Source organism: Schistocerca americana, chromosome 2 (assembly GCF_021461395.2).
Source record: "Schistocerca americana isolate TAMUIC-IGC-003095 chromosome 2, iqSchAmer2.1, whole genome shotgun sequence".
Lineage (NCBI taxonomy): Eukaryota > Metazoa > Arthropoda > Insecta > Orthoptera > Acrididae > Schistocerca > Schistocerca americana.
Window position 1 is genome coordinate 921,817,977 of NC_060120.1, and position 72,089 is coordinate 921,890,065.

The window sequence follows — 72,089 nt, forward strand, 5'->3', positions numbered from 1 at the left end:
ACAATAATTCCAAACTGCACCAGGATCCACTGCAAGCAGTATGACAGTTAGCAGGGAGGTGAGAAAACTCGGATTTCTTGGTCGAGCGGCTGCTCATAACCCACACATCACGCGGGTAAATGCCAAACGACGCCTTGCTTGGTGTAAGGAGCGTAAACATTGGACGATTGAACAGTGGAAAAACGTTGTGTGGAGTGACGAATCACGGTACACAATGTGGCGATCAGATGGCAGGGTGTGGGTATGGCGAATGCCCGGTGAACGTCATCAGCCAGCGTGTGTAGTAAATTCGGAGGCGCTGGTGTTTTGGTGTGGCCGTGTTTTTCATGGAGGGGTCTTGCACCCCTTTGGGTGGCACTATAACAGCACAAACCTACATTGATGTTAAGCACCTTCTTGCTTCCCACTGTTGAAGAACAATTCGCTGGTGGAGACTCCATATTTCAAGACGATCGAGCACCTGTTCATAATGCACGGCCTGTGGCGAAGTGGTTACACGAAAATCACATCCCTGTAATCGACTGGCCTACACAGAGTACTGACCTAAATCCTATAGAACACCTTTGGGATGTTTTGGAAAGCCGACGTTGTGCCAGGTGTCACCGACCAACCCGATACCTCTCCTCAGTGCAACACTCTGTTAAGAATGGGCTGCCATTCCCCAAAATCTTCCAGCACCTGATTCAACGAATCCCTGCGAGAGTGGAAGCTGTCATCAAGGCTAAGGGTGGGACGACACCATACTGAATTCCAGCATTACCAATGGAGGGCGCCACGAACTTTTAAGTCATTTTCAGCCTGGTGTCCGGATGCTTTTGATGACATATTGTATCTGTTACAGCCTTTGTTCTGTCTTGCATATCTGGAGAGGTTACACGATACTACGTGAGCCACCGATGTAGATGAGATGAGCGGTGCTGTGCAGACGCAGACACAGTTCGTGGAGCGAGTAGTGCGCCCCGCAGGCGTCAGCGGTACGATCCCAGGGACTCTGCTTGCCTGGTCGACCTGTGGCTCTGAGCTGCTTGGCCCACTGCACTCAACAGCACTGGGCGAGCTGTGTCATAGCGTGCACTGCGGCAAGCAAGTGTAAGGGCGTGGTGCAATCTACTGTGTGGGTACCCCTAAGCGGCATGCCCGTCGTGCTGCGACCTGTTCTCTCTCAGCTATTTTCCTAAATACCCCGCCGTCCGTTGTGGCCGAGCGGTTCTAGGCGCTTCAGTCCGTAACCGCGCTGCTGCTACGGTCGCAGGTTCGAATCCTGCCTCGGGGATTGGACGGGTGTGATGTCCTTAGGTTAGTTAGGTTTATGTTATGGTATATTATGTTATGTTAACCGGGGACCTAGAAACGACGGAGAGGCTCCGTCCCCGTCGCAGCCGCGGTGGTCCGCAACCCCACGACGACTACTGCAGTCCACTTCACCCCCCCGTCGCCCCACAGGGCTATTGTGTGGTTCGGCCCCCGGTGGACCCCCCAGGGAACGTCTCACACCAGACGAGTGCAACCCCTATGTTTGCGTGGTAGAGTAATGGTGGTGTACGCGTACGTGGAGAACTTGTTTGTGCAGCAGTGGCCGACATCATATAGCTGAGGCGGAATAAGGGGAACCAGCCCGCATTTGCCGAGGCAGATGGAAAACCGCCTAAAAACCTCCCACAGACTGGCTGGCTCATCGGGCCTCGACACAAATCCGACGGGCGGATTCGTGCCGGGGACCAGGCGCTCCTTCCCGCCCGGAAAGCCGTGCGTCAGACCGCACGGCCAACCGGGCGGTCTAGTTAGGTTTAAGTAGTTCTAAGTCTAGGGGACTGATGACTTCAGATGTCCCATAGTGCTCAGAGCCATTTGAACCATTTAAGAGCCTAAATGCCGACTCTAAAGCACTATGATCCGAGGCTGAAATAAAACTACCAATATAGCCCCTGTTGGTCAGAAGTACACTCCTGGAAATGGAAAAAAGAACACATTGACACCGGTGTGTCAGACCCACCATACTTGCTCCGGACACTGCGAGAGGGCTGTACAAGCAATGATCACACGCACGGCACAGCGGACACACCAGGAACCGCGGTGTTGGCCGTCGAATGGCGCTAGCTGCTCAGCATTTGTGCACCGCCACCGTCAGTGTCAGCCAGTTTGCCGTGGCATACGGAGCTCCATCGCAGTCTTTAACACTGGTAGCATGCCGCGACAGCGTGGACGTGAACCGTATGTGCAGTTGACGGACTTTGAGCGAGGGCGTATAGTGGGCATGCGGGAGGCCGGGTGGACGTACCGCCGAATTGCTCAACACGTGGGGCGTGAGGTCTCCACAGTACATCGATGTTGTCGCCAGTGGTCGGCGGAAGGTGCACGTGCCCGTCGACCTGGGACCGGACCGCAGCGACGCACGGATGCACGCCAAGACCGTAGGATCCTACGCAGTGCCGTAGGGGACCACACCGCCACATCCCAGCAAACTAGGGACACTGTTGCTCCTGGGGTATCGGCGAGGACCATTCGCAACCGTCTCCATGAAGCTGGGCTACGGTCCCGCACACCGTTAGGCCGTCTTCCGCTCACGCCCCAACATCGTGCAGTCCGCCTCCAGTGATGTCGCGACAGGCGTGAATGGAGGGACGAATGGAGACGTGTCGTCTTCAGCGATGAGAGTCGCTTCTGCCTTGGTGCCAATGATGGTCGTATGCGTGTTTGGCGCCGTGCAGGTGAGCGCCACAATCAGGACTGCATACGACCGAGGCACACAGGGCCAACACCCGGCATCATGGTGTGGGGAGCGATCTCCTACACTGGCCGTACACCACTGGTGATCGTCGAGGGGACACTGAATAGTGCATGGTACATCCAAACCGTCATCGAACCCATCGTTCTACCATTCCTAGACCGGCAAGGGAACTTGCTGTTCCAACAGGACAATGCACGTCCGCATGTATCCCGTGCCACCCAACGTGCTCTAGAAGGTGTAAGTCAACTACCCTGGCCAGCAAGATCTCCGGATCTGTCCCCCATTGAGCATGTTTGGGACTGGATGAAGCGTCGTCTCACGCGGTCTGCACGTCCAGCACGAACGCTGGTCCAACTGAGGCGCCAGGTGGAAATGGCATGGTTCCACAGGACTACATCCAGCATCTCTACGATCGTCTCCATGGGAGAATAGCAGCCTGCATTGCTGCGAAAGGTGGATAGACACTGTACTAGTGCCGACATTGTGCATGCTCTGTTGCCTGTGTCTATGTGCCTGTGGTTCTGTCAGTGTGATCATGTGATGTATCTGACCCCAGGAATGTGTCAATAAAGTTTCCCCTTCCTGGGACAATGAATTCACGGTGTTCTTATTTCAATTTCCAGGAGTGTAGTTTCGAAATAAACGTAGTTTTATTTCACTTCAATAAATCAAAAGTACGAGGGCCAGTAAAAAGTAATAACTTCTATTTTTTGCTCCTTAAATAAAGTTTGTTTAGGGAAAATTTGATTTTGGCGCAATTCTGCAGGACTTCTTCTCCAATCCACTGCACCAGTATCTTTCTGCGTCAACAGATGCCAGCACGGCAGTCACTTGCAAACTGGCCGAACTTGATGCTTGCTGACACAGCGTTGTGTGATAAGAGAGCTTGAATGCCGATGGTGAAACGCCCATTCGCATTCATGAAAGACTGAAAAACGTATACAGTGATGCAACATTGGACATCAGCGCTGTTAAACGATGGTTTCGACGCTGTAATGAAACTGAAGTGCAAACACTATTGGCTGACGAAACACGGAGCAGCAGCAGGCTGGGCAGAAAGTGTGATTGTGATTGATTTTTTGGAACTGGGGTGCACAATAAATTCTCTCCAGTACTTCACAAGTCTCAGACAGCTTGAAGCACGTCTTCAGCGAATTCGCCCAATAAAAGGTATGGCAGATATTCTTTCTTTCCATGAAAATACCTGGCCACACTCCAGTCATCACACCGCTCAAGAGATTGTGGAAATTGGAGGGGAAGTCTTGGCTCGTCCCCTCATACAGCCATGACCTGGTCGTCATCAGACTTCCATTGTTTGGGCTGCTAAAAAAGCATGGGATTCACTTTCAAGATGAGGGAGCTGTGAAAACGTTTGTGCGTCAATGGCTTTGGAAGGAGGGCCGTCAGTTTTACCACGCTGCAGTACATGCCCCCGTTAAAAGCTGGAACAAAACTGTGAAAATAGACGAAAATTATATTGAAAAATGATAAATTAATCGTGGTTGTTGTGACTTTCAGCCTATTTAATTCCATCTGAAATTATTGACACACAAAATAAGAGGCACCTCTTTCTGACTGACACTCGTAAACTGGAGAAAAATTTAGGTACATCAAATACACAACAAACGTGCGAAAACTAAAACCTTTTCACGAGTACAAACCACAGAAAACTGAACATAATGTGCGAAAATAGTTCCAGAAGGTGTTGCACGAGGCTTTCCCAACGTGATGTATGCAATGTGTTGAATCAAATATGAGTGAAAGAACGCCGGAAGTCGTCCAACTTGAGCATGGAGACTAATGAACACATCTCCAGAACCACACACATGGCGTAACAGCGCTGGAAATCGCCACTGAAGATGCTTCACAAATAAAAGAAGCGAAACGCATATGGCAATAAACAAACTGCCTTCAATTAGTTGCATAGACGGAAAATACCTCCACGAATTTTCGGACTACTAAGGAACGATGGAACCCAGAAAATTTACGGAAACAGGAACACATTCACATTTTAGTGCTCCAGTAGGAGCATTTTTCCGCTGGTTTCCTTCGTTTCCCTGCTGCAACAGGGCATATAATTCATATGAAAAGAAATGTTTTGGTCTGCAAAATTTAGATAGTTCAGTTATGTGAAACTGAAATGACGGAAAGCTAATTTGACACCTCAGACCGGATTTTATCTGCTAGAAAATTTTGCGTGTGCTTCAATACTATAACATGGGGTTACCAGATGATAACGGAGACACTTTACAGTATACATCCGCGCTACGCGACTTTATAAACTATGTTTTCGCCTAACACCGGATCTTACGTGTGAATTTTACGTTTACGAGTAGGGTAACTTTGAACCTCTTTACCTCGGAAACGGATAAAATTTTCAAGGTTATACGAGATCAGGGTCTTAGGAATAAGACAAAAATTTCAGCCACTTGCTGTGAGTAGCCGCTTGGAATCTTCGGCTGTGTTTTGGTCCGCGGGTGACGGCGAAAATATAGTAAAAACCTTTTTGTGCGATTTTCCGAGGAACCGTCCGTGAACTAATGGCGCCTCCGTAAGTCGAATCAAACCCGCTGTAGACCACATCTTAATGCAAAAAGGACCAACCGATTTGCTCCATTTGCCTAAGCAGGAGAAAGTGTGTAATATTCATACTTTGACCTTGTACTGTACGATAGTGACACTAAGACGATCCTTCTGTTGGATGTACAAATGGTCCCTAGCCCAAGGGCGTTTTATCACCAATAGAATCCGGGGTATGAGCACTGTAAAAACGTCTTCTTTCGCGCCGCGTTCTGGGACATATTAGGTACGCATGCATACTGATACAGTTGCGGATTGACGCAATGGTGTCTATTCTTTCTAACTTCATTGTGATTTGCTAGGAGTACGACATATTTACTTAAACAGAATAGTCGCTAACTTAGCTACACTCGTTTCAAAGAGAAGAAAAGATGCCTCCCTACAAAGACTGTTGTATGACACACGCTAAGAGTCAAAGAAGAAATCCTAAGCTTCATAACCAAAGATAGGGCTGCCGGAAGACGCAGTGAAAGCCATCGATATTCCAGAAAGTCTATCCACTCTTGAGGGAATTGTCTTAAACAGGTAAAGGAAGGTATCGTGAGTCAAAGAACGTTTGTTGGATGTAGAAAAATTTCCACTACCAGTCACTAGTCACAATCTGTTGGATACCCATTGGGCTAGCGGGAACAGACTGCTTAACTGCTGGATTGTCCTAACAGTTGAAATAGCAGAAGTTGGAACATGTTTGTAGATCATCATTGTACCAAAAAGTATAAGACAGTGATGACCTAACAGAGAGCAATGGTGAAATAGCACTGGCGTTTCTTGTAGTTTCATTTGATGTCGCTGCTTCTGTTGAGTGAATGGTATTTGAGAAGAGTATGTAACATAGAAACAAGGAAATTACAAGTTCGTATATAAAAGAAAATAATAATGTTAAGAAAAGAATTACTAACCCAGCATACCTGAAGAAAGTAGAGGAACACGTGAAAACACAGTGTCTTAAGATAAGTTACAAAAGGAGACCAAGCAGTTTATTAAATTATTTTACAAGGCAAAGAAGAACTGCAAGAATAGGGAATGTAGTGCAGAGGAAGGAAAGGATACTAGAATGGACAATCGAATAAAAATCAGAATAATAAGCATGAATATCTGCTACTTAATAGAAAAAAAAAGCTTTCACTGTGCATAAATACTTGCAGTTATTGAAGGAGGATCATGCTGTTAGTATAATGGTTGGAAAGTGGTATCTTTTTTTCAACGAGGTAATTGAAATACAATACAGTGATGCAGTAAGAAGTTATGTTATGGTATGTTATGTTAACTGGGGACCTAGAAACTACGGAGAGACTCCTTCCCCGCCGCAGCCGCAGTGGTCCACAAGCCCACGTCGACTGCCGCAGTCCACTTCACCGCTCCGCCGCCCCACACCGAAGCCAGGGTTATTGTGCGGTTCGGCCCCCGGTGGACCCCCAGGGAACGTCTCACAGCAGACGAGTGTAACCCTTATGTTTGCGTGCTAGAGTAATAGTGGTGTACGCGTACGTGGAGAACTTGTTTGCGCAGCAATCGCCGACATGGTGTAGCTGAGGCGGAATAAGGGGAATCAGCCCGCATTTGCCGAGGCAGATGGAAAACCGTCTAAAAACCATCCACAGACTGGCCGGCTCACCGGACGTCGACACAAATCCGCCGGGCGGATTCGTGCCGGGGACCGGTTCTCCTTCCCGCTCGGAACAGTAAGAAGTTACTACAGCATTTACTGGAATTGATAGAATTAAAACAAGGAAGATATGGCACTTTGGCGAAACATAATGAAGGCAAAACTATTATTGAATATGGGGAAACAGGACTAGACAGAACTCACGAATAAAATGATAAGCACTTTCAGTTACAGAAGATGTTTATGTCATACTACTAAAAACAAGCACATTACAACCTCACATCGTTAATGCAATTGTAATACTTTTCATTATGTATAATACTGTTTCCAACAAATTTATAAAATTTACTGACATAATCGTTTCATACTAGCTATAAATTTTATAAAATTCTTATTTGCTAACGGAGATTACAACGAAATTCATAGCAGCTTTTCGCTGCTGTTTTCAAGAGTCTAAATAGTTTCATGGTATTCACAGAGTTTTTAATTTCGTCCCTCATTATTCGTTGCAGAAATTACCGCATTACCTTTCTGAGTTCTGTGAAAAGTCTCTCAGCAGAGTATTTTTTGTACCAGAACTGTGTCAGCTTTTCAGTAAAGGTGCACATGTATCACAGACACGCTTTTCGTCAATTCCAAAGTAACGAATCATTTCTCAACATCTTTCTCCATACCTACATGTAGCAAGGTGCTGCCACATTTTCACATCACAGACGTTTTCATATACAGATTCTGACTCAGTATCACAGTCGTGCTTTACTACGTAACTGAGCGTCTACTCGGCTTTGACTTTCACTCTACGTCCTGCGAGGAACTGGACGATCGCCTGAGCAGACAGATACAGTACATAGGCTGCGATGGCGGCGACTAGTAGAACGAATGCGATGACGTCCAGCAGGAGCCGCTGCCACCAGTGCAGATCGAGGGCGGCACTGCGCAAGTGCGGGGCCCCCTTGTGACGTATCACGTACTCCAGCCACCACACCGCGCGCTCCATAGACTCCGCCTTGTGCTCGCGGAATATCGACGACAATGTCCTCATGTTGTCCTTGTACCTACAAATAAAAGAACGCTACATCATTGGGCCTTACACGTAAGTACAGTAACGCAATAAGAGAAACGCAGAAACAGGAAATTCGTCAAATTATAGCCAGAATGGCAATAGTGGCCAGACAGAGAGAGGTTATGTAGAGAGAGAGAGGTCATGCATGCGTGAGGTATGGTTGCCTGTGTGAACGTGCGCGTGTTTTCTTTTATTTTTGGAAGAAGACTTCGGGCTGAAGGTCAGTGTGTAAACCACTTCAGAAATTCAGGTTTGGAATATAACTTTACACATACATTTGTTTACATGCTTGTTCTCTGAAACTTCAGAAGTATATGTTGTTGCCTATGAACGGTACCTGTTCTCTTCCGCAACTTTTCATCGTTACAGATATAAACAAAATTGTGTCCTGTGACATACAAGAAATGCGACAGTGATTTAAAATTTTGTGAACCACTGCATGGTCTCTCTCTCTTTCTTACTCACACACACACACACACACACACACACACACACACACAGCAGGAGTTCCTCTTGTTGGAAAGTGCAGGACCTCTGACTTGCGTGAAAAGACGTGACTTGCATAAAAAGACGGTGCGGCTGGCATCGATTGTGTGGGAAGGCACCTAGTTTTTGTAAGTCAATGGCATGACGTGACAAACATAATTCTGTCAGCGCGGGGCAGCAGGTGGAACGACATTCTTCTGTGGGTATTCGAACGAGCCGATATTGCCAACAACGAGTGAGTATGGCAGCATGCAACTGGACATTTCGATTGTTCCATTAAGTTCAAATATGTAACTATCGGGGCATAAATGAAATCGAGCAGATAACGATGTGTTCAACTGAAGTCGTCCTGATTTAGTTTTCAGTTTTATTCGTGGAATTTATAGTTTTCGCAGTAACATCTCACTCCACTTCAGTTTAATCTTTGCCATGTATTCTGATCAATGAGTGTGACGTCAGTCTCATTTCGAATATCATTTCGCAGTGCTTGGCTTATAGTATCCTTGTATTTGACTCGTTGCTTGTGTTTACGCAGCCATTAAGAGTTGCCGGCCCCTGTGGCCGAGCTGTTCTAGGCGCTTCAGTCCGGAGGCGCGCTGCTGTTGCGGTCGCAGGTTCGAATCCTGCCTCGGGCATGGATGTATGTGATGTCCTTAGGTTAGTTGGGTTTAAGTAGTTTTAAGTATAGGGGACTCATTACCTCAGATGTTAAGTCCCATAGTGCTTGGAGCCATTTGAACCATTACGAGTTATACAATGTTCTTAAATGCACATGGCAGTCAGTAAATAAAGATCTTGTGAAAGCCCAAGAGATGCTCTTTGTGTGTTTCCTAGTAGAACTTATAGCATACCATTGGTATTTTCAAAGTTGTCTAATACATACGTGGAATAAATGTGTGTGAACCTTCTCAGAGATAGATGCACCACAACGGAATTATCCGAATAGGACATAAATCTTTAGATGTGACGTGCATATACAGACAAACAAATGATTAGAATTACAGAAAAATTGGATGATTTATTCAAGAGAAAGAGTTTCATAAATTGAGCAAGTCGATGACGCGTTGGTACACCTCTGCCCTTATGGAAGCTGTTATTCGGCTTAGCATTGATTGACAGAGTCTATGGATATCTTCGTGAGGGATATTGCGCCAGATTATGTCCGGTTGGCACGTTAGATAGTCATAATACTGAGCTGGTTAGAAGGCTCTTCCCATAATGCTCCAAAGACTCTGAACTGGGGAGAGATCCGGCTTGTAGGCCGAGGTAGGGTTTGGTAAACGCGAAGACAAACAAAAGAAACACTCGCCGTGTGCGAGAGGGTATTATCCTTTTGAAATGTAAGGGGAACAAAACGTGGCATAGAATATCGTCGACATACGGCTGTGCTGTAAGGCTGCCACGAATAACATCCAATGTGGTCCTGCTATGAAATGAAATGGAATTCCAGAGCATTACTTCCGGTTGCCAACCGCTGCTCGGGGCGCTAATCCTCAGTCTTCTGCAGTATTTTTCAGAAACAAATGTTTGCAGGCATATTCCATACTGGTAATCACAAAGGTATCACTTTCAACTGTTCAACTGCGTGTGAATTCCTAAGGGATCAAACTGCGGAGGTCATCGGTCCCTAGTCATACACACTACATAAACTAATTTATACTGACTTATGCTAAGAACAACACACACACACACACACACACACACACACACACACACACATGCCCGAGCCGAGGGAGAACTCGAACCTCCGGCGGGAGGGTCCGCAGTCCGTGACATGGCGCCTCAGACCGAGCGGCCACTACGCGCGGTTATCACTTTCACCTTCAGTACTATTTAAGCGCTATTTTTAGTAGCAATTTGCGCACGTTGAACTCAGTGTGAATTATATTGCCTAATTTTCTCCTCTATGTTCTTTGATGGCAGTGCGAAAAAGTGTAGAAATGGATTATGACCCGATCTCTGCTCATGCTAGCGTTTCTCGTATCACTCAACAAGACTTTGATGCAGTATGTGTGCATCGCGGAAAATGTTCCGTCGTGATTTGGATTTAGTCTTTCACAACATATTTTGCAGGCCATTATCTTTGGCACAAGAAGGCAAAAGCATACGTTTTCCAGTATGACCATTTCAGTAAGGAACATCATGAATGATATGAATTTTAAAAATCATTTTTCTAATAAATGCTCCATATCATCGACCACTAAAATTGACCATTTTGTTTCTTTCTTTCACACGATTAAATATCTGCAACACACTGTGACATAAGTCTAACTAGTTTATGTATAAAAGATGGATTGCGTGGTATATGTTCAGATCCAAATACTTGTTGAGATATGGGCCATTTTGTTGGGACTAAGAGGGCAATTTAAGTAGCAACACTCTCGTAGTGCGAACTGAGGTCTGGTTCGCACTCCGTCGAAAAATAATACTAGGTTACAAAGAGCTGGCTGGGATCCCCTTTTACATGATGCTGATATTCCAGATATTGGAGTGGAGAGAAAAATCCTCGACGAAGGAAGAGTTGAAATTGCCAATTTATTCGAAATGTAGAGCGTTTTCTGTCTGTGAATCAACAAATAGTATGTTATTTGGAACAAGGATAACACATAAAAATGTCACATACACTTTCGTCAGGGTACATGTGTTGTTTTCTGTATCGACAAGTTCATAAACGCAGCTAAATACGTTGATTACGAGTGTTTTAGTATTACATGGGGCATAGATCAGATAGAGTGTTTGTCCGCAGCTCGTGGTCTTGCGGTAGCGTTCTCGCTTCCCACGCTCGGGTTCCCGGGTTCGATTCCTTAGATTAGATTAGATTAGTTTTCGTTCCATAGATCCGTGCTGAGGAGATCCTCGTGGATGTGGAACATGTAATTTTTTTTTAAGCTGAAATAACAATACTAGTAGTATGAACATATACAATACATCATTTGTTTCTATTAAAAATTCGTCAATGGAGTAGAAGGAGTTGGCCACTAGTAAGTCTTTCAGGCTCCTTTTAAACTGATCTTTATTTGTAACTAAATTTTTTATGTTTACTGGCAAATTATTGAAGATGAGTGTTCCTGAGTAGTGGACCCCTTTTTGAACTAAAGTAAGTGCTTTTAAGTCCTTGTGCAGATCATTTTTGTTCCCGGTATTGTATGTATGAACTGAGCTGTTTGTTGGAAAAAGACATAAATTATTTAGGACAAATTTCATTAATGAGTAAATATACTGAGAGGCAGTAGTTAGTATACCCAGTTCTTTGAAGAGGTTTCTACAGGACGTCCGTGAATTTACTCCACAAATAATACGTATTACACGCTTTTGGACTCTGAAAACTTTTGTCTGACTTGAAGAGTTACCCCAAAATGTTATACCATATGACATTATGGAATGAAAGCGGGCAAAGTATGCAAGCTTTTTCATTTTTATGTCGCCTATGTCTGCTAACACTCGAATTGCAAATACAGATTTGTTAAGGCGTTTCTGCAGTTCTGTGGTGTGCTCTTCCCAACTGAATTTATTATCAAGTTGTAATCCCAGGAATTTAAGACTGTCAACCTCTTCTATCTGCTCTTCTTCGTATTTTATGCATATGCTGGGTGGAAACCTCTTACAGGTTCTGAATTGCATACAGTGAGTCTTTTCGAAGTTTAATGTCAGTGAGTTGGCTTTAAACCATTTATTAATATCCTTGAAAATATCATTAGCAGATCTTTCTAGAACTACACTTGACATACTATTTATTGCAATACTTGTGTCAACTGCAAACAAAACGAACTCTGCTTCTGGCAGTGTAACTGATGAGAGATCATTAATGTACACAAGAAAAAGCAATGGCCCTAAGATGGATCCCTGTGGGACACCACATGTAATTTCTTCCCATTCTGATGATGACTGATGACTTAATTCACTAGTCCCTTGCACTGACACCCTTTGTTTCCTGTTAGTGAGGTGTGACTTGAACCATTTTGCAGCACTGTCCGTGACACCATAGAATTCTAATTTACTTAAAAGGATGTTGTGGTTCACACAATCAAATGCCTTTGACAAATCACAGAAAATACCTGCTGCTTGTAATTTGTTATTTAATGAATTAAGTACATTTTCACTGTAGGTGTAAATAGCCTTCTCGATATCAGAACCCTTCAGAAATCCAAACTGTGTTCTTGATAATACGTTATTTGTGGTCAGATGGTTGAGCAGCTGCCTGTACATTACTTTTTCTAAAATTTTTGAGAATGCTGGCACAAGTGAAATCGGTCTGTAGTTTGATGGTATCTCTTTATCCCCTTTCTTGAATAGAGGCTTAATATCTGCATATTTTAGCCAGTCAGGAAATGTCCCAGTTATAATTGTACTAAACTCACAAGAACATACCTTAATTAACTTTGTTGATATTTCATTGTACCCACTAGAATGCTTTGTTTTTAAAAATTTTATTATGGACGTTATTTCTTTTGGTGAAGTGAGTGATATATTCATGTACTTGAAGCTATTTGTGAAGGCTAGTTTCAGATATTCAAGGGCATTATTTACTGATCCTGAAAGTCCCATTCTATCAGTAATGGATATAACGGATATAAAGTACTTGTTAAATAGATTTGCCACACTATGCCCATCAGTTACTAATGTGTCATGTAGCCTTAGTGCTATTTGCTCCTGTTCCTTTCTGGTTCTACCAGTCTGCTCTTTCACTATATCCCATATTGTTTATATTTTGTCCCCTGACATTGCTATCTTCTTCTCGTAGTGCATTTGTTTAGACATCTGAATTACTTTTTTTAATGTTTTACAGTATTCCTTGTATTTAGCTAAATCATCAGCATTGGAGCTATTCTTGGTCGACAGATACATTTTCCCTTTTGGCCTAACAGGAAATCTTTATTCCTTGTGTAATCCATGGTTTTATTATAGACTTCTGTTTAATTTGAGTAACTTTTAGAGGAAAACAGTTTTCAAACATGGTACTGACATTGTTCATGAATGTGTTACATTTTTCATTCATGTCATGAGCACTATAAACATCTTTCCAGTTCATATCTTTGAGCAGTTTTCTAAAACACTCAATTTTTGGTTGATTGACTACTCTCCTGTACTCAGATTTAGCAGTCTTGATAATCTGCTTAGAATTTACATCTAAAACAAGGAGCTGCATGTCATGATCTGGTAGTCCATTTATAACAGGTTTTATGATATGATTTTGTTCCTTTGATTTGTCTATAAAAATGTTATCAATGGCTGTCCTTGAGGATTTAGTGATCCTAGTTGGAAAGTTTACAGTGTGAGTTAGATTGAAAGACAACATTACTAACTGCAGTGAATGTTTACTGGAAGATTGCATTAGAAAATCTGTATTAAAGTCACCAGCAATCAAAATTTCTTTGTTTCTTCCTGTTAATTAACCCAAAAGAGCTTCTAGATTATCTAAGAACAGATTATAATTTCCTGCAGGTGCTCGGTAAATAGTTATTATTATGTAGGATCTGTTATGGAACTCTACTTCTGTTGCACATGCTTCTAGGTGCTGCTCTAAACAGAATTTATTAATGTCAATTTTCTTGAATTTATGGCAGTTTTTGATAAATGTGGCAACTCCTCCTCCATCCATATCTACTCTGCAGAAGTAGGAAGCTAGCTTAAATCCTGAAATGTCTAACATATTTATATCAGTGGTCACTTGATGTTCAGAGAGGCAGATTATGTCAATTTGGTTAGATGAATTCATTTCATCGATACAAATGAGTAGTTCATCAACTTTATTTCTAAGTCCCGGAATGTTCTGGTGTAATAAAGATAACTGATACTGCATACTAATGGGATTGTAACTGCTTTGGCGAAGATGAACTGGTAGTTTCTGATTACTTTCTGTTAAACACTATTTAAATGGAGGCTGTATGATAAATTCTGACTCCTGTTCATCTGTTTTCTCAAACGGAATGTGTCTGCCAATCTCTCTTAAAACTCGTTTTCTTTCCCCATTCCCTATCCTAAAAAAGGCATCCCTCTGACACCTGTGACCACTGGTATTTTACCACTTGTGCCAGTGTCCCCCCTTAAGTTTTCTGCAATCAATCCTATCCTATTGAGGTGAAGGCCATGCCTAGTGTAGTCCCACCCATCGATAGCATCCACAGGAATCAAACCAATATGGGACCCTATATCCGTCCTAAGCAGCCACTCCAGCTCCAAGTTCACCCTCCCTACGGAAGAGTTCAAATGAGGCCGATCATGGCGTCTCAACACAGAGACAAATCCCACACTCGTATGCCTCGTTGCTGATGCTATCTTCATCAGGTCACTCTCTATGGAATATTCAGAGTCTCTGCCAATGCTATTTCCCGGACCACCCACTATAACCACGGCATCCTCCTTTGTGAAATCCTTGCATAAAGCACCTACATCCTCTGTTACCTGACCCAGATCTGCACTAGGCTTAAAAAAGTTTGTAACCTGGTACTCTGGACCTAGATTTTCCTGCAGTAGTTGGCCAACAGCTCTACCATGGGAACTACCTAACATCAGAACTTTCTTTCTCTTTACAAATTTCCCTACCTTTTTCAAGTCCTTGAAAGCTTGTTGTGCCCTTTCTACAGCTTCAGCTACATGAGGCTCATCCGATTCTGACTGAGGCAACAGGTCAAATCTATTTTCAAGATTTATGACAAAGCTGTCTGATGCTCTCCTTTGCCTGTTCTCCCTATTACCTGTTGCCACTTCCCACCTCTGTTCACCCTTCTCCCTCTTTAACCTGTCCAGATCCTCCCTTGCCTTGTCTAGGTCAGCTTGAAGAGCTGCAAGTTTCCCTTCCTGTTCCAGTATTTTCCTATCTCTACTACAGATCCTACAATACCACTGGTGAGCCTCATTTATGTCCCCATTTCCCACGCCACTACATTCGCCCCAATGAAAGAAACTACAGCACCCATCACACCATACCCCGGAACTAACGATCCTACGGCATGTCACACACTTCTCACTCATAGTAAAAACAGAAATCGTATAAGCTGATTTAAGTCGTGACTAAAACGTAAACAAAGGACCCTACAAACTATTCAGGCAGATATAAATAAATTGAAAGACTACTGAATAAAAAGCTGGTGATTACATATAACTCACTGTTTACTTACGATACGCGCGCGTGAAATTAAGCCTAAAATCCCGGCGGGGTCAGGGATTTTCTCTGCCTCGTGATGACTGGGTGTTGTGTGATGTCCTTAGGTTAGTTAGGTTTAAGTAGTTCTAAGTTCTAGGGGACTGATGACCATAGATGTTAAATCCCGTAGTGCTCAGAGCCAACTGGCGATGATAAGATAGAGTGTTTTCCTCTGCAAACAGCAAGAATGTAACAAAGAGCTCTAAACCTGATGAGCTACAACCTGTATCTGAATGTATTATTTTATACTCACGTTTTCCACAGACAAGTGATATCCGGGTCTCACACGCTTCAAACCGTCAATACTGCACTTGAATTCGTAGGACCTACTGATCCGATCTGAGTTTTAATACTGCTTTTTAAGTCATGAAGCTTAAGACCATTTGATTGTAACAATCCAATAGGTCGTCAAGTATGAGAAAAACACGTAAACGTTGACTTACTTGGAGTCGTGCAGGACGCTCCGCAAATCCCTCAGCAGGGTGTCCTTGGTGACGTCACTGTACTCCAGCCAGACTCCTATTCCCGCCTGCTGTATTTTGGCGGCGTTGTGCGCCTGGTCGGAGAAGAACGGGATGACGAGCAGCGGCACGGCGTGGTATGTGGCTTCGTTCAGACTCTGCAGGCCGCCTTGCGTTATGAAGAGCCGCACGTTTGGATGGGCTGTAACAACAAAACAACCAAAACGTTATTACAAGTCTGAAAATTCCATAACGATTTCCGAGATTTAATGTCCCATGCGTCTAGCACCAACTACCATTCAACGTTGGAAGTCTGTTAATTCCCGTCGTGCGGTGATAATCACGTCCGAAACCTTCTCACATCAATGATCTGAGTACAAATGACAGCTCCGCCAATGCACTGCCCTTTTGTACTTTGTGTACACGATACTACCGCCATCTGTATTTGTGCACATCGCTATCCCGTGACTTTTGTCACCTCAGTGTCTTCAGCTAGCCGACAAACATTAAACTACTGTTGTGATTCCACTGTGCAGCAAGGGGACGGGCACCCATATGCAAATCGTGGAACGATGACGGTCACTTAAAGCGCTGCCATGTCTACGTTGTAGCGGCAGTTGGACCGCGCGCCAATGACTTGGGCCGGTCGCTTTCTGTAGCTTGATAAAGGCTGTTCGAGGAAGTGACAGATAAAGGATTAGGGCTCCGTAACTGCGCGGTTCTGTAAAGATTCACCTTTCACCCTGACTATAGATAAGTGTCGGAACCGCCGCCGCATCGAGTAACCATCATAATTTCCCGTAAATAGTGTGACAACCAAACAAACTGAAAATATAAGGGTCAGTCAAATGAAAATGAGACAGATGGTAAAAAGTAACTAAAGCTCAATGCCTTCATGAAAAATGTTTGTGGTTGCCAACAGACACATGATTATACCCGGGCGTGCACCTCTTCGTCCGAAGCAAATGGACGGCCATGAATGTCTATCTACAGAGCTCGAGTGGGCAGAGATCGCGACGTGGACGATGGGTAAGGGCTTCCCAGCGAAACTTCCACAATGTAACCGAAACAGCCTTGGCAACATGTGGACGGACACTGTCCAGGAAGAGAATAATGCCGCCCGTCAACACTCCTACGCGTTTGAACGTGATGGCGCGCTTCTGTTTTTTCAAACTGTCCAAATACCACCGTGCATTAGTTGTGGAGCCGTGTTCCAGAAAGTCAATCAGCAGCGGGGTCTTGCAGTCGAAGAAAATGGTCATGATGACTTTACCGGAGCTGGCGTGTCTGTTGGTTCGAGTATGCTGCAGAAATTTGGCTGGGAAGCCCTTATACATCATCCATATAGTCCCGATTTCTCACAATGCGATTTCCATATTTTTGGAACCCTGGACAAAAACATTCGTGGCCGTCGATTAGCTTTGGCCGAGACGTGGGCGCTGGGGCACAATAATGGTTTCGTAGGCAACTGCAAACATTTTTCCATGAAGGCACTGACCATCTTGTCTCAGACTGCGACAAATGCATTAACAGTTATGGCGATTACTTTTGAAATAATAAACGATTTACTTAATTTTTTCATCTGTCTCGTTTTCATTTGACTGCCCCTTATATACAGCGTGTTACAAAAAGGTACGGCCAAACTTTCAGGAAACATTCCTTACACACACAGAAAGAAAAGATGTTATGTGGACATGTGTCCGGAAACGCTTAATTTCCATGTTAGAGCTCATTTTAGTTTCGTCCACCTACGCTCAATGGATCACGTTATCATGATTTCATATGGGATACTCTACCTGTGCTGCTAGAACATGTGCCTTTACAAGTATGACACAACATGTGGTTCATGTACGATGGAGCTCCTGCAGATTTCAGTCGAAGTGTTCGTACGCTTCTCAACAACAGATTCGGTGACCGATGGATTGGTAGAGGCGGACCAATTCCATGGCCTCCACGCTCTCCTGACCTCAACCCTCTTGACTTTCATTTATGGGGGCATTTGAAAGCTCTTGTCTACGCAACCCCGGTACCAAATGTAGAGACTCTTCGTGCTCGTATTGTGGACGGCTGTGATACAATACGCCATACTCCAGGGCTGCATCAGCGCATCATGGATTCCATGCGACGGAGGGTGGATGCATGTATCCTCGCTAACGGAGGACATTTTGAACATTTCCTGTAACAAAGTGTTTGAAGTCACGCTGGTACGTTCTGTTGCTGTGTGTTTCCATTCCATGATTACTGTGATTTGAAGAGAAGTAATAAAATGAGTTCTAACATGGAAAGTAAGCGTTTCCGGACACATGTCCACATAACATATTTTCTTTCTTTGTGTGTGAGGAATGTTTCCTGAAAGTTTGGCCGTACCTTTTTGTAACACCCTGTATAGGTATTCCTAATGTCGCATTTCCCCTCGCTCTGCGCAATGTAAAATCTGCAATTTTCTAGAGTCGCAGACTGCTAGCAGTTCGCCAGAATCCTTATGTGAATAAAAAATCTGTACTCAAATCAGATTCTAGAAGGGGACGAGCTCCGCCTCTTGCTACACTCACGGGCGCCAATAGTTAGAAATGAGAGAAAGCCTGAACGCCCTAACGATGTTATGTGTAAAAAATGCACAAATGAAAATAAAATAAACTATTTATAACAGTATAATTTAAATAACACAAGGTAAATAAAAAACATGGAAAAGAAAGATAAGAATAAAAAATGAAAATATCGATGCTAACTGAGCCGTGGCGGGGTTTCTGGCGCCGCCTTGCGAATTCCTGACGACACTAGCTCAATCTGTCGTGTGATGTTCCTCTTGTTTGAGGCCACTAAGATGTTTGCTCGAGGTTGTTGATGGGGAATGGGTTGTTGTGGCGTGGTAACGGAGGGAGGAGTACGGTGTGAGAGGTCCGCCCGGCGAGTATGGCGAGCACTGGCTTCAGCGCCTGGGGCTCGCAGTCTGGCGAGTGGTTGCTGGGCGTATTTGCGGTCCGATTTGAATCCGTGGCTGACTTGGAGTGCCGTCTTCGTGCATAGCCTGGCCAGCCAGCTGTGGGACGTGACACACTAATGAGACAGTTGAAGCCAGTTTCGGTGTTCTGAATTCTGGGCCCTCTTTGGAACCGCCAGGCTTCAGCTTCGATTCGTGAACTTCAGTTAACTTTTGGATTTTTAGGTCTTAACTGTTATTTTCTTATTGATACCTAAAGGTCTGTTGGGATCACTGCGATTTCTTAGCTGATCTGTTTCACCACTAATTGGTTCCTTGAATTGTGGCTGTTGTGTGCTTTTCCTCAGTCGATACTGGCCTTGGTTGTTTGTTAACAGGATATCTTAAACTGTGTCAGCCGCTGGTGTTTCCAGAGCCGGAACGATGAGACGAGTTTTTTCTATGCTGTGGCGGAACCCCCCCCCCCCCCCCCCCCCTCCTCCCCACCCCATCGCGTTGCAGTACCTAGATGGTTGGGTTTTGGCCGACCTTCCTGCCAAACGGCTTCGAACACCAGATAAGTACCTTGGATTTTGAGGTCTTAACTGTTATTTTCTTATTGATACCTAAAGGTCTGTTGGGATCACTGCGATTTCTTAGCTGCTCTGTGTCACCACTAGTTGGTTCCTTGAATTGTGGCTGTTGTGTGCTTTTCCTGAGTCGATACTGGCCTGGGTTGTTTGTTAACAGGATATCTTAAATATGGCCGGGTGCCGGTTTCGGGATACCTTCGGGCATTGCAGACGTCATCGCTCTGTTAATTATATTGGATTAGGAGGTGCCTGGGTCTCAAAATTTGCAATTGCTGAGGCTATGTAATTGGGTTTGGCAGCCTAGTTTTCTTTCGGGCATTTCATCGTCGTCGTAGAAGCGGTATCTTGCAGTGACACGGGTATACAAACTGGCTAGTTGTTGCTTTCACGTTATTAACCTTGCTGTGTTAATATTTGTTTAGCCGGTCTGTACCCAACGAAAAGGGCCTTGGAAGTTCGGTCCTCTCGTTGTAACCTTTCTTGGCCTTCCTATTTGGTGTAGTCTTGTGCTCCTTGCTATAAGCCTTCTGGTGCATCCCGTGTGAGCAGGCAACTCAAACTCTTGGTAACTTAATGAAGGAATTACTCATGGAAGCCTTCCTGTTTTGTACTTGGTAGTCTTACTTAACTGAAGCAGTTATTAAAGGAAGCCTGCTTGTTTTCTATTTGGTAATTTCACTAAACTGAAGATATTATCATTGAAGGCCTGCCTGTTTTCTGTTTGGTAATTTTACTTAACTGAAGCTGTAATTACTGACGGCCTGCCTGTTTTGCATTTGATAATTTTGGTTAACTGATGCTGTCAACATTGAAGGCCTTCTGTTTTCTTTTTGGTAATTCTAGTTAACTGAAGCTGTTTTTATTGAAGGCCCGCCTGTTTTGTATTTGGTAATTTTACTTAACTGAAGCTGATTTGATTGAAGGCCTGCCTGTTTTCTATTCGGCAATTCTACGTAAATGAAGCTATTGTTATTGAAAGCCTGTCTGTTTTCTACTTGATAATTTTACTCAACTTAAGCTCCAATTATTGAAGCCTGCCTGTTCCCTTTTGATTATATTGAGAGTTGTTTCATAATAAAGGTTAGCTGAAACTCTTATTAAAATTGAAACAAATGCGCTCTCGGTCACAATGGGCTGTTCGTACCTGCCAATAGTCGCTCGCTTTCACGCATTACTGTTTATATATTTTGTGACTAAAGCCCTTCTGGCCTGTTAACTATTTTATATGTGACATGTAAGTACTGCCTCTGTCTTTTACTGTTAGACAGTACTTACACTTTTTATATAAAAATGCCTTTTCCTATAATTTTGTAACTATGTTATAGGCCATTTTAATTGTTTCAATTCTGATAAAGGTACTCTTAGAAGTGTTGAAACTTAGTCAATAAGACTAAAAATAATTGTGACCGAGGGCTCAATTGTTTCAATTCTAATTTAGAAACGGTCACTGAACCAAGCTGCCATGTTTAAAACTTTGCGAAACTCTTATTAATCAAGGCCTACTTGTTTTTATTGCCCTATTATTGAAATCTGATATCTTACTCAGTCTAGGTTGTAAGTAACTGAAATTGTGATTGCCAAAGGCCTACCTGTTTCAGAGGTATTTGTGTCAGTAAAGTGGTAACAGCAAACCATACATGACGGTACATGGCCCCTGACTTCTTGCCTTACACCCCCTCATCTATAATTTCGGGTTTCACTAATGAAACAAAGCAATAAACACAGAAACAGAAGGAATGACGAGCTGTACAAGAAAACTGAAGAAATAAATGTAACGATGAGTAAACGTAGACTGATGTTTTACTGCCATCTGGTACGGGTGAATAACAACAGCACATGCAAGAGAGATTTTCAACACGCCCACCGCCAAAAATATCCAGGATGTAAGTGGCTCCAAGAAATGAGATCTGAAAGAGGTGAAGACCGTAGAACATGGAATTCACAACAGTGGTAGCTTTCGAAAGAACGTTTTGGATTCCAATCTCCAGGGAAAACCAAAAAGAGAAATTGGAGCAAAGTTTTCAGAAGTTCACAAACAACAGATCTGTGACGCGAATGAAAAATTATTGGGAAAACCGGAAGTTAAAACAGATGTAGCTATTTACGTGGTCCGTAGGAGACCAAAATTGTGTGAAGAGTAACAACAGCAGTAATTTTGGATTTACCGTCTTCGAATTGTCAATAAGAGCACTGTAGACCACTGCAACTGAGGTGCTGCAGACTGAGAGTGCTATCAACGTCAATAAAAACAAGAACATAGGGTGAGAACTGATAAAGTGTAAATAAAGAAACATTTTATTTACTGAAAAATAGTCGCATCATAATCTAGAAGGCTATCAAGTTACTATTAGGCTAAGACAGACTCAGAAGGGGATTGTAGAAACTTCCAATCACCGATTTGATTCAGATTCACTGGATGAGCAAGGCTAGACTAGTACTGCAGCATATGTAAATAGGAAGACGCAATTCTCAACTGTTTTTGAGATCGAGTGTGAAAACTTTAGGAGTGTTTATACACTTTGTCTACTCACAAATATAAAACCAGTTCGCAGCCAACCAATTAAGCACATAGCTTCATAAGAATGAGGTCTCTGGATCGAATCTGGCTGATGACACTTTTTTCCATTCTCACGTAATTCTAACAACAGATTTATTACGACTGTGAAAATTATCAATATTTAATGATTCTTTTTTTATTTAAACTATATCTATCCTGAAAAGGAGAATTTTGTTTTTCATAAGCAGATTGGAAAAAAAAGAATATGATACACGAGACTTTCAATCAAATAAGTATCGTCATTTCATTTATATTATTTTATGTACATTCCTGACAAGTGTAATATGTAACCTATGGACATGGCGCGAATCAGGATGATACTGATTGAAGAAAGATGGAAAACAATAATTATTGCGGCATACCGAACGTGTGATGAACGCCGAATTTTTACAAGGGCATGGTTTTTCAGTGTGTCCATTGCAAAGCAAACTTGGTTTACATTCGTTAATGGTTCTTAGTCATCACACAGTTTAGCGACATACCACGTACTTTGTCAGAAGAAGTGGGAATGACGTGTCAGAATAACGTACGACTCAGCACTTATGAAACTAACAGCTTACTCGCCCAGTTGTGGGTTACTTGGATGTTACCGGTCATACAAAATATATAATGAAGACTAAAATTTCCAAACTTGATTTTCTCGAAAACAGTTGAGAGTTGCGTCTTCTTGGTTATATATGGTGAAGTCCTAATCACGTCCAAACACCCTGTCAATATGAATCAAATCGCTGGGGGGGGGGGGGGGGGGGGTAAGGTCCCTTTTCAGCAAATATAGCAAGCTACGTGCCTAGTATGTCCTGCTGCGGCAGCCACTTGCTGACCATGAGGTTGTTTGGCTGACCAGGAAGGGAGTCGTTTTCCCACTTCCAGAGGACCCTCTGGGGCAGCTCCCGGAATGCTTCGACGAACGCCTGTCGCTTCCACTCTGGCATCGCATTGCTGCGTACGTTGGAGCCCAGGCTGAAGTAGATCACGCCGTCTTCCGCCTCGTCCAGGAACTTCTTGATGTCCTGAAGACAATGCACATACAAACTGTCAGCCGCACAAGTGAGTGTATCCTGTATGCCGAGAGATGGGAAGGCGCTGCTGCACGAATTTGTTGAGGCATATGTAGTATCGGTACAGCCTTGTTAGGCACGGATTCCCGATTTATTGTTTAACGATTTCTTTTTGTCCTCATATGTCACATAAAAATTGATTGAACAGCAATTTTCATTGGCTCAAGCTTTCCAAAACAACGTTTTTGACATGCCAACATCAGAGTGTGAAAATATTTTCGCAACTGTTGCGAACACATGCAGAAATGTTTAAATTTTAAAAGCGAATGTTTTGGGAAAGAATAAAACAAATTGAACCAAAAATGTTTTATTTCGTTAGTTTTGTATAAAACCCGAAAGACGATCCTAGTAACCCCTTGTTTCATACAGCAGTGGAAATCATGTAAGGGCAAGGTTACGTGAAAGTAACAGTACAATGTCTGAAGCATACATGTATCGAATCGTAGATACATATAAGACATAAACAATCATGATGGAATTACAAAGTTTCTTTCAAGACACGAGTAACAAGTTAAAGTGTTTACACTTCCTGGATGGAAATTGGGATAAAGGCACTCACCGGCCTGTTGTGTTATTGCATTGTTAGTACTTTGTCCAACCTCCGTTCTTCCTAATTACTTCAAAAATTCTCTTTGGCATCGATTTTGTAAAGGTTTGCAATTCTTTCCACGTAATTGTTGCCCACGCTTCTCGTACCTCTCTTTTCGGCTCACATACGGCCTCAAACTGCCTTCCATTGTAATAAACACGCCTGGCAAATATTCCACAAAACTTTTCCACGGGGTTCAATTCCAGGCCGGGGCAAGACATCGATATCTTTATCTTCAAACCACTTTTTCGTTCTAGCACAACCATATACAGATGCATTATCTTGTTGGAACATTAGACTTTCATTTCCTAGGTCCTCACATATTCTATCGATTTTGTTTGCAGCATCTCAGTATACACAGAGTTCATTCTAGCGCTCAGCCAAACAATGTGTGATTTAGTTCTAGCGCAGGAGGCCACCGAAATCATAATACTTTCATCATCAAAACTTCTTCTCATTCTCATCTGCTGCTCTGCCCTCGGATCATGCCAATAATACTGAAATCCATCATGCCCACCTAAATTAAACGTCGTCTTATCACTGAAGACCACTTTATCCGATTCTGAAGTCCATGACATATATTTTTCAGAAAATTTCAATCTAACCTTTTTTTGTTTGAGTGTTAATGCGGTTTTCTGCAGTCGTTTCCTGAATGCAAGATGTTTGTCGTGTGACAACGTGTGTCCTACACGTCTGGCAGTTACTGGCAACTGTAAATCAGCAACGAGTTGATGTGAATAACGGTTAGCGGCCCTTTTTGCGCTAAAGTAACTATGTCTATGCCTCAGATAATTTTTTAATCTGCGTATATTTTTTGGTTTTGTCCACATCTCACGCTCAGTCCAAAGACATTATCGGTAACTGTACTTGACCAGTTCATATTCTTGGCAATTTGAGGATTAGAGAGTCCCATTTCCTTGCACATACGGAGTTATGCTGTTTCATCACGCGGTAACTATTTTCTGCGTGGTATTGTCACAATCGTGGTTTATGTATACAACATTCATTGTCACTAACGGGGTCTGTTTCCTATCTGCAGTAAGGGCACGTACGCACACACTAAAACCACACAGAGCTCACTGTCTTTGTACCGAGTTCCATCCTCTAACATCTGAATCGTTGTTATCTTGTCATATATTGTACTACTGACATCAAATGAGATGCTATTTGACTGAATATGTCGGTATACTGGGTTTCATGCTATTGCATGGCCATTGCTCACAACTATTCCAATCGACAATGTTAATTTTCCTGCAAATATCCATGCTTTTGTACTGATTTCCACTAGTGTATAAGGAATTGTACTGTAATAGTGTACATATTAAACACGGCAACGTTAGCCTCAGCAGAACAAATCATGGTGAGAGACTATGAATAACAATACCTTTGGCAGAGGCTTCTGTTCTGTGGCCACATGGATTCCGGTAACCTCGATGATGTTGGGCGGGTGCGGGCGAGGATATTCCAAGACGAAGTGGTTGACTGTTATGAGCAGACTGACGTTCCTGTCTGCTTCGTAGACAGACGGAGGATCTGGACCAAAGTACTTCCTCATGACTTCCTCTTGTAAAGGCATGGCCTGGTAGAACCACATGTACATCAGCCGCAGGTAGAAGTACGTGTTGTACAGCCGCTGCCAGAAGTCCATGTGGTCTGAGTACCCGAGCCACATGTCCGGCATGTATGCCGGCTCCATGGGGCTTCCGAAGTTGTAGTAGACGGACGATGGAGCCGTGAGAGTCAGAAGCTTCGCCACAGGCGGCGAACCCATTCTGTGTAAGAGTCCGTAGTACGACATGAAGGCGAGACCCTCCAGTACTGCGAGGTCAAACGTTTCACCAGACCTGCAACCAAGAAGACGCCGGGGGCCGTTTAATGGCTGAACACGCAGTTCGTGCTCGTCTAACATACACTACTGGCCATTAAATTTGCTACACCAAGAAGAAATGCAGATGATAAACGGGTATTCACTGGACAAATATATTATACTAGAACTGACATGTGATAACATTTTCACGCAATTTGGGTGCATAGATCCTGAGAAATCAGTACCCAGAACAACCACCTCTGGCCGTAATAACGGCCTTGATACGCTTGGGCATTGAGTCAAACAGAGCTTGGATGGCGTGTACAGGTACAGCTGCCCCTGCAGCTTCAACACGATACCACAGTTCATCAAGAGTAGTGACTGACGTATTGTGACGAGCCAAATGCTCGGCCACCATTGACCAGACGTTTTCAATTGGTGAGAGATATGGAGAATGTGCTGGCCAGGGCAGCAGTCGAACATTTTCTGTATCCAGAGAGGCCCGTACAGGACCTGCTGAAATGCAGGGTTTCGCAGGGATCGAATGAAGGTAGAGGAACGGGTCGTAACACATCTGAAATGCAACGTTCACGGTTCAAAGTGCCGTCAATGCGAACAAGAAGCGACCGAGATGTGTAACCAATGGCACCCCATACCATCACGCCGGGTGATACGCCAGTATGGCGATGACGAATACACGCTCCCAATGTGCGTTCACCGCGATGCGCCAAACACGGATGCGACCATCATGATGCTGTAAACAGAACCTGGATTCATTCGAAAAAATGTGACTTTGCCATTCGTGCAACCAGGTTCGTCGATGAGGACACCATCGCAGGCGCTCCTGTCTGTGATGCAGCCATGATCTCCGAGCTGATAGTCCATGCTGCTAAAAACGTCGTCGAACTGTTGACTCAGGGATCGAGACGTGGCTGCACGATCCGTTACAGCCATGCGGATAACATTCCTGTCATCTCGACTGCTAGTGATACGAGGCCGTTGGGATCCAGCACGGCGTTCCGTATTACCATCCTGAACCCACCGATTCCATATTCTGCAAACAGTCATTGTATCTCGACCAACGCGAGCAGCAATGTCGCGATACGATAAACCGCAATCGCGATAGGCTACTATCCGACCCTTAGCAAAGTCGGAAACGTGATGGTACGCCTTTCTCCCCCTTACACGAGGCATCACAACAACGTTTCAGCAGGCAACGCCCGTCAACTGCTGTTTGTGTATGAGAAATCGGTTAGAAACTTTCCTCATGTCAGCACGTTGTAGGTGTCGCCACCGGCGCCAACCTTGTGTGAATGCTCTGAAAAGCTATTCATTTGTATATCACAGCATCTTCTTCCTGTCGGTTAAATTTCGCGTCTGTAGCACGTAATCTTCGTGGTGTAGCAATTTTAATGGCCAGTAGTGTAGTTATAGCGGTTCGCACAACAAGCCACCATAGGATTATTTACGCAGTGATCACACAAAACAACACCGCAAGTGCTACTGGTGTGCGGTTCTCACAGAATGGATTGTTAGCAAGCGGCTCGTATTGTTAGCCAACAACAGACTGTAATAATATTTAGATGGAGTATTTTTTCGCAGACATATAATTTTTAAATAGAGAAATGCCTATTGACATTAACAAACTAAAAGTAGGGTAAATCAGAATGTGAGTGGTGTTTGTTGCAGGATTAAAGTGCGAGTCATTTACAAGATATCGTATTTTGAGAAGTTCCCACACCGACAGTTGTACAGTACCTTAGGCAGCACACACTACTGAATAACACAAGTGTATACACTAGTTATGTTGATACTGACCAGTAACGAGGCAGCTGACCGTCGCAGATTTTGTTGTTAATGTCCACTGGTAGCAGCAATTCATGCTTCCAGTCCACTATGGAACGACTGCTGCACAAGTGCTTGCATTTCAGAGGAGATGTCCTATCAGGCTGCAGTAAAACGTCGCTGCATATCATCGGGTGTAGTTGATGCGTCCTTGTAGACAGTGTCTTTCAGCTTTCCCCACAGAAATGAGTCTACATGCGTCAGATCCGGGGCGCCCAAGATAAAGGTCCTCAGGGTCCAGTCCAACGTTTTGGAAACAATTCGTGAAGACATGCTGCAGTAGTCTGTGGGCTATGGGCTGGACAGTCATCTTGTTGGTACCGCACGTTTCTCCTAGTCTGCAGAGGAACTCCCTCTAGCACCCGTGGAAGGTGGTCTGTTAGGAGACTGCAAACTTGTGTGCGTTCAGTGCTCCGTCTATTATACACGTGCCTGCGAGCTGATGGTTCACTATCCCACACCACATGATTACATTACATGGTCGCTGACGTTCCACCCGACGAAGCCAACGGGGATTGTCAGCAGACACAGTGCACGTTTCGGCGGTTTACCTTGCCATGATTGGTAAATGTGGCTTGATCACTAAAAAAGATACAAGATACATCTGCAGTATCCTGCCTTAGTGCCCATGTACAGAAGTCAACACGATTCTCATAATCATTTCCAGGCAGCTTTTGATGGAGAGAGATGTGATTAGGGGTGGAACTTATGTGGATGGAGAATGCGTAGAACACTTGCCTGACTCACGCAACATCCTCGTTCGATTGCGTGGGAACTAACATGCGGATCAACTGCAACAGCAGCAAGAACGTTGATTTCGCCCCTCTTCTGTCGCCGTTTGTTACCTTATGTTATGTTGTTTAGGTGTTACATTACCGTTCTCACGTCATTGCAGAGGTTGATAAATAAGTGACAAGAAGGTTGACTTCTATTGGGATATCTTGCCGCAAACACCGCACGAAAACCAACTGCATTCTTCCTTCACTCTCCACACACCACGAGCACGTCGGCTTTTTCTGCGTAGTAAATTCAATCGTCTACTCACGACGTACTGCCTGGACTGTCGTACAGTATTTCACTTCCGAGTTGCAGTGCATTCAAGGATCACACAAGCACACTGTAAGCAAATATAACAACATCGTACCTAGCAACTACGCCGGTTGGATGGCGCGAACAGGGGTCGGAGTGAAAACATTTAGAAATACGATATCTCGTAAACGACTCTCACTAAACTCCTGCAACGAACACCACTGATATTCTAATTTACGCTAGTTTTAGGCTGTTAATGTCAAAAAAGTTTATGTTTCCACAAATAACACATTCTCTAACAAGGGAACCTCCCCTTCGCACCCCCCTCAGATTTAGTTATAAGTTGGCACAGTGGATAGGCCTTGATAAACTGAACACAGATCAATTGAGAAAACAGGAAGAAGTTGTGTGGAACTGTGAAAAAATAAACGAAATATACAAACTGAGTAGTCCATGGGCTACATAAGCAACATAGTGGACTATATGAGAATAGGAGCGCCGTGGTCCCGTGGTAGCGTGAGCAGCTGCAGAACGAGAGGTCCTTGGTTCGAGTCTTCCCTCGACTGAAAATTTTACTTTCTTTATTTTTGCATAGTTATTATCTGTCCGTTCGTTCATTGACATCTCTGTTCACTGTAATAAGTTTAGTGTCTGTGTTTTGCGACCGCATCGCAAAACCGTGCGATTAGTAGACGAAAGGACGTGCCTCTCCAATGGGAACAGAAAACATTTGATCGCAAGGTCATAGGTCAACCGATTCCTCCACAGGAAAACACAACTGATATATTCTATACGACACTGGTGACGGCATGTGCGTCACATGACAGGAATAAGTTGTCGACCCACCTAACTTGTACACTTGGCGAATGGGTAAAAGGATTCTTCTACCTTGCCCGATTTAGGTTTTCTTGTGGATGTGATAATCACTCCCAAAAAAGTGATGAAAACATAAGAGTTTGCCACATAAACTGAAAATAAAAAATTGAACTTTTCATTCGATGGAAGATTTGAACCAAGGACCTTTCGTTCCGCAGCTGCTCACGTTACCACGAGACCACGGCGCTCTAGCCTTTCTCTTGTCCTTAATGTTGCTTATCTTGCCATGAACTACTCAGTTTGTATATTTTGCTTATTTTTTCACAATTCCACACAACTTCTTCCTGTTTTCTCAATTGATCTGTGTTCAGTTTTTCAAGGCCTATCCACTGTGCCAACTTATAACTAAATCTGAGGGGGGTGCGATGGGGAGGTTCCCTTGTAAGTATTATTACAGTCTGTTTATTGGCTAACAAAAAAATGGCTCAAATGGCTCTGAGCACTATGGGACTTAACATCTATGGTCATCAGTCCCCTAGAACTTAGAACTACTTAAACCTAACTAACCTAAGGACAGCACACAACACCCAGCCATCACGAGGCAGAGAAAATCTCAGACCCCGCCGGGAATCGAACCCGGGAACCCGGGCGTGGGAAGCGAGAACGCTACCGCACGACCACGAGATGCGGGCTATTGGCTAACAGTACGAGCTCTTGACTACCAATCAATTTTGTGAAAACCGCACATCAATAGCACTTTCCATTTCCGCAATATCTACGGTGCAAGGCTTATGTGATTCACCCTGTATAATCACGGAGCTGAGATGACACTTGTCACAGAGTTATCTCAACTGTAGAATTTCACTCAACATATTCTGTAATCAAGTGCTGCTAAAAAACAATATACAGGTTGAAACTTACTGGCAGATTAACACTGTTTAATCCAGTTACGCAACGGCTTCGAGAAAGGGTATCTTCGTCGTCAGCAGGCGTGACTGCGGCGCTCCAAGGAGACGCCGCACACCTGGAAGAGGCCGTACTGCATCATGTTGAGGAGAACCCGACAGCGAGTACCGAACAATTTCTTTGGCTATTAATGAGTGGAATTGTAAAACAAAAGGTGATTTACTGGGTCACGACTAATCAAGTACCTGTAAAAGTGGTCGCGTTACCATCGTGTTCTCAAATGGTTTTAGCACGGAAACGGAACGCTTCCGGACATCGGTTCCAATTCATTATATTATCTATTCACTCCTCTCTATAAGTTGCGCGGCACGAGTCTCGCATCCTCTTCCAGAACATTCGCTCCTTCCGCTCCAACAAATACCTCCTCATGCACACCCTCTCCCACCACCAGGTCGACACCTTCCTCCTGAATGAAACCTTTCTCCAGCCCCACCATTCTGTCCGCTCCTCCCCCTATATCCTCCACCGCACTGATGCTCCTGGTCCTCGTGCGCAGGGTGGAGTCGCGATTGGCCACCTTAAGCATATCCCCGTCCGGCCACAACCTCTCCTCAATGACCCCACTGAACACCTTATCCTTAGCGTCTTCTTCCCCTCCCTCACCATTACCTGTGCCACCATCTATGTCCGCTCCACTGCTCCTCTTCCTTATGACTTCATCTCACACATTGATCACACCTTCTCCACCTATGTGATTGCCGCCGACCTCAACGTCCATAGCCGCACTCCTGCTGCCCTTCGGCGGTGGCATCAGTTCCTCTCCACAATCCAGGGTGACCTTGTTCCCATTCCCCAGCACACCCGACCCGAAAGTAACACCACCCCCGATGTTGTCATTGCCTCCGCCAACCTCCTTGGGCGTATCACTGTCGCCGTCCTTGACCCCACAGGTAGCGATCACCTCCCTGTCCTTCTCACCATAACGTCTGCAAACCGCCCCCCTCCAGCTCCGCAACCTGCACCCCCTCCCAAGGTCGTCCATGACTATCGCCGTGCCAACTGGGCTGCCTACCGGGACTCCATCTCGACCCAGGTCGAAAGCCACCCTCTTACCTATCGCCATCCTGACGACATCATCCGCGCCTCGTCCTTCCTTCAGACGGTAATTACTGACGCCGTGGAGGCCCATGTTCCTACTAAAACCATCCACCCACACCGTCCCACTCTCCCTCCGCGGGCTGTCCTCCTCCTCCGTGAATCCCGCCGCCTCTATCGCTCCTTCCTCCGCACTCGTGACAGGGATACACTCCAACGCCACCGGCAAATACAGCGACACGTACGGAACCTTATTACAGCAACGAAACGCCGGGACTGGCGCCAGACCTGCACACGACTCAATGCCACCCTCCCTATCAACTCCTCCAAGTACTGGTCTGCCTTCCATCGTCTTACTGGTTCCCTTTCCGCTCCCCACTACCCCCTTCTCCATAACGATCGCCCCCTTCCAGACAACCTCAGTAAGGCCAACCACTTCGCTTCCCACCTTTCCGAGGTCTTCTCCATCCCCGATGATCCCCACTTTGATTATTCTCTTTTCCCCACCGTCATGGAACGTGCTGATACCTCAGTCGCTCCACTTGCTCCTAGTCTCCAGTACTTGGGGCAGTTGCCCCCCTCGGACGTCAACACTCCCATCACAGCACAAGACATTAAACTTCTCCTCCAGTCCAAACGCAACACGGCCCCTGGTCACGACTGTGTCACCTACCGTCACCTTCGAGAAAGCCCCTATTCCTTCCTAACTGTCCTCGCCCATCTCTATAATGTCATCCTCTCTACTGGCTTCTACCCTGACCTGTGGAAGACCTCCCGCGTCCTCCTCTTCCTCAAACCCAACAAACCCCCTTCTGCCGCCTCTTCCTATCGTCCCATCTGCCTCACCTCCGTCTTCAGTAAGGTCCTTGAATCCATCCTCTCCCACCGTATCCATCGGCACCTTGCTCAACACCACCTCCTCCCCCTTACCCAGTGTGGCTTCCGACCCTCCTTCTCTGCTGATGACCAACTCCTCAACCTTGTTCACCTTCTGTCCCTCCAGCTCAACTCCCGTCGCTCCGCCATTTTTGTTTCCCTTGACCTCCAAAATGCCTATGACCGTGTATGGCATCCCGGTCTCCTCTTTAAACTCCAAACCTACGCCCTGCCTATCAATTTTGTCCGTCTGGTCGCTTCCTTCCTCTCGCACCGTCCTTCCTATGTCGCCCTCCACAACACCAACTCCCGTATCTTTTATCCCACGGCTGGCGTCCCCCAGGGTTCTGTCCTCTCCCCTCTCCTTTATCTCTTGTATACAGCTGATATGCCCAAGCCACCCCCACCAGTTCACCTTCTCCAATATGCTGATGACACCGCCTTCCTGGCTCTCTATCCTACCCTTCAAAGGTCTCAACGTACCCTCCAAACCCACCTTAACCAGTTCACCACTTGGTGTAACCAGTGGCTCCTCCGTCTGAACCCCTCCAAAACCCAGGCAATCATCATAGGCCGTACCACTCGCTCCTTTCGCCTCCAAGATTTCTACCTCACCCTTTATGGTCGTCCTATCCAACTCACCCCCACCCTGAAATACCTTGGCCTCACCCTTGACCGACACCTCACCTGGACCCCTCATCTCCTGACCATCCAGCAGAAAGCCCATTCCCGCCTCCGCCTGCTGAAACTCCTGTCCGGCCGGACATGGGGATTGCATCCTTCTACCATCCTCCACACCTACAAATCCCTCATCCGTCCTATCCTCTGTTATGCCAGCGTCGCCTGGATCTCCGCCCCCACCCGCTTTTACAAGGCTCTCCAAATCCTTGAACGCCATGCGCTCCGCCTTGCCTTCCGTATCCGCCTTCCTTCCCCCACACGGCTCCTGTATGAACTGATCCCCTTCCCCCACCTCCTCTTGTTCCTCCAACATCTCCGCATCCTTTACATTGTTCGCAGGGTTGATCCCCCCCACCCTCTGGTTTCCTCCTTCCTCTCCACCCCCCGCCCGTTGCCGCGCCTCTATCGCTGTATCCCTCCCTCTCTCCACCTCCACACCCTCCATCTCCTTCATCAGGGCAATTTCCAACGCCTCCCCCTCCCGGATGACGAACTTCGCCGTGACATATACCCTTCCTTCCAATTATAGCCCGGCCTTGTTCCCCCCCCCCTCCCCAGGGCCCCCTTCTCCTCTTTCCTCCTTCTCCCAGAGCGGATTTTCCTCCATCCCCCCCTCCCCTGAGACCCTACACCCCATACTTGCCTCTCTCCTTCCCACATCCCTCCCTACCTGGCCCTCTTCCGAGCGCCCCCCTTTTCCCCTCCCCCATCTCTTCCCCTCCCTCCCTTCTTCAGGTCTCCCTCATCTCCTTGAACCTGGCAGATCCTCTGTATTGATCAACATCGGTGTGCCACGTCCGTGTTGTGTTTCGTGCTTTTCTCGTGTGCGTCAAGAGGTGTGATTTTAATTGTGTGCTGCCTTGAGGTTCGCCGTCAGTGCTACGCTGTGTGCTATGCCAGCCGTCAACACCTTTATGCTCCAGTCATACTGTGCCTTGTGTTTCTTTTAATCGTCGCAGTGTGTGGCTTTTTGTGTGTGCTACTTTTAAACAGTTTTTTATCTCCATTTTACAGTCACCCCGTTTTTTTTTTTTGTATATTGCCTTCCATGATGTTCTCCCTTTTTATATCTATGTTCGCCTTCTTCTCTCCTTTGCTGTTTTTTAAATGTCTTCTATTGTTTTGTTCTGTCTTTCGGCTGAAGAGCAGCGCATATGCTGCTGCCAGCCCGCCCCGATAGGGGAATTGAAATACAATAAAGAAAAAAAAAAAAGAAAAAAAAAAAAAAAAAAAATCTCTATAAGTTCTAGGAGTTTGTAACGGGAATTTCCGAACACTCTGTATACACCAAGCAGATTAATAATAAATGGTGCTGATCCCCCATGGTACACAAAAAAAGTCAGAACAGTTGCGGAAGCAACGGAAAAAGCATGCCAAACTTAAAACAACAAAAAATCTCCAACGTTAACGATTTTTAATGAAGATTGAACTTAGTGTGGACGTTAATGCAAGATGTTTTTGCACAACGAAACAGTCTCGAAATGGCAGAAAATCCAAGGAAGTTCTAGTCGTATGTAAAGACCGTCAGCGGCAACACACAATCAATACATTCATTGCGTGGTAGCAAAGGTAATGACAGTGCCACTAAAGGAAAGTTACTGAACAAGGTTCTCCGAAATTCCTTAATCGAAGAACTCGACTAAAGAACAACAGCCATCATGAGCAATTTGGAAGTGTATATCGTCGGTGTAGCGAAGAAGCTTAAATCATTTTATAAAGGCAAGGCTGACACAATAAACTCCTTATTTAGCAATCGTATAGAATCCTCGCTCGACAAAAGATCCGTACCTAAAGATTGGGAAGTTGCACAGGTCACACCAATACTCAACAAAGCATGTAGGAATAGCACGCTGAATTACAGACACACGCCACTGATTATTTGCAGTAGGATTTTGGAACATGTACTGTGTCCGAACATTATGAGTAACATCGAAAATAACTATTGCGTGCCTACGGCGTATCGTCTCAGTTGTGCGTCTGGATTCGTGAATTTTCTGTCAGAAACATCACAGTACGTAGTAAGTGACAGAAAGTCATAGAGTGAAACAAAACCTCTGGCGCTCCGCAGGGAAGTGTTATAAGCCCTCTGCTGTTTCTGATATATACAAACGATCTAGGAAAATCTGAACAAGTCTCTTAGGAACCTTTTGCAAAATCATGGTGCGAAAATTGGCAGTCGACACTAAATAATATGGGGTGTGAAATTATCCAAATGGTACTAAAACGAATCCTTTAAATTTCGGTTAGCCTACATGATAAATCACGCCAATCTAAAGACTGCAAATCAACTAAATACGAGGGTTGCCCAGAAACTAATTCATCGCATTTTTTTTCAGCCAAAAACAATGCTACGAATACGAAATCTTATGTATGTATTATTTGAAGTCACCTGAGTGAGCGCGCAAAGTTTCTGTCACTTCCGACAGATAGCATAGCTGTAGGACAGTTTCAAAATGGCGTCTGTAGGTGATGTACGTTACAAGTAACGTGCCGTCATTAAATTTCTCACTGCAGAGAAAGAAACTGTGGGGGATATTCACAAACGCGTATGCAAAGTCTGTGGAGCATCTGCTGTCGACAGAAGTACATTTAGTCGCTGGGCACGGAGGGTTAGATCATGAGAAGGCCACTCGGCGGAACTCCACAATTTGCAGCGGTCATGGAGACCATCCACAGCTCTCACACCTGACATGTTTCAGCGAGCTGGTGTTGTCATTCGCCACTAAAGGATGCCATTCGTGGAAGACATTTTGAGGATGCTGAGGAGGTGATTCACACAATGAAGCACTGGCTCCGCCACCAGGACAAGGATTGGTACGGACAGGACATACACGCTCATAGCTCTCGCTGGAGGAAGGCCATAGAACGGGATGGAGATTACGTGGAAAAATAGGGTGTATAGGCATCTACCCTTCCTACCAACTCTAACCCCATCTTCCTGTCCACTCCTCAGGGCTCCCTCTCCTCCCCCTCCCTCCTCCTGAGCGGCTTCCCCCTCTTACTCCCCCTCCCTCTCTTGTGCCCCCTTTCAGTGTCTCTGCACTGCCTCCTGCCTTGTCTTCCCTCTTCCTCTCCCGCCCCACGTGTCTCCTGCCTCTTCGTGTACCCACTGACGTCCCGCCTCTCTTCATCCCGCCGCTTCCCTTGCTGCCCCTTGCTCTCTCCTCCTTTTCCATCCTCTCTGACCTTTCCCTCAGCAGGTCCCACCTGGCAGTTTTATTCTTCATCGTGTGTGCTCCAAGGGGGTTTTAAGTGTGTTGTTCTGGAGTGTTTTTAATACTGTGGCTGACTTTTAACCTGTGCATGTCCATTTTTAGCTTTCTGGTGACTTTTTTAGCTGTCCCCCATCAAAGTCTCCATGTCAGTCTATTTTTACCTCCATTTTCTCCCATTACTCTGTTTTAAGTTCCCCTTTTTCATCTCCTTATGTATGTAACATTTTGTTCTTATTTTAAGTTGTCATGTCACTCGGCTGAAGAGCGCTGGATTGTGCCACTGACAGCCCTCCCCTGCCCATATGGGGCAGGGGAATGAAATCACAATAAAAAAATAGGGTGTATAGGTAAAACACCATTCTCTCTTGTGTGTAATTCTCATTATGTTCAATAAAGAATTTTTGAAGAAAAAAATGCGGTGCATTATTTTCTGGGCAACCCTTGTACTTAGAGATTACAATTACAAATAACTTAAAATGGAGCGAACACATAGAAAATTTTGCGGGGAAGGCAAAATAAGGACTACATTTTGTTGGCATAACACTTAGAAGATGCAACAGGTCTACTTAAAGATAGTACCTACACTATGATTATCTGTCCTCTTCCGAAGTATTGCTGCTGTATGGTGTGGGATCTGCATCAGACAGGATTAGCAGAGAACATCGAATATGTTCAAAGAAGTGAAGCTCATTTTGTCTTATTGCGAACCAGGGGAGGGAGTGCCATCGGTATGATAAGCGAATTTGGGTGGTATCATTAAAACAAAGTCGTTTTTCGTTGCGGCAGGATCTTCTTATGAAACTGAATCACCAACTTTCTCCCCTGAATTGAAAAATACTTTCTTGACTCCCACATTCATAGGGAAAAATAATCGTTGTAAAAAATGACGGAAATCAGAGCTTGCACGGGGAGGTTTTTGTGTTGGTTTTTCCCGCGCACTCTTCGACGGTGGAACGATAGACAAATAGCTTGAAGGTGGTTCGATGAACCCTCTGCCAGGCAACTGTGAATTGCAGACTAGTCACGTAGATATAGAGATACCTATTCGTCGGCACACTGAAATGGATAATAATTTGAACGAAACAATAGTTAAACCTAAATAATATTTTTACCTTATGAATTTCTGAACCGACGGCTCACTGAATTGCATGTCGACTGAGGCATGGGCAACGTCACGCATAATTGTCATCGACTGCGTCGGCGGTTCTTCGTATGTCTTCACAAAATCGTACTTTCCCCTTATGTAGCTGTAAGCTACCGATAAGTCAATTTCGGTATAGTTATCGTGGGATATCTGAAACGAGAATTACAGTCTCAGTGATTTTACTTAAAAGATATACAAATGCTTCAAGATGGTACTCACCTCCGAGAAAAAAAATTCAAAGTCTCGAAAATAAGTTGATTAATCTGCAACGAGATTTCGAACATTTTTATTCTCACATTCGCTGCGGTTAATGCAAATATCGCAGGAGCTTTGCAGACTCGCATTTGTGAGGACTACTCTACACGGTTGGTAAGTACACAGAGCAGCTATCAAACGAATAGTAATTTTACAAATAATAGACAAAGTGATTTTCATTATTAGCATCTTAAATAATTTCTATGCAATTTTATTTCGTTTCAAGAAAAGTTCAACTGTGGAACCATTGCGACGTAGTTACAAACAGGTGTTCCAATGCCTTATGGCCAAATTGTAAAGATGATAGAGGAAGACAAAGTGATCACATTGATACGAATTATCAGTGCCTGCGTTATTAAGGAGTACGATGCAATGTTCCTTCGGTCTGGTATTTCGTATTTATTCGCCAATACAAGGCCCTTGACTCTCAATAAATATGTCTTTCCTGGACGGGAATCTATGAAACGTACGAGTGCAGTTTGTGACAGTTGAACGACATATGGAAGTTTGGATCTGGCCGAAATTCGTGCATGAGTAGTTGAAGTGGTTACGGTGATTGATCGCGTAAAGTGGAAAATCCAGTTTTGAGTGCCGTTCCGACACAAATATACAGTCGATATACAGAGTGAACACAAAGTCTTGCTCTGATTATAAAAAATTATAAGAGAATAACCGTTTGACATAATAAGTTACATTTGATGGCGTTACCTAGGTTAGTGTTACTAGTTGTTGTGACCAATAGATGGAGCTAGTGATCCACAACACCCACACGGTCTGTTAGGTCACGTTAGCTGCTGGCGAAATGGCGTCGAAGCAGGAGAAATCGCAATGTGTGCTTTCGTTTCACAAAACGAAATCGCCCATCAGTCTTTCGCTTTCTTTCTTTCGCTACCGCCTTTATCCCGCATTGTGCGCAGGGTCGGCAGGGTTAAGTACGGATCTGGCGCGGTTAACTGTAAGGGGTGGCCGGATGCCCTTCCTGCCACCACCCCATACCCCCCGGGATGGAAATAGTGTACCCCAGCTGTCTGCGTCAAGTGTAAATCATGAAAGAGTGTGAATGTGTTTCAAATATCTGCGAGTCGTGTAAATCACCTAGGGGGATGTGGTAAACCGCCTAGAAACCGCATCCAGGCTGGCCGGCACGCCGACCGTCGTAGTTAATCCGCCGGGCGGATTCGATCCGGGGCCGACGCGCCTACCCGAGTCCAGGAAGCAGTGCGTTAGCGCTCTCAGCTACCCTGGCAGGTAAACGAAATCGGCCATCAGTGTTCGGCATAAATATCGCGCTTCTTACGGACGCAGCCCTCCTGACGTTAAATCAAAAGCGATGGTATGCAAAGTATAACGAAACAGGCAGCGGTGAAGATCGTCCTCGAAGTGGCAGGCCTCGTATGAGTGATGCAACTGTTGATGGCGTTTGGCAATCGTTTCAACGGAGTCCGTCTAAATCAACTCGTCAAGCATCACGTGGACTCAAAATACCGCAAGCAAGTGTGGTGAAGATTCTTCATGAAAGGCTTAGGTTGCACGCTTACAAAGTGCAAATCGTGTAGGCCTTGCAACCGAATGATTTGCTGACACGTACTGAATTTTCAACTGAGATTCTCAACAGGATTGATGGCGCTAACGATTAATTAAATCGCATATGCTTTACCGATGAATCCACCTTTCATGTCAGTGGAATGGTAAATAGGCATAATGTCCGTATATGGGGTTCAGAGTCTCCACATGCTACTGTGCAGCTACAACCAGACAGCGAGAAAGTGAATGTTTGGTGCGGCCTCATGCAAATAAGGTTTTTGGGCCGTTTTTTTCGCGGAAAAATCCATTACCGCTAACATTTACTTAGACGTTTGCACAAGTTTATTGCCCCACAGTTAGAAGAATATCAACCATGGATACTTTTCCAGCAAGGTGGAGCACCCCCCCCCTCCCCCCCTGCCTCTCCCCCCCCCCCCCCCCCCCCGGGCTTTGATTGTGCGTGATTTCTTCGATGAAACATTTCCGGATCGGTGGATTGGAAGAAACGGTCCAACACCCTGCCCAACCCGCTCTCCAGACATTACGCCCCTTGAATTTTTTTTCTGGAGCTATATCAAGAACAGAGTCTTCGTCACACCAGTTGATACGTCGACGAACAGAAGGCTAGGATACAAGCTGCTATGGGTACTGTGACAGAACACATGTTACGAAACACCTGGCGGGAACTGGAATACCATCTCGATATTCTCCGAGCTACCAAGGGAGCACACGTTGTGGTTTACTAATGTAAGTGGTGTTAAAAAAAGTTTGTAACACTAACGTATGCAACGGCATCAAATGTAAATTATTATGTCAAACGGTTATTCTGTAATAAATTGTTATAATCAGGGCAAGACTTTCTATCTTACTGTCCAAAGCTCCCGACATTGGTCGAGAGCTTTGGCCTGTTCTCCGGCTCTTGAACTATCAGATAGACCTACGTGTTAAGTTTATATCCACAGCGATGAACTGCTTCAAATTAGAAGGTTAAACTTAAGTATGAGTCCGATCTAGAGTAAAGTCGGCAACTGTAACTGGGAGTTGTAGCAACTGCTCCTGTGGATTATATACGAACTAGCTTAACCAACCGATGGTATTAGCTCCTCTTTTGGTAAATGTGCAAATTGGAGGAAGAGTGGCTGTGGTAACAGACTGATCTGTAAGGTAGCCCGAGGTCTAGGTTAGGCTGGAAGGGTGACAGTTCGGTTGTGCGTTGACGAAGCCAACGATTGTGTATGAAAGAAAACTGACTCTGGTGGAAAACGGATATCTATCGTAGCCCAAGTTCTAAATGAGGTCAAGTGAGGTTGGCGAAGCCAACGAATGCGAATGTAAGAAAATGGGTTGTTGTGACCAACAGATCTGTTGCATAACCCGAGGTCTATGTTTAGTTGAAATGCGACACTTTGGTCGTTTACTCGCAGCAGTCAGATTTACAATGACCGCTTCAATAACGTTGTGGAGTATCTTCAGACTGTCCCGATTTCCAACGTGGTGGCGAGGAATGTGATTCAACGTAAGAGTATAGCTTAAATTTTACGCAGCATTCTGTTTTATGTGACAGAATTCTGCACAGCTATATTTTATTATGCCGCCATGTTTTTCATAATGTCAGCAACATACTAACGTTTAACGAACGATATTTTTCTCACTGGGTCGCCATCTTATCTAACTAGTCAGGACTACCCACTGCGAATTGCTGTTACTTGTTTCACGTAATTTTCTTAAAATACAATTTTCAGTGCACTGTGAGTGAACTGTTACGATTTGTATTAGTGGGTGTACTACTTAGCTGCATCTGAGTGCCAGTTAATTGGCTCCGGATGAATTCGTAAGTTTTACCAAATTGTGATGATGTCTCTCGCGAATTTTTTCTCTGCTCATTCGATCGGTTTTCCGGGCACTACATCCTGTTGCATGATACAATAAATGCACGTCTGTAGCTTAATGCGAAGAGTACTGCTGCAGCTTCGATTACTAGTCGTGAAATATAAAGAGGAGTAAACTCCACGAAGGACAAGACACAGGCGACTGTGTGTTGTTTCTGAAGGCAGCGACACCAGCGACGATGGGGCAGGCAGTGCCAACGGTATTTGACTTCGTAACCGGTTTCGGCTTGTATAATGAAACCATTTTCTAGTGGAGTTTGAAACTGATAGTCTAAATACATGATCCAATGAATATTTAGATACTCTATATAGCAGGAATGTAGGAGTTTCGACACGAAAAATTTACGTTACATACATTAAATGTATTCGCAATTCCGAATGTGGACAACTGTCAGCTGTAGAACAGAATGACGACAAGTAAAATCTGTTCTAGACCGGGACTCAACCCAGATTTACCATTTATCGCGAGCGGTTGTCTTACCAGGTGGCTATCCGTACACGAGTCACGGCTAGCCCAAAACTTCCACGTATCGTCAACCATTGGTCTACAACCCGTACTCATACATCCATTATGTATATTTTCGTACAGGTGAGACAATTTACTTGAAGGCAGCTTGCCCGGCGTCAGCGGGTAAATACGATATTGAGTGCCTGTGTTATTCTGATTTACTATCCAAAGTACCTTTGGATACGCATGCATGCATTCATGCATACATGGTGCTGTGGTGAAGCAACGTCAGATAATTATGAAAGCAAATGTCGGGTTGATTGAAAAGTGATGTGTCCAATAATATCGTAGGAAAAATGAGCGCGACTTGATTGTAACACACAGTGTATTTTGATAGATTAAAAGTACTGGGGTGCTTTAGCAAATCGAGGAATTATATTTCGATATGTTCGAAATTTTATATTATATGCTTTACCAAAGAAGAGCTACAGGTCACAGTAGATGGTACGTCCATGTTGAGCGTAAAATTTCCCTCTCCAGCGTGAGCGGACAAAAGTAACTGCTCTTATCTTATAAACATTCCACGTTGCGTGAGTGACATGATAGTGGTCTCTACAACTCTCTGTGTTGACTATGATCGGTCACGCGAAACGGCGTAACTTTAATTTCGACTTGCATACCCTGTAGCCCGGAACAAATTTAGGATTTCATTAAATCTAAACAACTAGCTGCAGCTTGTCATTGGAAAATTAAATTTTTCGAACATGTCACAATAAAATCCCTCCTAATACTGAAGTACGCCAATAGTTTTAAGGTATGAAAGTATACAATTTTTTTATTATCATGTCACGCTCATTTTTCCTACGTCAGTAGTGGGCACATCATCTTTGAATCTACCTGACATTTAGTTTCGTAATCACCTGACGCTGGTTCACCACAGCAAAATGTAAGCTACGTTCTTCTTTCTTCTTTCTCTTGCCGAAACGATTACATTCCTGTTAGGTTAAGTATTTAACCATTCGCTTTATTAGGGATTTACAACTTCAGTTTCAAATTCCACTAGAAAATGGCTTCAGTATAGAAATCGGAACCGGTCACAGAGTACAATAAAGAACTAGCCGGCCGGAGTGGCCGAGCGGTTCTAGGCGCTACAGTCTGGAACCGCGCGACCATGCCTCGGGCATGGATGTGTGTGATGTAATTAGGTTAGTTAGGTTTAAGTAGTTCTAAGTTCTAGGGGACTGACGACCTCAGCAGTTAAGTCCCATAGTGCTCTGAGCCATTTGAACCATTTTGAATAAAGAACTTTTTAGCAGGTGGAGTGGATATTCACTAATTAAGCACACAGCTGCAATATTTGTTAGCACGACACGTTTCGGTGGCCTGCTGCCAGCATCAAGTGTTTTGCAGTTAAATGTATATTAATTTTTTAGCTATACATTCCTGTGGAGACTGATAAGGTCTATTTACTGGGCATAACTGTGGGGTTATGTAGACGAATTAATCAATTTTTGCTGAATATGTTCTTCTCTGAAAGACACACAAATGTCGAAATATAATTCCTTGAAATGCTAAAACATCCCAGTACTTTTAATCTATTAAAATGCACTGTGCGTTATAATCAAGTCGCGCTCATTTTTCCTACGATATTATTAGACACACTCTCTTCACATTTTTGTGTTTAGTTGTTCTTATTTCAGTTTTTTTAAATGTAAATACAATAACAACAACAGTCCCTTTTTTTTCAACCTTTAAAGTTACCACTGAGTTTGCAGCTGTCATTTTTCCGCTCCTTCGCTTCCAATGAAACTGATGTTAACATGTCTTTTTAGTACACTAGAAATAGACCCGAATCTACTTTCAAAACGTTCAAATGTATTCTTCGCTGTCGTAAGCGTGAAACGTATGCTGTTTGCAGTGTTTTTTCTCGCTCGCAGAGGAGTACTGTCTTTGTACAAAGTACACTACTGGCCATTGAAATTGTTACACCACGAAGATGACGTGCTATAGACGCGAAATTTAACCGACAGGAAGAAGATGCTGTGATATGAAAATGATTAGCTTTTCAAAGCATTCACACAAGGTTCGCGCCGGTGCCGACACCTACAATGTGCTGACATGAGGAAAGTTTCCAACCGATTTCTCATACACAAACAGCAGTTGACCGGCGTTGCCTGGTGAAACGTTGTTGTGATGCCTCGTGTAAGGAGGAGAAATGCGTACCATCACGTTTCCGACTTTGATAAAGGTCGGATAGTAGCCTATCGCGATTGCGGTTTATCGTATCGCGACATTGCTGTTCGCGTTGGTCGAGATCCAATGACTGTTAGCAGAATATGGAATCGGTGGGTTCAGGATGGTAATACGGAACGCCGTGCTGGCTCCCAACGGCCTCGTATCACTATCACTCGAGATGACAGGCATCTTATCCGCATGACTGTAACAGATCGTGCAGCCACGTCTCGATTCCTGAGTCAACAGATGGGGACGTTTGCAAGACAACAACCATCTGTACGAACAGTTCGACGACGTTTGCAGCAGCATGGACTATCAGGTCGGAGACCATGGCTGCGGTTACCCTTGACGCTGCATCACAGACAGGGGCGCCTGTGATGGTGTACTTAACGACGAACCTGGGTGCATGAATGGCAAAACGTCATTTTTTCGGATGAACCCAGGTTCATCATGATGATCGCATCCGTGTTTGACGACATCGCGGCGAACGGACATTGGAAGCGTGTATTCGTCATCGCCATACTGGCGTACCACCCGTCGTGATGGTATGGGGTGCCATTGGATACACGTCTTAGTCACCTCTTGTTCGTACTGACGGCACTTTGAACAGTGGACGTTACTTTCAGATGTGTTACGACCCGTGGCTCTACACTTCATTCGATCCCTGCGAAACCATACATTTCAGCAGGATAATGCACGACCGCATGTAGCAGGTCCTGTAAGGGCGTTTCTGGATACAGAAAATGTTCGACTGCTGCCCTGGCCAGCGCATTCTCCAGATCTCTCACCAACTGGAAACGTCTTGTCAATGGTGGCCGAGCACCTGGTTCGTCACAATACGCCAGTCATTACTGTTGATGAACTGTGGTATCGTGTTGAAGCTGCATGGGCAGCTGTACCTGTACACGCCATCCAAGCTCTGTTTGACTCAATGCCCAGGCGTATGAAGGCCGTTATTACTGCCAGAGGTGGTTGTTCTGGGTACTGATTTCTCAGGATCTATGCACCCAAATTGCGTGAAAATGTAATCACATGTCAGTTCTAGTATAATATATTTGTCCAATGAATACCCGATATCACCTGCATTTCTTCTTGGTGTAGCAATTTTAATGGCCAGTAGTGTATAACATTCATTAGTAATTACCATATGATCTATGAATGTAAGAAATAATTATAATTCATAATGGATTCAAATGCTTGATACGCTAATGTACTACTTCGTCTTGTTGAGTATGAATATTTGGCTAGAGTACCTTAAGGGAGTCCGTTGTCATGAGGGTGACTTGGTGCCCTCTCTGCAGCAGCGCCCTGGACAGGATATGGAACGGCAGCTGGTGGCTGATGGATGGGGTTGGTGCGATCACCAAGATCTTGGCTGCCGAGCATGCGCTCATCAGCGCCAGCAGCCACACTGCAACCTCTCGCAACATGGTTCCTCCTGCAATAAACAATCTCATCTTGCAGCGGATATGTGGATGATGTTTTTTGGCTTACATACACGTAGGGGTAATGTGGGTCAACTGCTCAAATATTAATGTTCACCAATATTAAGCTAACAGTATCTGGTAATTTTTTTAAGCTACGGCAACTAGTCCACCAAACAAGACATCATCTTCATCATGTGTGGGGTACGACACGAGCGTTGGGAGCCATTCCAAGCTAACCGATGTGTTATGAGGCTGACCGTTTCAACACAGTTTGCTTTACTGTTTCTCAAGATCTTCGCGTTAAAATGTATACAGTTTTTCATACGTTTAAGCGAATTCTGGAAACATTTATCCACTCTCACGTCAGGGCTTCAACAACACTGCTTCGAAATTATGCAACGATTGCCTGTGGTGTTAAAATTCGGTTCCTTTTTTTGTTTGATATAAGGGGACCAAAAAAGTCTTTAGACGTTAAATCATCTGAATATGGGTAATGATGTATTATTCCTATGGTTTTCTTCGTCAAATAATCAATTTTGTGACAGCTGTTACTAACGTGATTAATAAATAAATGTCGTGTGACTATGGCCTCCCGTCGGTTAGACCGTTCGCCAGGTGCAAGTCTTTCGATTTGACGCCACTTCGGCGACTTGCGTGTCGATGGGGATGAAATGATGATGATTACGACAGCACCACACCCAGTCCCTGAGCGGAGAAAATCTCCGACCCAGTCGGGAATCGAACTCGGGCCCTTAGGATTGACATTCTGTTGTGCTGACCACTCAGCTACCGGGGGCGGGCAAACGTGATGAAGAGTGTCCGATTGTTCTTCCTGCTCTCCTCGAAGACATATGACAAATACATTGTTTTGTACTACTCAGAATTAACTGCTCTTCGGTCCTCTAATGCAATGTTGCGACATGACAAGGCTAATCAAATCGAGAAGCTATCATTTTCTTCGAACTGCATAGAAAACGATCCCCATTTGTTTGTTTCGGTTCATCTGGCACACTCAAGTTGCTGCTTAGTTTCCTAAGCTTACGAATATACCCAGGATTCGTCCCCTGTGACGGCTTTTCCTTTTCCTCAGCCGAAATCTTTGAGCTCACAGAAGACGGTAGCTAAGATATTGCATGGGGGTTTAATTAAATATGATTGAAAATATTTTTTATTTTTGGTAGCTGTATGTCCGATTACGCTGTGTCTCGTAATCGGTTGGCCCTGACTAGAATTATTACGCTATCTGACTGCAAAGAACAACAACAAAGAATGAAATGAAAATGTTCGTAAACACAGTAAATTAATTAAGTCCCCAGCAACTATAAAACCTACAAAACCAAAGCACAAGTATAACTGTTCTGTATGTGGAAGTATGACTCAACGGACATCTGGCACGGTTCTTCTTCAACAAGACAAGAATTTTTAAATACCAATTTTACTGACGTGATAAAAGAAAATTAGAAATACGATAATTGCGTAAGGAAAGCAGAATTACACTCTAATACAAGAACACACGCCAGATGCTTTGTTGACTGAACCTGTGATGACGCATTATTTAGGACACTAAAATAAAAACAAACTGAGTTAATTACCTCATTTATATTGATGAAAATCATTCTAATCCTTACATTATATCTCAACCAGAACTCTCCAATATCACATCTCAGCAAGCACTACCTAATAGCACATCTCAGCAAACACTCTCTGCTACAACATCTCAGCACAGACTATCACGAGCTCTCGACAAGCACTGACTGCTACGAGCCCCTAACAGGCACAGACTGCTACGATTTCTTAACAGGCACTGTCTTTACGAGCTCTGCCCACGCACTGACTACTACGAGTTCTCTCCAAGCACTGACTGCCTGGAGCTCTCCACAAGCACTGTGGAGGCGGCTTAATAATACTCTTTGGCGCAATCTCTGGCGCAGTGGCTCAGTGTAGCCACGTTTCATATGCCCCTCCTCCACAGGCCAGAATTTGATGGTATTTTTGCGAGCATTGGTGGTGAAAATACCACCAAATTCGTCCACAAAAATACAGACAAAACAAAAGATAATATTAATACCTAAATATCACATAATTAGTTAAAATTTTGGCTTTGCACTGACCTTTCAATAACCTAATATATAAAATACAGTAGGCAATACAAATTCTTTTTCATACATGTGGCTTTACATAATAGTTTACACAATACATAAAAAATCAGTTTATACAAATGTTCACATAAAATAGTTTTAATTATTCAAAAAAAAACCAAACAAATAGTTGATAATTCCAGCCCAGCAATGGCCAACAGGTGCAAACACCAACAAGTGACATCGTTTCAGCAGAAGCAGTCCATCAGTTGCACCCAGAAATGTTGAGCAGGTGCAGACACCAACAAGTGACATCATTTCAGTAGAAGCAGTCCATCAGTTGCACCCAGCAATGTTGAGCAGGTGCAGACACCAACAAGTGACATCATTTCAGTAGAAGCAGTCCATCAGTTGCACCCAGCAATGTTGAGCAGGTACAGACACCAACAAGTGACATCATTTCAGTAGAAGCAGTCCATCAGTTGCACCCAGCAATGTTGAGCACGTGCAGACACCAACAAGTGACATCATTTCAGTAGAAGCAGTTCCATTTGTGGCACCCAGCAATGTTGAGTAGGTGCAGACAGCAACAAGTGACTTCATTTCAGTAGAAGCAGTTCCATTAGTGGCACCTAGCAATGTTGAGTAGGTGCAGACAGCAACAAGTGACTTCATTTCAGTAGAAGCAGTTCCATTAGTGGCACCCAGCAATGTTGAGTAGTTGCAGACAGCAACAAGTGACTTCATTTCAGTAGAAGCAGTTCCATTAGTGGCACCCAGCGATGTTGAGTAGGTGCAGACAGCAACAAGTGACTTCATTTCAGTAGAAACAGTTCCAACAGTGGCACCCAGCAATGTTGAGTAGGTGCAGACAGCAAGAAGCGACTTCATTTCCATACAAGTAGTCCATCAGTTGCACCAAGCAATGATGAGCAGGTCCAGAGAGCTGTCCATGATATTCACTATCACTAATCACACTGTTCATCAGGAGAAATTAAACATGTCCTAGTGGCACCAATCATGTAGAAAACGTGCAAGTAACAGTCCATAATATTCACTATCCCTGATCACACTGTTCATCAGCAGAAATTAAACATGTCCTAGTGACACCAATCATGTAGAAAAAATACAAGTAACAGTCCATAATATTCACTATCCCTGATCACACTGTTCATCATCAGAAATTAAACATGTCCTAGTGACACCAACCATGTAGAAAAAATACAAGTAACAGTCCATAATATTCACTATCACTGATCACACAGTTCATCAGCAGAAATTAAACATGTCCTAGTGTCACACATTATATTGAAAAAGTGCAGGTAACAGTTCACAATATTTACCTTCACTAATTAGACAGTTCAGGCATGAACAATAGTTTGAATACACATACAAATGCTTTTACAATGCTCTTACACTAAACATACAAATTCTAATAAACACACAAATGATGTCAGATAATTGTCATAGTAACTATTACAAATACACAAATATCAGTAAACCTATAATATTTATGGGTGTCAGTGCAAGCCACTACAAACAAATAAAATAATATTCAGGAGATAGGTGGGTAGGATTAGGAAAGGAAAACACACAAAACACACTCACTCACCTTTCATCCACATTAAGTACTACTGTGTAATTGAATAGTGTTAACTGTGTAAATGCAATTCTGTCAAAATCTGATGTTCATCATGTGTATCAAGTAGTAGTGGCAGCAATGTATAACAGTCAATAATAGTTAAGTCAACGTCATAGTTATCAAGTCAAGACCAATGTTTGCCAAGCCAGATCAAATGTACTGTTGTTGAACAACTGTCAGTGAACCAAGATATGCAAATACTTCCTCTCTTCAAAAAAAAGTATATACTGCTTAGTGATTTAACAAAGTGTGTGTATAGACTATCTTCCTTCTACTTTAGTGTTCTAGTCTGCTATCTTCATCCTCCTTGTTCCATAAGACCAACAAAAAAAAATGCATCTCACTTACTTTACCTCTTATCCACCAAAACTCCAATAATCATCAACTTCACATAATCTCAATAATACCTCAATAATACCTCTTCAATACATCGATACATATAAACCTTATCATTAATAGCATTTACCTTACCTCTTGTCCACAAAAACTCCAATAATCATCAACTTCATATAATCTCTATACCTCAATAATACCTCAATAATACCTCTTCAATACGTCAATACATATGAACCTTATTGCCAATATCATCTCACTTCCAACACAACTCTTTCCTCTAGTCAGTCTCCTCGAACAAGTACAGATAAAATCATAGTGCAAACTTCAGTTCATCATCCCATACAATCTGAAGACACATTGTCAACACACAACCTCTGTGTAATCCATCTGACCCAAATCTTCTGCTCATTATGAATTATAAACAAAGAAATGCATACATGACCTCTAACAGACTTAGTTCGAATAACTCTCAGTAATTAAGTACGATTACGGAGTGTGAATAATCATAATATTTCACAGTGTGCACACCATTTCAAGAATTATGGCAAACAGAAGCAAACATGTGGAGTATTTCTTGTGTCAAGTGTCACTTCCTATTTCAATTGCTCACGAAAAATGCAGTATAATAATTGTCAATGGTCTAAACCTATTTTTGGTATGTCATGTCGTTAGCCTCCTTCCTATTAGCATAAATTTATACAGCTTCCATAAAACCTCAGCTCATGTGGCTTCAACGAAGTTCTTTGTACCAATGTCGTTCGTCGAATTATAGCAGTTCATTTTCTTATCTTAAAAATATAAGGCACTGAGCGTAAGCAAAACAAGCACTAGCGAGTAAATATACCAGTAGAGAACAGAATGTCAACAAGTGGATGCAGCACAATTCTTACAACGAGGCTCTGCCAAGCGAACAATCTATAATTACCACCATACTGTAACCTGAACTCTATGTTCGTACACTGTACAACAGCATTGCTATATACCAAATTAAAGAGTAGTTGTGACAACAACAGATATGTATAAATATGCAATCCATACGCAAAGCAGTAAACATGTCATTAGCATCATATCAGCATAAGCAAATAAATGTTCATATGTCATCTTAATAAGTAAACATGAAGGCGCAAGCTGATAAATCACAAAGTATAACTTACATACCTAAACACATCAGCACAATAAATCAGGTTACAATTATAATTTAAATAAATAAGCACAGCAGGCACATAATTAAAAAAAAAATGACATCAGTGAAAAAGCAGTGCAGCCAAGCGATGCATAATATATACAAATAACAATCCTGTTCATTAATAAACATTGACAAAAATCAGAAAATGTACGCAAGCACGTCGCTTCACACGTAAATTCATAGAACATGAAATTAGCACAAAGTATGAATCACGTAATTGCGAGCAGCAAATTACGTCTAAAGTACGTACCTAAGTGGAAATATGTTACCTGAAAAATAAACTCAATTAATAGTTACCCTTTTTAGTTTATTAGTTTCTTCTTCGAAATTACATTCTTCCTGAAAATTTCTCGATAGCAAGTCCTCTTAACGTCGGAGACACACAGAATTTACCTGAAGTTCTTAAATATTTTATAGAACCGTATCCTGAAAAATACTGAATGTTAATAACAAAATTCATAAAGTCACTATAGCTTTATACTGAATTTAATCGGAGAAATTAAACTGTGTATTTGTTTACGGCTGTCAGTGCATTCGCACTGAGCGCTTGATCAGCTGTAGGCGCGTGACGTAGGAAGCAATTGTTTTCGGTCAACGACTGCCTTGTGCGGCGCGCAGACTTGACTGTTGCTTTGAGTATATGCCGCCGCCAAAACACAGCGCGGTATCCTTGTACTCTCCGCATGTTTACATCTAGCTGTTAGTTTCTCTAAAGTATGTCATTCCACAAAAATTTTTCAAAAGTATATCATTCCACAAAAATTTTTACGTTAGATATATGATGTATTCCTTTAGAGCGTCGATATTTAAGAGTTTCTACTTCAACAGTGTTATCATGAATAATTTTGCGAATTCTATATGGACCGTTATAAAGCAGAAAAAATTTGCGACACAAGCCTTTTCCTTTGTGCGACAAACGATGAGACTTAATTAACACCTTCTGACCAACTGACAAGATTTTTAAACGACCAGGACGTTTAGCTGATCTCTCTCTTCTAGCAGCCGCAGATGCAATATTTCGCAGAGCCAGGTTGACAACCTCAGAATGACGCAGTTTCCGTGAAGGCGGAAAAGGAACGATTTCAGATATGCAATTTGTCGGTGCTTTATTTTTTAATACCAGTATCGGCGGTAAAGAAGTTGAATCATTAGAGAGTTCATTCAGAATGTTTTGAAAAATATGAAGATACTGATCCCAAGTTCTGTGATTCTGATGACAATAAAGACGACACAATTTAATAATTTCCTTCATCCATCTCTCTGAAGCGTTAGATTGAGGGTGAAAAAGTGAAATGAAAATTGGTTTAATTTTACGACGCTGTAGAGTACGAAGCCAAATTTTAGAACGAAACTGTGATCCATTATCTGATATAACCTTATCAACATGACCAACTTCTTTAAGAAAATGTTTGATGAAAGCATTAGATACTGAACGAGCTGTTGCTTTGCGTAACAGTGTAAAACACACATATTTTGACGTCAACTCCACTGCTACGAAAATGTACGCAAAACCATTAGTAGATCGAACCACTGGACCGAACAAATCAACTGCAGCCATCTCCTTTAATGTCGCTGGAATAATAGGAAACAACGGTGCTCTGTGAGAAACTGTTGGCGGCTTAGCCTTTTGACATAATTTGCATTTGGCCAGAACAGATCGAATACGTTTTTCCATATTACTGAAGTAGCAATTTTCTCGTAATTTATGAAAGCATTTTCTGGGACCAAAGTGCGCATAACTGAAATGCGTATACCAAATCAATTTATTGACCCACTCATCAGGAATACAAACTAACCAAACAGAGTTGTCGACCGATTTTCGTTTAAAAAGAATGTCATTGCGAACTAAATAGCATCTAGTTTCTCTGGATCAGGAAGAATACCTTCTGTAGAAATAATGTGACCGAGAAATTTCACCTGAGAACGACCAAATTCAGATTTTTCCAAGTTCTCTTTAATACCAACTCTTGCAAAAATACGTAATAATGAATCCAAACTTTTGTTGTGCTCACTCCCAGAACGTTTAGCAATAAGAATATCGTCAACATATGAAGTAATATTGTCACGAAGAGAAACAGGTAAAATTTCGTTTAAACTAGGAATGAATGCTTATGAAGGTAAAGTTCAAACGGTAAATTCCAAAGTCACTTTTGAGTAAAACAGTCACATCCGGTTATTGGTTACTTACTCACTAGATAGATTGATAGTCGAAGAGTTGTTTTGACAGATGCAAAGAATAGTAAAAGGGTAGGCAGCGGTGCAGAAAACTAAAAGGGAAATAGCACCACTACAGCTCGGGGCCCTATGCTCGCTACGGCACGTATTCACTTAGAGTAGTGAATCCCCTGAGGACATTAATAGCCGCACATAATTTCCAGTATGTGACTTTGTGGCCAATTTGGTGGAAGTGCGTACATAAATTGATCTAACCATGCACATGGATGTATGTCATTCCTAGAGTTGCGGAAGATCTTAAATTTCCGAACAGTCAAAAAGTGTTTATAGTCAAAATTTTCGCCTCGTGGCGACAAAGACCTATCGCGTCTGTCCCAGTCCCAATGACGATTATTGTCAAGTTCGCGCGCCTGGCGCTCTCTTGTCGCATCCCGTAAATGAAACAAATTATTTTCTTCAAACCCTTCTGGTATCTGTGATTCTAAATTTCTTTTGCCGTCTTTTCCTACGATTTCGCCCACAATCTGTTTGACTTGCTTTTTTAAAGCCTCAAATTCCCTTTTCACGCGTTCATTAAATTTTCCCTGATTTTCAACATGTTTATTTATGTTCTGATACTCTTCGGTTTCTGCAAATGGCAATGGTGCTGTATCATCCGAATCTCTGTCCCCATGTAAACTAAGATTTGTCAGTTTATCTGAAATTTCCTCAACTCTTTCCGATAAGTCACCTAATTGTTCTTTCTGTTTATTTACGTCTTCCGTAAGTGTCGCGACTCGGGTTTCAGTATTAACACATTTAGTAGTTAACTGCTCATACTGTTGTGTTAGGTTATTTAATCTGTCATTTGGTACGGATTCCTCGATTCTCTCAAATATTTCTTCCATATCGCGTGCGCGTTGTAAATTTAACTCTGAAAATTTCTGTACTATCACGCGATCTCTTTCCTCCTGTTCTCTATCCTGTTCCTTTTGTCTGATTTCTACTGCAATTAATCTATTATTGTGAGCATTTAAGATCGGTTGTACTTCTTCTCTTATTTCTTTCTTTAATTCATCTTTCATATTTTTGAAACACGTCCCTATTCGTGAATCTAACCGTGTTTCCATTGTTTCCATCTCTGTTTTAATTGTTCCTATTTGTGAGTCTAATCGTGTTGCCAAAGTTCCCATCTCTGTTTTAAATTCGGATCGAAACTGCTCCATTGTTCCCCTATCTGTTTTTAATTCAGATCGTAAATTTAATATTGCACTCATCAACTGCTCCATATTAACTTGTTCGAAATTCTTTTCGCCCCGAACATTTCCCGCAAAACCAGTTTCCTTCGTCATAGCTGTAAAGCTATCTGTGTTCGATACTATTTCAGAATCATCTGTCGTTAATCTCGTATTCTGTGAATTTTCTGATTGAGAAAAATTTTGAAATGGTTCCGGACTGTCTTCCCGACTTATTACATTGTTTTCAACTCCATTATTCATCATACTGTTGTCCTGTGTTGGCGAGTTCGCCATGTCAACAATTTCGTCATTCTCACTATTCATCATTTTCGCCTTTTTCATTGATCGCGTAATCATTTACAAAACATAAAAAAAAATTCGTCACTGTACGAAAACTACACACAATGACTCTTTTATCTCCAACAATAACATTTACATGAAATGTTTCCCTCAAACACGATTAATCGAACAATTGAAATAATTGCACTAGATTGTCAAACGCGTATACAAGTAAACAATTTAAATTTTTAAAAAATACCATTAGAAGAATGACAATTACCAAATCTACACATGCAATACAGACTACAATTACTAAACTCAAATTACTACAACAATACTACGGTCTACTATTTTTACAATCGGAAGAATTCCAAGGGACGATCCGAAGCAGCGGTCGCCACGTGCATGGGGGCTTAATTAAATATGATTGAAAATATTTTTTATTTTTGGTAGCTGTATGTCCGATTACGCTGTGTCTCGTAATCGGTTGGCCCTGACTAGAATTATTACGCTATATGACTGCAAAGAACAACAACAAAGAATGAAATGAAAATGTTCGTAAACACAGTAAATTAATTAAGTCCCCAGCAACTATAAAACCTACAAAACCAAAGCACAAGTATAACTGTTCTGTATGTGGAAGTATGACTCAACGGACATCTGGCACGGTTCTTCTTCAACAAGACAAGAATTTTTAAATACCAATTTTACTGACGTGATAAAAGAAAATTAGAAATACGATAATTGCGTAAGGAAAGCAGAATTACACTCTAATACAAGAACACACGCCAGATGCTTTGTTGACTGAACCTGTAATGACGCATTATTTAGGACACTAAAATAAAAACAAACTGAGTTAATTACCTCATTTATATTGATGAAAATCATTCTAATCCTTACATTATATCTCAACCAGAACTCTCCAATATCACATCTCAGCAAGCACTACCTAATAGCACATCTCAGCAAACACTCTCTGCTACAACATCTCAGCACAGACTATCACGAGCTCTCGACAAGCACTGACTGCTACGAGCCCCTAACAGGCACAGACTGCTACGATTTCTTAACAGGCACTGTCTTCTACGAGCTCTGCCCACGCACTGACTACTACGAGTTCTCTCCAAGCACTGACTGCCTGGAGCTCTCAACAAGCACTGTGGAGGCGGCTTAATAATACTCTTTGGCGCAATCTCTGGCGCAGTGGCTCAGTGTAGCCACCTTTCAATATATGCCGACCTTCTCCAGCCACGTTACGTGCAGCGTTGGTCTGATTTGGAACAACCTCCAGGAAGGAGTCGGTGATGGGAGCACACTTGTGCTGAAATCCTTCAGAGCCATTTAGACGGCCTATTCTGAAGGTGCTTCATTACAGACAGGTAATAGGGGTGACTTGGCTCATTGTTGTTTTTTTAGGCCTTCACGAAACATGTAAAAAAGAAAAAAGACACAGAAAAAAATCTTCATGTAATCTTTCTTTCTTTCACGAATCTGTTTTTTTTAATGCCCACTGCAAGCAAAGTATCAATAAAAATTCTGAATTATGATTTTATCAACAATAACAAATCACAAATTTTAAAACAGTAGTGATGTCGCACCTCATTATCGCCATCTGGAGGTGTTTTGTAAAAACTTAAAACGCGACCTTCGAAAAACCTGATACCTGCTGCATTCGTTATCCAGATCCGCTTTCATTCGGTTTTTGACATCATAGCTGAATCTAGTTGAAGGCAGAGAGGGCTAAGGCCGTTACTAGCGAGTTGGTGTGGAAATAAAATGAACTCGTGAAGTGTCATGCGGGATAGTGCATTCTGTTGCATTGTGTCTGTAGCGTCAGCTGCCTTCTTGAACCAGAAAATCTTTAAAAATTAGAGATCAGGCTCGTACAGGCAAGGGTCGATTGTTGCAGCAGGCAATGACGGTTGATCCTGAACGTAAATAAATGTAAAATATTGCGCGTAAATAGTCAAAGAGGTTCATTACTGTTCGATTACGATGTGGGTGTAAACTCACTGAAACAGTAACAGCCGTAAAACACGTACTGCGGCCTGCAGTGAAAAGATCACAAAAAAATTACCAAGAGAAGATGTCAGGCTGAGAATCATTTCGACTATGTTAAGGAAATGTTACTCATCCAAATGGCTTACAAACCACGCACTCGATAGATTCCTGAATACTGCCCATCAGTCTGGCACCCTTAACAAGTAAGATTAACATAAGAGATAGAGAAGATCCAACGAAGAGCTGCGCATTTCCTCACAGTAACAGTTACACAGATGCTCAACAAACTACTGTGGAAGACGCCACAAGAGACATTACGTATCACGGAGAGGGTTACTGTTGAAATTCAAAGAGCGTAAACTCGAAAGTGAGTCAAGGCAAAACAAGGTTCTGCGTTCTTACCCAGCTGTGCCAATCGGTATCGACCGACCGCCATGTCATCCTCTTCCAACGACTTCATTTTGAACTGGTGGCGAGGGGCATTGGGTCGGGTATCTTGATTTGGAGCTGATAGTTATCAATCAAGTAGCTCTTCAATTGGCATACTCAGGAGGCTGAGTGCACCCTACTACAGTCAACTACCCCACCACCAAGGAAAAATCACTAGCAGTTCCGGGAATACACCAGACACGCTGACTATTGACCTACGGAGGTGGACTGAAGAAGATTCGGGCAACATCAGGAAGCATATTACTTCCTGCCACGTATGTCTAGCGAAATAACCACGATGCAAAAGTATGATAAATCAGAGCTCACAAGAAGTTAATCAAATGGTTCAAATGACTCTGAGCACTATGGGACTTAACATCTGAGGTCATCAGTCCCCTAGAACTTAGAACTACTTAAACCTAACTAAGCTAAGGACATCACACACATCCATGCCCGAGGCAGGATTCGAACCTGCGACCGTAGCAGTCACGCGGTTCCAGACTGAAGCGCCTAGAACCGCACGGCCACCACGGCCGGCAAGAAGTTCATCGACAATTGTTGTTCCTGTGCACCATTCACGGATGGAACAGAGAAGAGGTAAAATGACAATGGTACCGTAAGTAAACTCCGCCACACATCGTAACACTGCTTGCGGGAAATAGATGTAGATATTAGGCACTCGGCAACATGGAGAACGTAGAAGTGTTTCCATAAGTGATGTGCCACTATGATGGAACGGACATAAAAGCTCGGTCAGGATGCAAAGTTTCTGTAATCTCTTGGCGTCAGCACTCAACGAAATCAGTGCACAGAACACAGCATTATTTTATTTATTTTTAACGGTTTTTCTCATCAGATGCGGGCATGCTCAGACTCTGATTGCCCTAGAGACACACGGTAAAGCCACCGCTCAGCACCATTGTCGACACAAAGAGATGAGAGATGGTTCTAATAAATGCTGTAATTCAGAACCTGTGGCTGTGTTACAACGGTCGCTGCGTTCCCTGTAGGCGATACCTATGATTGCTAACTCGATGAATTTCTGTAATTAAAGGCCAGAATGAGATGCAAAGAGAGTCTGCGAGCTGTTGTAACCACCAGGAACACGTCAGCAGTGCTCAGTAGTTGAATAGGTAGTAAAGCACGGGTCAGTGATTACTGGTGCTAACACTGTCGAATGTTTGAAACACATAATTATGTGGCTAATGTATGGCAGATGGTCAAAGAAACTTACACTCGAAATCTGGCAGCTGTTTGAAAGCAACGAGAGGGACGTTAACCCGCAGGAGAGAAGCCACGTCCCCAGTGAACTGCCGGTCCTCCTCCGTCCACTACCCTGGTCCGACTGTCCCAGACTGGCCTCTCCGTGTAGCAGAGCCCTATTATACACATCCGCAGCCGCCGTGACCCTGGGGCGGCTCTGCGGACGGGCCACGCGACGGCGTGCAGTAAGTTGTGCAATGTGTCGTCACAGCTTCCGCTGGATTGCCCGGTAAGCCAAGTAGCTTTTCGTTTTCTAGCACCGTTTGCATGCCTGAAGCGAGTCACCATTTGACTGGCGATAAGAGGTGAGCAAACCGTGGCGATGTAAGGATATTTCTCAGAAAGAAAACGAATCCTGCTTGCAACTATTGAACCGTGATTTATTTTCAAAGAATATTCTAAAGAATTTGTTTTATTTACTAGCGATTCATCAAGAACATTAACACATTTAATCACACTATGTAAGCACAGAAGTAGTTGACAGGGAGTAACTGATGAAATCGTAACCAAATTCCTTTTAACAAATGGGAATTTTATTCACTGTAATAGTGCCTAAAAGCATTATTTAAAAGAAACAGATTTAAAATTATAATCAGAAAGCACCCTCTAAATATCAAAGTTACAATTTATTCAGAGGCAGAAAGAAACAAGTTTTGACTGTATGAGCTTTCGGGCAGAGAACCTTGCCGCTCCCTTTTGACATGGCCGTAGTTACGACCGCTCACAACAGCCTCTGAAAGAGTACACTGGTGCAAATCTGCAACACACCAGATAACTTTAAACATTAACAATTTACACAAGCACACAAACTATGCACCCCCGTAGGAGGGATGGAAATGGTAAAAAACACTAACAATTAAAATATTAACCTTGCCACCGAAGGTGCAGCTTGATTTTAACTTCTAAGAAAAGTCTTACTGTGAAAGGGTGGCAACTTTATATACTAAAATGATCATTTAAGTAAAAGCCCATGAAATGCAATATTATATAGAATTCTACAAGGTTGGCCAAACAATAGTTAAGATGCTCTACAGTACACAGATACCGCCTCTCAAGATCATAGGCAATAATATCAAAGTTTCCAAAGATCAAAACATATTTCAGGTATTAGGCCGTTACACTCCAAGCAATAAATTCGTTAACACACCAAATCCGACAAACATGACAGAGGCAGCTACTAACGTACGGTAGATTGATAAGGAGATTACCCAACAACCCGAACCGCAGGTTGCTCTAACCCGCCCCTACTCCACAAGGGAAAAACGGACCACCCAATTTATAAACAACCACCTTCCCGCGGGTGGGCAAACGGAGAAGAATGGCTGGACGACCCCAAAGAATAACGGCTGGTGACCTCACCAAAAGGCCGTCGATCTCCCGTCTCACGGCGTCGCAGCTCGCCTTGGCCAGACGGATGTCGTGGGTTGACTCCTGTTGCTCTCGTGTCTACAGCGAAGCCACTACCCCTCGCTATACGGCGCGGCCCACTGGACTCACGTGGCGACCTCACATGCGCCGACGCTCAAGACGGACAAGTCATCTTGTGCCTCAGGGCGCCACCGACCAACCGATCGATCCAACCGCCCATGACCATTGCCTGAGCAAACTCGAGCAGACTGGCGGCCTAACGCGCAGACTCAGATGCAGGAACTAAGCCCCGACCGGGCGACCACTCGCTGAGTTCTCTTACTGGCGGAGTGGAAAGACTCTCATTTTGCCGGCTTTAAAGGTTTATCCGAACGACAGACACTAACTGCCTAACAAATGAGGACGAGAGACAGACTAGGAAGCTGGGGACGAGAGACTGACCCAGACTGACTGACTGACTGGCGAGCTCATAGCGCCCCTTAAAAGCACGTGAACAGGCAACCTTTCCCCTCTCCCACCATTGGGAGACACAAAAGCTGCGATTGCCACAGCTGCGCCATCGCCAGAAACGGAGGGCGACTGCTTCACACTACGAGCTGCGGCGCGCTCTTCAAAACAGCAGTTTTTAAAATGACTCAGCTATATTTCGACAGGTATGACGCGTTTCGAGAATTCATTCTCATTTGCAGATGCTTTTTACGAAATATTTTCATTTCTGGTTGTCTAGTCACGTGTTACTCTCGTGCTGCCTTTCAGGTTTAGCTTCCTCGTGCAAAATCTGCAATAACCACACACACACATGCATGACATCCATATACAGACTTGAAATAAGGTCTTAAGATACTCCATCAGTTAAACTAAGGTTAAAGAAGGTATTTAATATTGTAATTAGATATATGTTAACACCAAAAAAATTAGGATGAAAAGTTTGAAATTAATTCAGAAATCGTTGTCAAATATTTTAAGCACACCCTAAAAATAAAGAAATAAGAAATTGGGTGCATCATTCCATCTCAGATATCTGATAAACTAATGTTGATACTGTAGTACCACTTTTAAAAAAATTTGACATAAACCTGGTTTTCTCTATAGAAAATACATTGTGTTCGACATATCCATGATATTGTCTAAAATATGTTTCACATCCTGTGACGAACACGTACCAGAACGAATTACTGCAGCGCCAACTATCTGTTATACAGTAAGTGACTCCTACCACACCTTTAATGCAATTTAGTTTTAAATAAGAATTTTTGGTTTCTTCTTCGCATTACATTAAAGAAAAAAAAGACAAAGCAAGACGTAAAATCACACGGTGCAAGCATGAGACAAGAAAACGGAACTGCTTCGATGAGCCCAGACGCAAGACTGTGAAATTCAAATCAGAGATATCTTACACTGGAGCAAAAGCCGTGCGAAAAAGTGCAAAAAAATAATAATTACAAAAAAATTAAACAACTCTCAAAATCACTCTGATGGGAAGAATACGGTGTGAGCCAAAATGTGGAATGCCGTACATGTAGATCTGCATCTACATGAATACTCCGCCAGCCATCATATGATCCATGGTGGAGAGTACCTATATCACTACAAGTCATTTCCTTTCCTGTTACATTTGAAAATAATAGAGCGAGCACAAAGCGAGTGTCTATATGCCTCCATCGAGTGTTGATACCTCTTACCTTCGGAAAATGTACGTTGGCCGCAGTAGAATCGTTCTGCAGTCATCCTCAAATGCCGGTTCTCTAAATTTTCTCAATAACGTTTCGCGAAAAGACCGTTGCCTTGCCTACAAGGATTCCCATTTGGGTTCAGGAAGCATCTTCGTAATACTCTCGTCTTGATCAAACCTTCTAGTAACAAAATCTGGCTGCAAGCCTGTGAACTGCTTCGATGTCTTCCTTTAATCCGAACTGGGGAGATCCCAAATACTCTAGCAGTACTAGAGAACTGTTCGCAGTAATGTTCTGTACGCGGTCTCATTTACATATGAGCTACACTTTCCTAAAATTATTCCAAGAAACCGAAGTCGATCATTCGCCTTCCGTGCTACAGTTCTTATAGGCTTGTTCCATTTCATATCGCTTTGCAGCTTTACGCCTGGACATCGACGTGACTGTGGCAAGCAGCATACAACCAATGCTGTATTCGGACACTGCTTTTCCCACTCATCTCCATCAACTTATATTCTTCTATGTTTAGAGCAAGCTGTTATTCATTACATCAGTTAGAAATGTTGTCTAAGTCATCTTGTATCCTCCTGCAGTCACTCAGTGACGACATCTTCCTGTCAAGCAAAACGTCAACAACAAACGGCTGCAGATTCCTGGTCACGATATCCGTCAAATCATTTCTGTATGTACTGAATAAGAGTGGTCCTGTCACACTTCCGTGGTGCACTCCTTACGATACCCTTGTCTCCGGTGAACACTCGCCGGCGAAGACAATGTACTGGGTTATATTACATAAGCAGTCTTCGAGCCTCTCACGTATCTGGGAAGTTAACCCGTATGCTAAGACCTCCTTTATTAGTTTGCTATGGGGCCCAGTGCCAAACTCTTTCCGGACATCTAGGAATGCGGAATCCGTCCATTGCTCTTCATTCATGGTTCATTGGTTATCATGTGAGAAAACAGAAGTCTTAGTTTCGCACGCGATGCTTTCTAAATCCGTGCTTTTCCGTCTCAAGGCACTTTATTATCTTGTTGAGGAATTTTGCAGCAAATCGATATTAAGAATATTGATCTGTAATTTTTCGGATCGTTATTTTAGTCTTTTTATATCTAGGCACCGTCTGCGCTTTTTTCTAGTCGCTTGGGACTTTGCGCGGGGGAGAAATTCGCGGTAAATGAAGCTGTGTAAGTGGCCAGTACCGTAATCGTTGGGATTCCATCCGGACCTGGCGCCTTGATTGTTTTCAACTCTTTCAGTTGCTGCTTTACGCCAAGGATGCCTATTACCACGTCCTCCATACGGGAATCTGTACGACAGTCAAACGATAGTGAGTAACTACAATCCTCCTGGGTGTATGATTTCTTAAGTCCGTAATTTGCTCTCTTCTAGTGCCACAACAGACTGTTCAATGAGTGACAGTATAGAAGCCCTCGACCCGCTTAACGATTTTAGTAGGATCAGAGTTCTGAAAAAGACTTTTTGCTAAGGTATGACGGTGGAAATTGTAATATGCTTATCGCATCGATCTTTTTAGTGACGCTCGAATTTCTATCAACTTTTGCCTGTTGTCATTTGCGCGCTCTGTTTTGAACTGAGAGTGCAACAGACTGATTCCTCAGCGTTCTCCGAATTTTGTTATTAAACGATGTTGAATTTCTTCCGTACTTAATCCACTTACTCAGCACGTACTTCTACAGTGCACAATCGATTTAAACTTTGCCCATAATCCTTCTTCGTCCGTCATAACGGAACTTATGCCCATGCATTTTCTAAATGGGGTGCTAATAACTACTTATTTGCTCTTTCTAGCAAAAAATACTTTCCTAGTCTTCTTGATGGACCTTAACCATTGTCGCCGTAATGACTTCATCATCACTAATCCCTTTCTATGTGGATAAAGTGAGGCCTGTTTGTAGCTACAAGGTTGGTTCAAATGGCTCTGAACACTATGCGACTTAACTTCTGAGGTTATCAGTCGCCTGGAACTTGGAACTAATTAAACCTAACTAACCTAAGGACATCACACACATCCATGCCCGAGGTAGGATTCGAACCTGCGACCGTAGGGGTCGCTCGGCTCCAGACTCTAGCGCCTAGAACCGCACGGCCACTCCGGCCGGCGTAGCTACAAGGTCTAACATATTTCCATTGCGCGTGGGCTGCCGAACTAGCTATTCAAGACAGTTTTACAAAGACGTATTCGAACCTACATCACAAGACTGTGAGTATCATCTGCAATGAGTTCATAACTATGCTACCGAGCGAGGTGGCGTTGTGGTTAGACACTGGACTCGCATTCGGGAGGACGACGGTTCAATCTCGCGTCCGGCCATCCTGATTTAGGTTTTCCGTGATTTCCCTAAATCGCTCCAGGCAAATGCCAGGATGATTCCTCTCAAAGGGCATGGCCGACTTCCTTCCCCATCCTTCCCTAATCCGATGAGACCGATGACCTCGCTGTCTGGTATTCTTCCCCAAACAACCCGACCCAACTCATAACTATACTCGGTGGGTTATAGTTTCCCCCAACTAAGACGGCATACTCTGGATATTTCCGCGCTTTCTTTGAATGATTCTAAAACGGCACGGCAGAATCGAGTGGCTAGTAACAAAATCCGATAAAAAATCCACACTTTAAGTACCCTGCTACCTAAGTAACTCCTTGCTTTGTGTAGAGCACCTCTGACATATTAAGGGGAATGCTAAGATTCTCCATCCTATAACGCACGCCTAGCAGTCTGCAACCGTGACCGTCACAGAATTGACAGAGCCTTTGCTTGAGACTCTCCACTCGGCTCCAAATCTCCCATCAACTCTGGGAACAATGCTGAAAGTTGTGAGCTCTGCTTGCACAGCAGTCTTCACTACTTCCACCAATCGCCCGTACGAACTTGGGGTGGCCTCAGAACAAGACGACAAACATTCTTGGTACTGACAGGAGTCACAACTTCCAGACGTCTGCTACAGTGCTCGACAGCCTCAGGCAGGGCCTCTTTCACATCTCGTATGAGGTTCCAGGCAGACACACAAAACCGACATTGAATTTCCCTCCGGCCCTGAACACTATTTCCCTAAAGGGTTCCATTACCTGCCTAATATTGGAGCTCGCGATAGCTACATCTACATCTACATCTACATGACTACTCTGCAATTCACATTTAAGTGCTTGGCAGAGGGTTCATCGAACCACAATCATACTATCTCTTCACCATTCCACTCCCGAACAGCGCGCGGGAAAAACGAACACCTAAACCTTTCTGTTCGAGCTCTGATTTCTCTTATTTTATTTTGACGATCATTCCTACCTATGTAGGTTGGGCTCAACAAAATATTTTCGCTTTCGGAAGAGAAAGTTGGTGACTGAAATTTCGTAAATAGATCTCGCCGCGACGAAAAACGTATTTGCTTTAATGACTTCCATCCCAACTCGCGTATCATATCTGCCACACTCTCTCCCCTATTACGTGATAGTACAAAACGAGCTGCCCTTTTTTGCGCCCTTTCGATGTCCTCCGTCAATCCCACCTGGTAAGGATCCCACACCGCGCAGCAATATTCTAACAGAGGACGAACGAGTGTAGTGTAAGCTGTCTCTTTTAGTGGACTTGTTGCATCTTCTAAGTGTCCTGCCAATGAAACGCAATCTTTGGCTCACCTTCCTCACAATATTATCTATGTGGTCTTTCCAACTGAAGTTGTTCGTAATTTTAACACCCAGGTACTTAGTTGAATTGACAGCCTTGTGAATTTTACTATTTATCGAGTAATCGAATTCCAACGGATTTCTTTTGGAACTCATGTGGATCACCTCACACTTTTCGTGATTTAGCGTCAACTGCCACCTGCCACACCATACAGCAGTCTTTTCTAAATCGCTTTGCAACTGATACTGGTCTTCGGATGACCTTACTAGACGGTAAATTACAGCATCATCTGCGAACAACCTAAGAGAACTGCTCAGATTGTCACCCAGGCCACAGCTACACTGTGCAACACAGTGAAAGGATCACTTTTATGAAGCCCCGTCATTTTTTCCCATTGCGTCGCAGAAGTTCTAAACTTGACTACAACCTTTGCCTACAACTTTTCACTGTAATGGTGGAAAACCGTTGTGCCCTGAGAAATCACCCTTGGTGAATCTTCAACCAGCAAGATGACGACACATGCGAAAGAAAGGTCAGAGCTCAGAAGTTCATCTGAACTGTAAGGTGGGTTAATGATGTCACATTGACTCCAAATTGCATCACTATTTTGCATAACACCAGCGTGGACGGGTGCCCCCATCCCACACTTACCAACATCTCATCCCTTCTCTTGATGCCTCTGCGAGTGGGGTCAGAACCGCGACGCACAGTGTTGAAATCACACGGCTTTCTTCTGGGTGGCTGAGGAAAATATTTCAGACAAAGCAGTACTCAAAAACGACACGAACGCGTCTCAGGAAGTGGCGTAGGGGGCGTCAATGAAACCGCCCATTCCCTTGGGGCGTTCACTTACGCACACTCCACGGCCGACAGTTTGCTGTTCATTGAGCGACAGAACGACGTTCTTGAGAACCTTAGCCACAGCTGACAAGTCTTGGACGGTTAAACCCTTTTCTAAGGACGTAGTGAGGCTCCTACAGCATTGAACGTGATCTGACTGTTTGGAGCATAGCGCGACCGCAATTTTTGTTCTGGTATACAGGATGGAACCACTACCGACCTTTGAACGCGACGCGACGAAGTAGAGGCTTTTTATGCTTTTTCAGCACTTCTGTTCCACGCTCTCCTGTGGCGAGATCACGGGGGAGTGGGACTTTGAAAAGCACGCAGAGCGAAAAGTCCCTCTGAGGAACAGGGGGGATGAAATTGTATAAACATCCTTTGCTGTTTCGGATCACATCCAAATTTCATCAAATGGTTTCGAGCGTTCCCTATGGATTCCACCCTGTATATCGCCGGCCGGAGTGGCCGAGCGGTTCTAGGCGCTACAGTCTGGAACCTCGCGACCGCTACGGTCGCAGGCTCGAATCCTGCCTCGGGCATGGAAGTGTGTGATGTCCTTAGGTTAGTTAGGTTTAAGTAGTTCTAAGTTCTAGGGGACTGATAACCTCAGAAGTTAAGTCCCATAGTGCTCAGAGCCATTTGAACCACCCTGTATATCAGAATAAAAATTGCACTCGCGCTCCACTCTAAAGGGATCAGACCACGTTGAATGGTGTCGCTGCCCCACGATGTCCATAGAGGGGGCCAAATTGTCCACCGGGTGTCAGCAGTGCCTAAGATTGTCAAGGGGATCGTTCTTTTGCACGTTGCAATGGAAAATGTTATTTTCGACTGCCAAGTAAGTGTAAATAAACACTCCTAGGGAATGGGTGCTTTCATTAACGTTACATACGCCACCTCCTGATGCCTTTCCGTATCGATTCTGAGCAGCGGTGTGTCTCAAATGTTTTCTTCGGCCACCTATAAGAAAGACGCATGATTTCTACGCTGAGTGCCTGAGGTCTGACCTCCATCGCAGTGGCGTCAAGGGAAGGAGTGAGATGTTGGTAAGAGGGGAGGCGTGTGACAACCTTCCCATCGTGCGAAACGCGCAATGTGTCGGTGGGCAGAACTGTGGTGAAATTTGGTGCCTCTTGACATTGTTAACCCACTTCACGCCTCATTCGAACTTCTGAGCTCTGGCCTTTTTCTCACGTATGTCGACATCAAGTAGTTGCCCATTTTGTGCTAAACAAATGGATTTCTCCATTAAATTTCGGCCATGCAACCATACAAATAAAACTTCCTCCACTAGACTATTCATTACGCAGCGAAAAGTTGAAAATGGATTTGTCTTGTAGAATTATTTCTTTAGTTACCTTGCTTTGACTTCAATTTAAACATCACACAGATTTTAGGAACTGTTAACAAATGTGGGCGCAACTGACAATATTCTAATTTATTAATAGATTAACAATGTGTGCCACACTGGGGCTCGAACAGGGACTCGCGCTCTTGGCGGAGAATGCTGTCACCAAGCGTGCTACACGGCCAGACACGAATATTGCGTCTCTATCTGTGCGTCACTCCTGCTTTAGAAATTTCACTTGCATGCCTGCCTCAAGAAGCAGTCCTGGCAGGGAGAATACGACGGAAAACGGCCTAGCCACTGCATAAAGGTCGTTTACATAATGAGCTTTGAGTGTCCAGTGCAGTATTGAATCATCCATACAGCTTAGAACAACGTACTGGGCCAATAATCGAATCTACGTCTCGTCTTCGCTGTGAAGACCTTCCCAACTGAGTTATCAAGGTCGTAAAGTTGCAAGTCTTTAATGTTTGAAAGTTTTTATTGAACGTATACTCAGCTGCAGAGTGCATGTCCCCTTCTAGAAATATGGCGGCCTTCGGCCATCGTTCCTTTCTTCGTATACGCGTTTTCCATTACATGATGTTATACTCAATTCACACTGCGTGTATATCTTATGTGAATGCACTGACCGATTTTTACGTAAAAGTTTACGTTGATATGCAGCGAACTCGATGGTAGGCATAAAAGGATAGTGCACGGGCCATTTATACTCAGGAGATTCACTGAGAAGTTTTCCAACGTCTTTGTGACCGCACGACGGGAATTAAACTTAGAAATCGGAATGATAGTTGGAGCAAGACGCAGGGGACATTCCATTTAGGATATCGATAAGGAATTCAATATTCCGATATCAACAGTGTTAAGAGTATGCCGAGAATACCAAAATCAAGGCATTACCTCTAACCACGGACAACGCTGTGGCCGACTGCCTTCATGTAGCGACCGACAGCAGCGGCGTTTGCGTTGACTTGTCAGTGCTAACAGACAAGCAACATTGCGTAAAATAACCGCAGAAATCAATGTGGGAAGTACGACGAAGTAGGACAGTGCGGCGAAATGTCGCGTTAATGGGCTATGGCAGCAGACGACCGCTGACAGTGCTTTTGCTAACAGCACGTCTCCTGACGCGCCTCTGCTGGGCTCGTGACCATATCGGTTGGACCGTAGACGACTGGAAAACCGTGACCTGGTCAGATGAGTCCTGATTTCTGTTGGTAAGTCCCTTTCCCTCTACAATTACATAGACCACTAACATCACTAACATCACTCTTACAAATTAAAGACATCTCAGCCATTGTTTATAGGAACTGAGGCGTTGCGCCTTATATCGCTCCTGTTTAGAGCCCGTGTATCGGGAGAATGACTAATGGGTCCACAGCGACAGATGGTCTGAAGCGGGTTCAGTCGAGTACGTAGTTCTAATTAGCATCCACCAGAGCACAGTAATGCACAGAGACATTCAAGAAACAGGTCATTAGAATGTTTTTGTGAATTGTTCTGTTTATTTCTTGAAGGATTTTTTTTGGTTTATTTATGTTTGTACAGTTTTGTATACGCTTTTAGTAGTGTGAATGATGCGTGAAGTGGTCTAAAGTAAATATGTAGATCATTGTTCTACTGATAAACGCTGTACGAATTTTAAGACAGTGTGAATGCAGACGATGGGGAATTTTGTATCATAATATGGTAAGTAAGTTTATGGTAAAAGGAAACTTAATCCGAGTGTAAATGAAAATAGTTAATAACGTAAAGCATAAACAAAATATTAGAAAACTATTTATTTCGGGAAAAAGTACAGTTCGAAAGTGCGTTATTTGTTGATTGGTTAGTCATGAAAAGCGCTGATTAACGCGGGAGAATAATGTTTTTTATTGGCCTTAAAGAAAACGGACCAATCAGAACGGAGTATTCTTCTCGCGTTTTTTCTCTTGGAGATTTAGAATGCATATAGGATAAACCATGGACCTTGCCGTTGGTGGGGAGACTTGCGTGTCTCAGCGATACAGATAGCCGTACCGTAGGTGCAACCACAACGGAGGGGTATCTGTTGAGAGGCCAGACAAACGTGTGGTTCCTGAAGAGGGGCAGTAGCCTTTTCAGTAGTTGCAGTCTGGATGATTGACTGATCTGGCCTTGTAACACTAACCAAAACAGCCTTGCTGTGCTGGTACTGCGAACGGCTGAAAGCATGGGAAAACTATAGCCGTAATTTTTCCCGAGGGCATGCAGCTTTACTGTATGGTTAAGTGATGATCGCGTCCTCTTGGGTAAAATATTCCGGAGGTAAAATAGTCCCCCATTCGGATCTCCGGGCGGGGACTACTCAAGAGGATGTTGTTATCAGGAGAAAGAAAACTGGCGTTCTACGGATCGGAGCGTGGAATGTCAGATCCCTTACTCGGGAAGGTAGGTTAGAAAATTTAAAAAGGGAAATGGATAGGTTAAAGTTAGATATAGTGGGAATTAGTGAAGTTCGATGGCAGGAGGAACAAGACTTTTGGTCAGGTGACTACAGGGTTATAAACACAAAATCAAATAGGGGGAATGCAGGAGTAGGTTTAATAATGAATAGGAAAATAGGAATGCGGGTAAGCTGCTACAAACAGCATAGCGAACGCATTATTGTGGCCAAGATAGACACGAAGCCCACGCCTACCACAGTAGTACAAGTTTATATGCCAACTAGCTCTGCAGATGACGAAGAAATTGAAGAGATGTATGATGAAATAAAAGAAATTATTCAGATAGTTAAGGGAAACGAAAATTTAATAGTCATAGGTGACTGGAATTCGTCAGTAGGAAAAGGGAGCGAAGGAAATGTAGTAGGTGAATATGGATTGGGGCTAAGAAACGAAAGAGGAAGCCACCTGGTAGAATTTTGCACAGAGCACAACTTAATCATAGCTTACACCTGGTTCAAGAATCATAAAAGAAGATTGTATACATGGAAGAAGCCTGGAGATACTGACAGGTTTAAGATAGATTATATAATGGTAAGACAGAGATTTAGGAACCAGGCTTTAAATTGTAAGACATTTCCAGGGGCAGATGTGGACTCTGACCACAATCTATTGGTTATGAACTGTAGATTAAAACTGAAGAAACTGTAAAAAGGTGGGAATTTAAGGATAAACTGAAAGAACCAGAGGTTGTACAGAGTTTCAGGGAGAGCATAAAGGAACAATTGACTAGAATGGGGGAAAGAAATAATAGAAGAAGAACGGGTAGCTTTGATGGATGAAGTAGTGAAGGCAGCAGAGGATCAAGTAGGTAAAAGGACGAGGGCTAGTAGAAATCCTTGGGTAACAGAAGAAATATTGAATTTAATTGATGAAAGGAGAAAATATAAAAATGCAGTAAATGAAGAAGGCAAAAAGGAATACAAACATCTCAAAAATGAGATCGACAGGCAGTGCAAAATGGCTAAGCAGGCATGGCTAGAGGACAAATGTAAGGATGTAGAAGCATATCTCACTAAGGGTAAGATAGATACTGCCTAAAGGAAAATTAAAGAGACCTTTGGAGAAAGGAGAACCACTTGTATGAATATCAACCCATTTCTAAGCAAATAAGGGAAAGCAGAAAGGTGGAAGGAGTATATAGAGGGCAGAAAAAAATGGTTCAAATGGCTCTGAGCACTATGGGACTCAACTGCTGTGGTCATAAGTCCCCTAGAACTTAGAACTACTTAAACCTAACTAACCTAAAGACATCACACACCTCCATGCCCGAGGCAGGATTCGAACCTGCGACCGTAGCAGTCGCGCGGTTCCAGACTGTAGCTCCCAGAACCGCTCGGCGACTCCGGCCGGCTATAGAGGGGAGAGCCAGTCCTGACAAAACTCTACCATCTGGTGAGCAAGATGTATGAGACAGGCGAAATACCCTCAGACTTCAAGAAGAATATAGTAATTCCAATCCCAAAGAAAACAGGTGTTGACAGATTTCAAAATTACCGAACTATCAGTTTAATAAGTCACGGCTGCAAAATACTAACGCGAATTCTTTACAGACGAATGGAAAAACTAGTCGAAGCCGACCTCGGGGAAGATCAGTTTGGATTCCGTAGAAATATCGGACCACGTGAGACAATACTGACCCTACGACTTATCTTAGAAGAAAAACCTACGTTTCTAGCATTTGTAGACTTAGAGAAAGCTTTTGCCAATGTTGACTGGAATACTCTCTTTAAAATTCTGAAGGTGGCAGGGGTAAAATACAGGGAGGGAAACGCTATTTACAATTTGAACAGAAACCAGATGGCAGTTATAAGAGTCGAGGGGCATGAAAGGGAAGCAGTGGTTGGGAAGGGAGTGAGACAGGGTTGTAGCCTATCCGCAATGTTATTCAATCTGTATATTGAGCAAGCAGTGAAGGAAACAAAAGAAAAATTCGGAGTAGGAATTAAAATCCATGGAGAAGAAATAAAAACTTTGAGGTTCGCCGATGACATTGTAATTCTGTCAGAGACAGCAAAGGACTTGGAAGAGGAGTTGAACGGAATGGATAGTATCTTGAAAGGAGGATATAAGATGAACATCAACAAAAGCAAAACGAGGATAATGGAATGTAGTCGAATTAAGTCGGGTGATGCTGAGGGAATTAGAGTAGGAAATGAGACACTTAAAGTAGTAAAGGAGTTTTGCTACTTGGGGTGCAAAATAACTGATGATGGTCGAAGTAGAGAGGATATAAAATGTAGACTGGCAATGGCAAGGAAAGCGTTTCTGGAGAAGAGAAATTTGTTAACATCGAGTATAGATTTACGTGTCAGGAAGTCGTTTCTGAAAGTATTTGTATGGAGTGTAGCCATGTATGGAAGTGAAACATGGACGATTAATGGAATAGTTACGTTGTATGTAGCCTGGTGCGAGCTGCAGCACGGTAGGTTTCTGCTCGGTTTTCCTGCCAGCTATCTGCTGCAACGGGTTCACAGGTAAGTGCAGGTAAATAGACATAAGAAACCGCGCCGCCGCAATGGTAAGTTTCGAGTGTGGCGCTGACCGCACGGAGCCGTGGACCCAAGCTCAAAGCTGGTGGCTGTGGGCTGTGTTTACATGTGTCTTCTGATACAAATGGTTCAAATGGCTCTGAGCACTATGCGACTTAACTTCTGAAGTCATCAAGCGCCTAGAACTTAGAACTAATTAAACCTAACTAAGCTAAGGACATCACACACTTCCATGCCCGAGGCAGGATTCGAACCTGCGACCGTAGCGGTCGCTCGGTTCCAGGCTGTAGCGCCTAGAACCACACTGCCACTCTGGCCGGCGAAAGTCTAAGCCGGCTCTTCTGATACAATTGAAGACTTGGAGACCGTTTTCAACCATTCATGGACTTAATGTTGTAAGGTGCAATATTTCTGGTTTACTTATTCTAGGATTGAAGACAACTGTGTAAGTTGAAATGACATGTTTAATGTCATTTATTCTGCCACCTTACAATGTTACCAACAAGCCACCGGGCCACAGATGCTCCATGACTGGTTTGAAAAACTTTCTGGACAGTTCGAGCAAATGGTTTGGTCACCCAGATTACCCAACATGAATCACATCTAACATTTATGGGACATGAACCAAAGGTCATTTCGTGCACAAAATCATGCACCGGCAACACTTTCAAATTA

At 43.6% G+C, this 72,089-nt stretch overlaps 1 protein-coding gene across 2 annotated transcripts; it reads right to left on the reverse strand.

Annotated features, from left to right (window-relative positions):
- Positions 1 to 7,136: 7,136 nt before the first annotated feature.
- LOC124595446 (UDP-glucosyltransferase 2-like) lies at positions 7,137 to 57,666 on the reverse strand. Of its 2 annotated transcripts, XM_047134189.1 has the most exons (7): positions 57,555 to 57,666; positions 44,804 to 44,988; positions 37,168 to 37,349; positions 25,170 to 25,629; positions 22,926 to 23,148; positions 16,051 to 16,270; positions 7,137 to 7,969 (listed from the first exon to the last, which is right to left on the reverse strand). In XM_047134189.1, exons 2-7 carry the CDS (start codon positions 44,978 to 44,980, stop codon positions 7,690 to 7,692), a joined length of 1,542 nt encoding a protein of 513 aa, XP_046990145.1. In that variant the 5' UTR covers positions 44,981 to 44,988; positions 57,555 to 57,666; the 3' UTR covers positions 7,137 to 7,689. The 2 variants fall into 2 exon arrangements, with proteins under 2 accessions (XP_046990145.1, XP_046990146.1); XM_047134190.1 differs by lacking the exons at positions 37,168 to 37,349; positions 57,555 to 57,666 and having other exon boundaries at positions 44,804 to 44,928.
- Positions 57,667 to 72,089: the final 14,423 nt, after the last annotated feature.

Bases quoted from the DNA above. Each gene is read 5' to 3' on its own strand.
- LOC124595446 (XM_047134189.1), bottom strand. From the start codon at position 44,980: ATGTTGCGAGAGGTTGCAGTGTGGCTGCTGGCGCTGATGAGCGCATGC. The intron at 23,149-25,169 runs GTATTGTTATTC...CATTGTCTTCAG, and splicing joins AACAGAAGCCTCTGCCAAAG to GACATCAAGAAGTTCCTGGA. The intron at 7,970-16,050 runs GTAAGTCAACGT...TTTTATTTGTAG, and splicing joins AGCGTCCTGCACGACTCCAA to GTACAAGGACAACATGAGGA.